General features: G+C 35.5%; 1 pseudogene; it reads left to right on the top strand.

Annotated features, from left to right (window-relative positions):
- The first annotated feature begins 38,632 nt into the window (after nt 1-38,632).
- LOC123950408 lies at nt 38,633-69,066 on the top strand (annotated as a pseudogene).
- The last annotated feature ends 3,023 nt before the right edge of the window (nt 69,067-72,089 follow it).

Raw genomic sequence — 72,089 nt, 5'->3', positions numbered from 1 at the left:
TGGATCATCACATCTGAGAATGAACACAGATCTACATTATTTTAATAAGTGAATTTATATAAATTCTATTGATGTACATGTATTTATCTAAGTGACCTATCCTTGTGGAACATTTAGGTTGTTTCCATATTTTATTTATTTTAAATAACACTATGATAACACATTAGTACATTCATAGTACCTTAATGTACATAGTACATTAATCTTCACACACTTCACTTGGCCAACACCAGAAATTGAGATGAGAAAGCTGTCGCACTAACTGGCAACCACAGTTTCCCATCACGTTAACTGTGCCTTGCAATATAAAAATCAAGCAGTTACTACTAGAAATATTGGCTCTAAAGTCACTACGCACTTGCCTGGCGGGTGGATACCTTGTCTCTTTGATCCTCTTCTTTATCTGTATCTCTGTCTGTCTTTGTTTTTCTCTGATCTTTCTTCTCTCTTCCTTATTTTAAATCAGTTTTCAATTCTGATCTCATACGAATACATCTGCCGATAGAAATCTAAATCACACATAGCTGTGTGAGAATTCAGCTGCTGTGAATTCACGGGATGTAGCTCCCTGCTTTCTAATCTCAGCAGTACAGGAAATTACATGGGAAGGAGGTTGGGTTGGATGATGGATAAACTAGAACACTGAATAGGCACACCTTCTGTCTCTGGCTCTCCAGCCTTAAGCTACAGTGGGAAATATTGCGATGATTTCCTATAAGATATGCCTAGTAACTCTCTTCTGGCCTCTGGGAAGGCATTTTCTATTAACCTGATATCTTACTTCAATTTGGTTCAGTGTGTACTGTATGCCTCAGACACTCCAAGTTGTTGAGATGCTATTGCCTGGTACAGTGATGGAATTATGGAAATTTATTTCTCTTCAGCTACTTTTTCCTCAGACAGCATAGAAAGCACGTTCTTTTCAGTTCTCTTCTTTGCTATCCCTTATGAAATATTTAAGGAAAAGAGTTACTCAGATATTTTGCCAAAAGTCACCATTTTAATTTACCAATTTGGTGACATCAAAAAGTTTCTTGATTCTGAGTGTGAGTTTTGACAAATATAAAAACAAATACACAGCTTTTCTCTATAAAGTTCCTAATTTTGAAGTTGATCTGAATGTTTTGAACTAATGACCACTTAGTTCATTTAAAATGACATGTTAAATCAAATCAAGACATTTACACCAGGGTTTCTGAAGCTTGGTCTTACTGACATTTTGAACCAGAAAATTATTTGTTGTGAGGAGTAACCTGTGTGAAAGGTTTATCAGCATTCTTGCCCCTACCCACTAGGATACCAATAGCATCCCCAGCTGGGATGAAAATTATTTCCAGAAATAGCCAAATGCACCCTGAAAGCCCTAATTGCCCCTGATGAGAATCACTGCTGTAGATGTTATTTTTAGTGTTTCTACCAGGTGACTAAACAGTGCATTTACAAAACTGTGAGTTCTAGAGTCATCTCTAGTTAACACAATATTCAGACTTAAGGAATCTTACTGACACTTTTGCTCACATTTTTCTTTGTGAAAATATTATAACCCAAAGGAGTTGACAGTGAGGGTAAAAATGTATAAATATGTTTGGGTGCACTTACTTCCTCTTCCCTTTTGCTTCATGACTGTTAATCCTGGTCCAGACTTAAGAAAGTAAATGAGTGATAGAAGGAAGCCTCACTTCTTAACAAAATGCATGATACAGATCATTACTTTATTTGGGGGTAGAATGTACGCCTACCAGTTAATGTTGTTCAATGACAATCATATATTTACTTACATGTAATATATTTGTAATTTATATGTAATATGTGATTTATGTGATATTTACATATATGTACTTAGCTGATGAGTTGGAGTACAGATATCCATCTTAAGGAATAAATTCAGTTTAGACAACATTGTTTTATAAATTTGATCTCCCATTTGGGGGGATACAAAGAGAAAGGAACTACGTGTGAAACAATGTCAAATATGCATTTGTAGGGAAGTCATATACATGATTAAAATACTTGTATATTCATGTGTTAAATTGCAAAAGGGTGGTCCAAAAGTAGAGATAGAATTCCTATATATATATTCCAGGGGCATTTGCAAATATTATTAAATTTAATAGTTTATTTGATTTTTATTATAAATTTTAGCCTTAATTCAGAGCTTGTCAATGGTAAGATATTAAAGCAAAGCAAATATTATAGCTTGTTAATATTGTTACAGAAATTATTTTTTCATAAATCATTCTTTATGATATGAAATATGTTTGGAAATTTAATCATTTTTCTTAAAAATAGATTATTTATTAAAAGTAGTAAAGTGATATGGTATTTTGGTAAATATGATTTCAATTCTTATTTAGGTTGAATTATGAACTAAAGTGGGAAACATTTTTTTTTGTTTTTATTTTAATTCCAGTTAGTTAACATACTGTGTTATATTAGTTTCAAGTGTAAGTATAGTGATTCAACAATTCCATACATCACCACACATGCAATCTTGAATCCCCATCACCTCTTTCCCTCACCTCTCTGGTAACCATCAGTTTGTTCTCTCTAATTAAGAGTCTTTTTTCTTTGTTTGTGGGTCTCTCTCCTTTTTTCTCTTGTTTGGTTTCTTAAATTCCACATAGGAGTAAAATCATATGGTATTTGTCTTTCTCTGATTTATTTCACTTAGTATTATGCTGTCTAGCTCCATCCATGTTGTTGCAAATGTCAAGAATTAAGTTCTTTTTGATGGCTAAGCAATATTACATTGTGTATATGTACCACAACTTTTTTGTTTTTAAGTTTTTATTGAAATTCCAGTTAGTTAGCAATAACACATCTTTATTCATTCATTTGAAGGGCACTTAGGCTCCTTAAGATGGGAACTATTTTTGATACATTATTTTTGTTTGGCATTTGGAAGGTTTTATAAAATATCAAGAATTTATCTATATTTTTAAAATAATATATCAATGAATAAAACTGCATTTAGGTTGCACTTTCTTTCTTTAAACAATTTTTAAGCTTTTATTTATTTATTTGACACACACAGAGAGATAGTGAGAGACAGAGCACAAGCAGGGGAAGTGGCAGACCAGCAGAGGGGAGGGGGAAGCAGGCTCCCTGCTGAGCAAGGACCCCGATGTGGGGCTCAATGTGGGGCTCGATGTGGGGCTCGATCCCAGGGTCATGGCCTGAGCTTAAGGCAGGCACTTAAGGCACTTAACTGGCTGAGCCACCGAGGTGCCCACTTTCTAAGACACAAATTTATCTTACCAATTTCCCGGGAAATTCTCAAAAGAAGGAAAAATGAAAAGAAAAAAAAAAAAGGTAGTACCAGAATGATAAACACAAAATATCCAGAAACCCTCTGAATTTTGTATCTTTTCCACTTATCTTTACTAAGGTCAGAACTCCCATATATTTATATTCTTGATTAGATGAGGGCAAAATAGGGTATTGCTCCAATGTTTATGTTATATTATTTGACCTCCTAAAATTAAACAAATACAAAAGAATGCATACAAAAGTTTTCAATTTAAATGATGTTGAAAGTTGTTACCCAACTATGTGTAATAATTTGTGTTTACTTTAAGAACTTCACAGGATTTCATACTTCCTATTATTTCTAGTAAAATTCTTCCATAATTGTTTCATGGGATTTTCTTTATATTTGAGTTCATGCCATTTTTAAACCATAAAAATAAATGGAACATGTCAACTCAATGAAAGTCATTTTCTAACAACATCTGAAATTACTCATTTTTGAATTTTGAACTTGAATCTCAGTATAATGACATCCCTGTGACATCAGATTAAAGTGTTCTCTGCTTCTCCGAAGACATAGATTGGAATGGACAAATGAATTTACGAGCCACTTCATTTAACAGGTTTTATTTTCTACCTTCAACTGGAAAGAGACCTCTGTAGTATTTTACTTTTATAATCATATGATCAAAAAAAAAGTTATAATCATATGATCAGCATTTTTGCCCCAGTGCCTTTTACGACTTTTATCCTCTTCTGCTTCTTTCTTTTTAAATGTTTGCACATAACACTTTAAAGAGCTAAGCAGTTTTTTAAATGCAAAGATAAGATTTTGAAATATAATTATATATTTTTATGTTCGCATGAGGGCCAAAAAAATCCTATTTATTCACACATATTAAATTACTACTTCTTCTTATAACCAGGATGATAATAACACCTAGATCTTTCATGCAGCATTCGTATTTGCCAACATATCACTCATTCATTCATTTATTTTTTATTTATTGAACCAGGACTTCAGTGATGGGTATCAATAGTCAACCAGATTGAAGAGTATCTGCTTTAGTGGATCTTACGTTCTAGGGTCAAGAGACAAGTGACAAACAAAAATTAGTATACCGAGTATATTTGTCTAATAATAATGTCTGGGGACGCCTGGGTGGCTGAGTGGGTTAAGCCTCTGCCTTTGGCTCAGGTCATGATCCCGGGGTCCTGGGATCAAGCTCTGCATCAGACTCTCTGCTCAGCGGGGAGCCTGCTTCCCTCCCTCTCTCTCTGCCTGCCTCTCTGCCTACTTGTGATCTCTGTCTGTCAAATAAATAAAATCTTTAAAAAAATAATAGTCTGAAGAAAATAAACAGATTAATGGAATAGAGAGTAACTTGTAGAAAATAATTTTTTATTTCAAAAATAAAAATTGGAACTCCTCTAATGGAGTCTCCATTTGGCATATTATATTGAAAAAACAGAATATGGTAAAAGAATTAGAAATAATATATGCATAGTGTGAGGAAAACAGACTATTATTGCATTTCAAATCTAGTTTGCTATGAGAGGAATTCAGCTTTAAAATTTTCAGACTTTAGTCACACATATACTCTAAGGAAACTAAATTGTATATGTAAAGGAGGATTAAGATGAAAAATAGTAAAGCTGTACAGCTGAGAAACTCTGCCTTATTACACTAACTGTATACTAATTGCATGATTATCCTCTGTGAAGATTGTGCTTTTATGATGGAAGAATGTAAATTAATGATAAAAAAAATTTATAAGTTAAGATTTCTATCTAGAAAACATTTTTACCTCCAACTAGCTATTTCTTACACCTAGAATTCTTTACCTGACTGCATCAACAGCTGACCCATCCATGATTTTGCCCAACTCACTCCCAAACTCATTGCAGTTTAAAGAAAACTCCCAGGAAATATTTCTTTCATCATCCAAACTGGGTCCAGGCTTACATTTTACTGCCATAATATCACATAGACCTCATCATACCAATTATGTTTCTGCTTGTATCTTTATTTGTGTGACTCTATCTACTCCCTCTTTCACATTGGGCTACTGGAATAGACCTGAGTGAACTTGAGCTAGCTGCATTTACCTTTAGATTAATCTTGACAGTTAACAAAAATTAAAAAAAAAAAAAAAGTTATAAAACTTACAGAAGAAAACACTGAAACACAGAGTTAATTTCCTAAAATTAGTTAATTCCTCTCAAAATAATGTAACTTCTCCTCAACAATTATTAAATCTGTTTCTTGGTGTTGGTCAGCCTTAATGCATTGAAATTGTCTCTTTCTCTCTCTCTCTTTTTCTCTCTTTTTGTTTGTTTGTAAAGATTTATTTATTTGAGAGAGAGAGCACAGCAGGGAGGGGCAGAGGGAGAGGAAGAACAGAACTCAAGCAGACTCCTCACTGAGTACAGAGCCCATCACTGGGTTCAATCTCACAACCCTAAGATCTCAACCTGAGCTGAAACAAAGAGTTGGATGCTTAACAGACTGAGGTCCCCAGGTGACCCTCTCTTTCTCATAATCACCATCCTTCTTCTACTTTTCTGTATTTTCCTCCTCTCTTCACAAACAAACAAAAATTACCTTTTTGAAATACATATTTCCAGTACTACTCTGACCTACATCAGGGTATAGCAACCAAGAAACCTAAAGAAAGAACCTTCTCTCCCCAGACTCCAGGACAAAAGTTTTTGTCACAGCAATAAACTCATTTAGAGTAGAGGTCATATCTATTTTTCCCATCATTCTTTCCTATTCTCCAGCTCAGAGCCAGGTCCAGCAGAGCCACGTAGTAAACATCTCGATTCATGAATGAATGAGTAAAAAGAAATCAACTGAAATTGAAGAGACCCAGCTTTTTGGGAAGAGGGGTTGACTTTTTGCATCATGGTTCTTTTTTTTTTTTTTGTATCAGAATATGGAAAAGCTAAAAATTAATAAGGACTAAAGAAGGAAAAAGACAGTTGAGAACTTTCCATTTGAAATTCAAACTCCCTTTTGGAGAGAGACAGAGTCGGGGCGATTTTATCCAGTAGTAACTGTTTTTGTTTTTGTTTTTGTTTTTTTAAGATGTATGTATGTATGTATTTTAAGATCTATTTATTTATTTATTTTGGAGAGAGAGAGCAGGGGTGGGGGAGTAGGGGTCAAGGGAGAGGGAAAGAGAGAATCTCAAGCAGACTCCCTACTGAGCACAGTAGGGTTTGACACAGAGCACAATCTCAGGAGCCTGAGATCATGACCTGAGCCAAAATTAAAAGTCAGGTGCTTAACCAACTGAGCTATGTCGGCACCACTTACTTATTTAAGAGAAAGAGAGAGAGGGAGAGGGAGAGAGAGAGTTGAGGGGGAGAGACAAAGAGGCAGAGAGAGACTCTCAAGCAAACTCCCTGCTGTGCAAGGAGCCCTGTGTGGGGCTCAGTCTTAGGACCCTGAGGTCATGACCTAAGCCGAAATCAAGAGTTGGACACTGAACCAAATGAACCCCTGCACCCCTCTCTAATAGTCTTATTAATCCTAGACCTAGAGCCTTCAAATTTCCCACCAAATACCCAAGATATGATGAAAGAATAAGATTGCTCCCAAAATACTTAAAAGAAAAAAGAATTGTGAGTTACCAGTGTATTGCTTCTCTCCTCCATATTTACTCTTCAATACCTGCTCTATAATAATGACAGAATTCTGTAAAGCATTTCCCTTTTACAGTGAGTATGATGTTAAGCTTCCTCAGGAGAGAGTCTTCAGGGATGTTGTATGAGGGGCTTCTCTTTGTTCTGGGCACAGGATGGTCAGCAATGCAAATGAGAAACATTTGTGGTACTTTGCCACAGTCACATACCTAGAATGTAAGGCCCCCAGGCTGCTTTCCTAGTGACAGTCTACCAACTCTGACCCTGGTAACCATACAGTGACTGCAACCAACCATCTCCAGTTAGGTCTGAGCTCCAACCAAGGTGGGGGAAGGGGAAATCCATGTCCAAGTTTCTTCTTTCTTGGGTTCTCTCCTTCCACCCTAAGATTGGATTTTTCCAAAGATGTACACTAGTTACCAAGAAATCACAGCCAACCAGAGATTGAATAAATTATTTATAATCAATGAATATCAAAAATCACCATGATCTTTTAAATTTATTTTTAAAAGAAACGTTTAAAAGATTTTGAATTTTTAGTATTTTTTATGAGGTAGTTTATAGGCCTCCAAACTAAGAGTGCTGAAGATACCTACCAAAGATATGAAAACCGACTTTGTCAGAATAAAAACTTACCAAAGTTAAATGATAAAACCTTGTTACAATAATTTATTGTATTGTATTGTATTCAGTTATTAATAACTTTCATTACAAAAGAACTACTTATGTATGGTGGATGGCTATGAACGTTTCCCTACTTAAATGATGCAGAGTATACTTCATAGTAGGAGAAAACAAGGTCAAAATTCTATTGGTGATTGACAGCAGCAATAACAATTTCAGTGTTATTACCTGACAACTCACTTCAAATATGCTCTCCACAATATCTAGCTACATATTTTTTAACGTTTGGATTAAAACTGTTAATATTAAATTTTGCAAGTTTTATGACTGCTGAATCCTAGGTTGTGATTATGTATGTCTCTCAGTTATCTGAACTTGAAGAAACTTCTTTTTCCAATGATTTTATTTATTTGACAGAGAGAGAGAGCCAGAGGAGTGGGAAAGGGAGAAGCAGGCTTCCCACTGAGAAGGGAGCCAGATGCAGGGCTCGATCCCAGGACCCTAGGATCATGACCTGAGCCAAAGGCAGACACTTAAGGACTGTGCCACCCAGGAGCCCCTTGAAGAAACTTTCATCTCCCCAGGGACTTGGTGATATATCATTGAAAACCAATGAGGATGCGGCAACTCTAAGTATGTAATGAAAACATTTTATTTAATTTTCAGAGTTTATAATTTTGTGAGAATGACTAATTAATTGACTATTATCTGATACCTGTTAGCTCCTCTGTGTCTAGCTCCTTGCCTGGTCCTTCTAATTCTTAGTTTTATCGTAAGTGTGAAACTTCATAGGAAAGTTCTTACAATATGGCAGAACAAGTATATCTACCTCTTCTTCTCTTTTAAAAAAGCTATTATTTGCCATTTTTTTATTTTGACAAAATATATATAACATAAAATTTACCATTTTAATCACTTTTTCGTGTATAGTTTCAGGGCATCAAGTAGATTCATATCATTGTATAACCAACACCACCATCCATCTCCAGAATGTTTCTCTCTGAAAACATTCACCAGAAAATTACAAACCGAAACTCTATAACCATTGAACAATCACTCCCCATGCATTCCTTTCCTCTCTACTGCTATTTTCCAATCGGTATTTTCCCACTCAACAAACAGCCACAGGCATCTCTCCATGACAATCGATGTCTATGACAGTACATTTTATATTACAATTTATATACTTCCTGGTGAGCCATTCATCCTGAGCTCCCTTCTGTAAGAGCACTTAAACAGTGTTTTATAAAACCATATGTTCACTTCTCTGTCATCCTAGAAAATTTCTGAACTTCACAAATATAGAGTACAAGTCTTAATCAAATGTTTATCATTGGCCAAGTGTAGTGCCTGATTTGGAGTAAAAGATCAATTAATATGTGTTGAGTGGATAAATCAGTGAATGAAGGAGGAATATCCTTGGAATGAGGAACAAAAGGTACTGAGCTACAGATTCTGAGCAATAATCTCCGAGAAATAAATTACGCCAATACATTTTAGTTAGTGAGTACCTAAAGCTACGGGTTTCATAGTGTCCCTAGGAGAGGTACTCTATGGTTTCTAAGATATTGATTTTTTTTTCTAATTTATGAGGAGTTCTGTGAACTCATGACTTTATTTGCTAGTGTTTTATAGTATCAAACGATACTTGGATAAATATATCACTTTATGCTTATGTTAACATAATTGTTTCTAAAGAACCAATCTTGATAGAAATTATAAATAGTAAATTCCAAACATAGTTTAAACAAGTATTTTATTTTTTCAAAAGAGAACAGCAATTATTAATAGTGAATTCAATAACAGAGGTCAGGAACCAGTTATGTGTAAATGAACAGATCAATCAAAGAAGAAGTGGAAACCAGAAATAATTGGTTTATAAAAAAATGTCTTAAAGCATGAAGTGCATACAATCATTTCTGGTAAACAAATCTGGCTGAAGAAGCAGCTTTGATTCCCCTCTCTTTATCTTTTGTGTATCCACTTTAGATGTTTGCTTTGCAGTTTTTATGAGGCTTGCATAAAACATCTTATAGATATAACTGTCTATTTTAAGCACAACCAGGCCGTGGGCTGACAACCTCTTTTACTTTCACAATGGCATTCTCCTCCAGGCCCACAGATTCGGGCCAGCTTTCTGCATATGCTCACTAGCTGTCTGCAAATCTTGTTGTTGCCACCCCTGGGAGTGCACACAGAGAATTGCTCATAGGGTGGGGGCAGGGGAAGTAAGAGCATGGAGTGCTGGGGTTGCCTATGGGCCATCTGGGGGGATCCACAATGGATCGTGGACAGGCCCCTCATGGGGGACCTTGATGCAGTTAGTTGAATCTGCTTTATTGATACGATCTGCTCTGAGCTTTGACTGCTGTGCTCATGAATCAGTATTCTGGATGAGGTGAGAGCAAACTGGGTCTGATTTGGCAGTGTCACACACCGCAGTGAAACAACACGTTCTCACACACTCATTCACACGCTCTCACTTTCCCCATCAGGAGAAGTCACCGGCTGAGAAGGGCTACCTGGCAGCGAGCTGAGCCACCTTGGGGGTACAATAATGCAGGTAAAGTCACGCAGTTTCTCTTACCATCTCCAATGGGTCTAATCTTGATTTTTTTTTTTTTTTTTTTTTTTGGTCCAACTGTCTGGTAAGGCTTCTTCCTTGGAATCCTGGACTTCCATAAAGGCTCTCCCATTCATGGGTGATTTTCTAAGTCAGCGTTCTCCAGGAGCACCCACACTTCGGCCAAGTGGGGCTGGAGCCAGTTCATGGGCACTTCAGGGTTTAGAGCCCGTGACCAAGATCTGTATCCCCATACCCGCCTACCAGTGGGTACGAGTTTCTCGGGTCCCTTTGTGTACGGTGCTGGTGATGACACAATCAAATCCAAACACAGCTCCAGGGACGTTCTCTGGTTACGGAGTTGTTTCTGCATCTATCGCTGGGACTTCAGTGGGTGAATAAGCTACCAGAGTTCAGGCCTATCATCTCAAAATGGCCCTCCTCATTTCTGGGTGGCCATACAGTTTCATAATCCCTTATGTGGATCCCATAGCTGCCACAAAGTCACGTCTGTCTGTGCGTGATGCCAGACTGTTGTTTGGGGGGCTGGGGGGTATGAACCCTTGTCCATATGCTTCATTTGGACCTCTTGTTGACGTCATTCCAGCTCTTCTCTTGTTGGTATTCATACAGATTTATGTGTCAAACATGCCTCAGAGTGTCATTTTATCTTTGTTCTGACTTGCTTCTGATGTCTGTTGGGACCAGATATTCCCTGCAACACAGAGCAGCCTGCATTTGCACTTGGAACACAAGTGGGGGTGTCTGCTGCTCTCTGTGTAATATTTTGGGTTTCCCCTCCATCCACAGCCTCATTAACAGTGCAACATCTTGGAGGGAAGTTAGACTGAGGTGTCTCTATCAGAATGGGATTCTCCAGATCTCCAGACCTTTAATCAGTTCTGGATTACACAGTGTTTTCCCATTAAACAGACGGTATTGCCAGAGTTGCAATGAGTTAATCCTTCAATTAATGCAGTCAGCGTGGCTTAATTTGAAATAAAAATGATGTTAATAAGCTTAGCTTTCTAGATACCCAGCTCATTTAAAGCAAACCTTCTGGGAATGTACATTAGATTGCATTTAGCAGAGTAAAAATTTGAAAAGACATAACTTTATTAAGAAAATTATAAATATTTAGTGTTATGAGTGCATTTATTATGAATATAGTAGTTTACTTACCAAATAAACCAGTATTACTTATGAATAGAACTGAATTGCCAAGTGGACAACTCATGGACCAATAATAATACACTTTACACATTTTGATTAAATCTGAGTAATTATGGAGTCTAATTTGTCTTAAAAATTAAGGTACAGGTTACATAAGGAAAACTTTCTTTTCTTTGCTTTTCCTTTCTTTTCTTTTTTAAAAGATGTTATTTGCCTGAGAGAGACAGAAAGAAAGTCAGGGAGAAGGGACAGAGAGAGGGAGAAACAGTTTCCCTGCTTGGCATAGACTGCGGCTCCATCCCAGGATGCTGGGATCATGACTTGAGCTGAAGGCAAAAGCTTAACCAACTGAGCCACCCAGGTGCCCCAGGAAAATTTTCAATCTATTCTTAATTTTTTGTCAAATGCTTGCTGTGAACTTCTGATATAGAAATAAACACAGTCATAAATACGTGTTGTTGACTCAGGAAGTACATGCCATTAACATGGGTATTAAACTGATTGTGTCAAGTTTTTTTAATAGCTTGATTAAAAATACAAACTGTGTCTCTAAAAAATGTAAAGGCCCACATTTTGCTTATTTTTTTACATTCATCAACTGTCTACAGTCTCTACAGACTTAGTTCCTATAATTTTGTTGAGGTACTACATGTATGCACAGACTACCTCATATCGTCATACGGAAGTCTTCAGAATATCAGTGACAGCTTGCATGTAATCTCAGTACAGAGAAGTTTGTTTAACTAGAAGGAGTCATTACTGTGATTTAAGTTCTCTCTTGACTAATCTGTTTGGGAGAAAATATTATTGATATTTGAGAAAACATATCCCTAGCCAAAAGAAATTGAAGCTACAATGTAGATATTGCCATTTTGATAAGCATTATAGCAGCTGTTTTAGAATACCAAATACCCACTCTTACCATGGGGAACCACATACCTAACATAATTTTGTACTTCTGCAAACTCATGGATAAAACTGTGACACAGTGTTATGAGATTGTAATAGGATATTTCAAGAGAACCTCTTGAGCATCAGACTACTTTTTTTTCACTAGTATAAGGTATATCTATGAAGTACAACACTTTTTACTCCTTCTCGTTTCACTCTTTTTTATTTTGTGAGAATGAAGCTGGAAACATGGTATATTCTTCCTCGACCTTAGGTATCGAGCAATTATGTTATAACTAATCCAGCATAAGTGGTTATAATCAAATAATAGAATTTTAACCTGCCAAGGAAAGACTTAGTCAGATCCACTCATTAAAATATTAAGATAATAAAACTAAAACCATAAGTAATAATAATAATGATAAAACAATTAATGTTTATATCTAAAAATAACTCTGAAAGTAATATAGATTCCAATTTTATAGGTGAGGAAATTGAGAAATGGTAATGTTAGAGGTCTGGTCCAGGTGTCAAAACCTAATTCCATAGCTCCAAACAAATTTTATCTGATTCTAAAATTTTCTCTTTCTAATAATGTGATATGGGCTCTCTGAAGGAAGATGAAAACTTGGTCAGTGTTACATTCCATTGACTTTATCTTCTTTGTTTTAATAGACAATGTGGAGATTATATTCTTTTTTTCTCTTATTCAATAAAAAAATTAAATTAAACATAATATAATAAATTGATTCTTTTAAGATTCGATAAGCAAGAAATTTCTCATTTTCCTTTATCTTAAATTTATAGAATTCACATAAAATTCAGCCTTCAAAGTGTAAAATTCAGTGATTTTTGGTATATTTGCAAAATTGTGCAACTATCATCATATGTAATTACAGAATATTTTCATCAATCCAAAGAGAATTTTGTGCCTTTTAGCAGTCAGTACAAATTCTACCTTTTCCCATTTCTTGACTACCAGTTACCTACCCTATGTCTCTATGAATTTGCTTATTCTGAACATTTTATAAATAGAATCATATAGTATATGGTCTTTCTGTCTGGCTTCTTTCAACAAGCATTAAGTTTCCAAGGTTCATTCATGTTCTACCATGTGTTAGTAATCCATTCCTTTTTTTAACTAAATAATATCCTATTGTATGGATATGCTACGTCTTGTTTTCCCATTCATCAGTTGAAGGACATTTGGGTTCTTCCCACTTTTTGACTCATGTGAATAATAGTGTTATGAATATTGAAATGTATATATGTATATATATATAGATAGATAGATTTTTTTTTTTTTCTGTGTGTATTTATGTTCTCAATTCGCTTAGGTGTATCCCTAGGGAGTGGATTTGGCTGAATTATATGGCAATTCTATGTTTAGTTTATTAAGAAACAAATAAACTGTATTTTTTCTAGTTTTTTTCTTTTTCTTCCTTTTGCTTTTGGTATCATATTTAAGAAACTATTGCCTATAAGCAATCCCATGGAATGGCTGTAACCTGGATGCCTAAATTAATAAATTATGTTAAATATCTTAAAAAGAATGTATTAAAAGGTAAATGTTTAGAAACCACTCGTTCTTTCTGAGAAATAAAATACAAGAACACAAAATCAAAAGGACTTGCTATCTTAAGTATATTTCAATTGATCTTAGAAAAGTTTTTATTACATGAGAGCTTAAATCCAATATTTAATTTTAAAGACATAAATAGAACTAAATCTAGAAATGGTACTAGAATTATAAATTATCTGGTTTAGCCAAATGCTAAATCGGGCTCAAGACCCAATTGTTCTGTTACGTTTCCCAAAATACTGATACACCATACTATGATTCAGGTTTCTTGGTAATATTGTCAGGATAGATTGTAGTTTGATGTATCTTCATTGTTTAAATTCAATGTTCAGTGCTCTATCTGTACCAGCCTTGCTTAAAACATTATAACTAAGCACACAAGCAAAAGGATTTTAATTGTTTCCAAGCATGTTTCTGTAAAATAAAGCACTTAAGAGTTTTATATTGACCAGGACATTTAAAGAAAATGATTGCTCTGTGATTTCTCATTTCTACTCATTGAATGAATAGGCCTTTCTTTCAAACATAAAAATGGCAGATTGCAGCTCCCCAGAATCTCTATTTGGAAGCCTAGCTATTCTAAAAATGAACACTGCTGATCGCTTCTATGTAAATTTCCAACATTTGCTATTCTATTTTAATAGCTGAATACATTGGAGGACAAGGAAATCACATCATCTGTGTAGGTAAGGAATTTGTTTGGCAAAGGAAGAGGCTGAAGATTGTCCTCTTTCTGTATCAAGTGCACAAAGGGAGCGGCAGTGTGTAACCAGTGAGATAAAACCACTTACTGATATAAGCAGCTGAATTACATTTGATTATGGGCTTTTTATTTTAATTTTCAACAAATTGTGCATCACAATATCACTCTTAAGTCCAAAGTGGGACGATTACAGGCTTCTGGCTGTCATGAAACACCCAGGGTTGCCAGGATACCACTGTAGGTGGCTGCCAGGCCAGTCCGCACAAGTGTGTTGAGCTCCTGGCTGGCTCCGGTGGAAATCCTGCTCACCTGAAGGGCTGCAAAATCAGCCTTTAAATTCAGGAAGAGTGAGATAATGTGTTTTCTTGTTCAGTGCTGAGTTATGTTTATTCACTGTTTCTCCCTAAAACTCAATCCTTTGCCACTGTTGAAAAACCTAGCACTGAAAAGCTAGCTGAGTTGCAAAGAGGGTGTTCCTTTTTTTCTTTTTATGTCAGGAAAGAATATTCACTCTAAGCTATAATGGCCATGTGACCTTCATTTCAGCTGCATTGCAACGGGAGACACTAAATGTTGATACAGAAGTTCGTCTCCTTGGTTAACGTGGTCCATCCAGTGTACAGGGTATGGTTATTTTACTTAAATGGGCATTTCTTCCCTTGCTTGCATTTTTTGTACATCTGTGAGAACTAAAAGAGGTTTCATCAATTATTTTTGAAATGTACATATAGATTATATTTAATTAACCAAGAGAAGTGTAGTATTTTCCAGGTGTATGACTGTGGTGTGCATTTCTGTGTGTACATTAATTGATAAATATTAATTCCTCATATAGTTTATTTGTTTTGGAAATGGTTATTAATTTCCTATCTTGAACACACAGTGCCTACATATAAACATATAGTGGTAAAGAACATTATATCCCTAATATCCTCAAGTTTATAATCTGGTAGAGGAGGTATAAAGTAACTGTTAGTTTTCTAAAATATTTAATTGTTATCACAGATATAGTGGCTTAAAACCACACACATTAAAAAAAGCCACATTTATTCTTTTATGATTTTGGAGGTCAGTTGTCTATAATCAAGATAGAACTATGTGCTTTCTGGAAGCTTTAGAGAAGAATCTACTTCCTTCCCTTTCTAAGCTTCTAGACCCTCTTTGCCTTTCTTAGTGTATGACTTCTTCCTCATGGTACTCCAGCCTCTTGCTTGCATTATCCTGTCTTCTAGTCTTCTCCTGCCTCTATATTATAAGGACCCTTGTGATTAGGTGTGCCTCAACATCTAGTCATCTCAAAATCCTTACTATAATCATATTTCAAAGTCACCTTTATGTGTGTAAGGTAACAGGCTCTGGAGATTAAGACATGGACATATTGAGGAGTGTGGGAGTACGGCATTTTCAGCCTACTAGAAAGCAAGTAACATTTTTGAAATATAAAATAATATCAGGTACTAATTGATGCTATGGATAAAAAGTAAGCAAGTTAAGAGAGTATTAGGTCATAGCAGCCACTAAAGATCATATGAACAGGGACATGAAGCGCAGATATTGAGCAGAATCTTGAACAAAGCAAGGGAGAGAAGCAATAGCGCATGTGACAGAAAGGTTTTCAGCAGAGGGAGCAGCCGTCATGGGGGTCCTCAATCAGGCACCAACTTGACAGGTACAAACAACCAGCACAGAGAGCAGGCTGAGCAGAGCTGGGGCAGAGCTCACTGAGGTAGATCGAAATCAGAAAAAGTAAAACTTTGTAAGTCATGGCAAGGGCAATTATTCATGAGTAACTTTTGGCATCCACAAATGGGGTCATCTCTCATTTTGCTGGGGTGCGATTCTGAAATCTGTGCTTATCGAGAGGCAGTTTCTCTTCAAGAATGAGACTTTGGGGGGCACCTGGGTGGCTCAGTGGGTTAAGCCGCTGCCTTCGGCTCAGGTCATGATCTCAGGGTCCTGGGATCGAGTCCCGCATCGGGCTCTCTGCTCAGCGGAGAGCCTGCTTCCCTTCCTCTCTCTCTGCCTGCCTCTCTGTGATTTCTCTCTGTCAAATAAATAAAATCTTAAAAAAAAAAAAAAAAAGAATGAGACTTTGGGCTTCTGAGAGAGGTTAACTGATGACCACCACAGTACCAATTGTCCTCTACCTGCATGTAGGAAAAGTGATAAATCCTAGTTTAGGTAGATTAGCCCACGAGGAATTTTTTGAATTCCTCCATATTTTATGAAGCTTGTTTCAGCCAATTCTCCAGACAATGCAAAAGTGTTCTGAAAGTAAGTAGTGAAAGGTTAGAGAAAGATGAACATCAGTTAATCTCTTCTAGAATATGAAAAAGTACAAATGATTTCATACTTCAGGCCTTGCCATGCTATATCAATCAGCAACGTCAAGTTACTTTCTCTAAATATCTTTTTTCTTTTTTTAAGAGATTTTCTTTATTTACGGGATGGAGGGGGACAGGGGGAGAGGAAGAAGACTTCATTCTGAGCAGAACTCGACATGGGGCTTAATCCCAGGACCCTGAGATCAAGACCTGAGCTGAAACCAAGAGTCTGTTGCTTAGCCGACGGAGCCACCCAGGTGTTCCTTAAATAGCTTTGAATTCATGACTTTTGTCTCCATTAGTACCCTTTGATTCTAAGACACTATCATCTCTCACTTGTCTATTACCTAAGTCCCTTACTTCAGTTCCCTCCATTACTCCTATTAAACTTCCAGCCCTATTTGTTTTCCACAGTGTGGGCAGAGTCATCTCTTATTTAAAGCAATTAAAATACACCATATAGTTCCTCCCCTTAAAACTCTCCAGTGCTTTCTTAATGAAATTCAGTTCTTTAAGGAGCTGCACGATCAAACTCTTGTCTTTTCCACACCTTCTGATTACAATTTCAATCAAACATTATGCTTTTTCCCCCCTGTGCTTTTATACAGCCTGTTTTTTTCCTCTTCAAGACTGACTACCTTCCGATTCTAATTAACAATGGATATCATCCTTCAGATCTCAATTCACAGATCACTTGCCCCAAGAAGCCCATTCTGGAAGAGACATCCCTGTCGTAGGTTTCTATGCTTTTATACTGCTTCAATATTATTTTCACAACTGCTAATTAGAAGTTTTAATGACTGAGTACCTCTCTATCAACCACAAGACTGTATGATCCTTGGGTATAAAAACTAAGTCTGCTGTATTCATCATCATCTCCAACACTTCAACACTGGGAGAGATGGGGGTGCTCTGGCTAGTTTTGCTTACTAGTGTGATGCTGGATCCTCTCACAGTGTCTTCCCATGTTAGACAGTTAGAAAATATTTGTAGAATTGTAGAATAATAAATAAAAAGTGAAAGAAGGCAACATGCTTAGCCTGTAATGCTGTGGGTCATTAGATCTGTTATCTGAACCTTGGAAATGAGGTAGGGGACTGTCAGCTGTCTTAAATATCCTGCTTTCTCCCCAGTTTTCCTATGAGGGTTCTGCTTTCAGCTCTCACAGCTTGCACAGTGTGAAGAGCTGTATGCAAATATTTGCCTGTCATTGCCATTTGTACAGAGAAACGCCTTGTTCTCTGAGATGGATCATTCATAAAATAGATATCGTAATGGTTCTGGAAATGGAATATACATCTATTCAACATTCACAGTAGTTAGTCACTCACAAATATACCACAAAGTTTTCAGTGAAAGCATATAAGGCAGTTTAAAGACCTAAAAAAACAGAGGCGCATAACAAATTTAGTAATATATAAGAGAAATTATGGTTGGGCACCTGGGTGGCTCAGTTGGTCATCAGCCTTCAGCTCAGGTCATGATCCTGGAGTCCTAGGACTGAGTCCTTTTTCGGGCTCTCAGCTCAGTAGGAAGTCAGCTCTTTCTGTCTTTCACCCTGCTTGTGTTCTCTCTCACTCTCTCTCTCTCTCCCTTTCAAATAAATAAATAAAATCTTTAAAAAGAAGGAGAGAGAGAGAGACATTATGGTTGCTTAGTGGTTATTTAACTCTTCAGTAAAAGAGATGAATTCTTCACAGGTAGAATGATAAAAATGGAAATAGGTTGTATTCAATGTCAAATTAATCAATAAAAAGAACATGACACATATAAAACTAAACATTCAGATTTTACTTAAATCTGGAGCATAAATTTGATTTCTTCTATATTATTTTCTATATTATTTTTTAAAGCATTGAATATATTTTTATACACCAAATACATTCATGAAAATATGTGAGAGACTTCAAACTTACCCTTTCTCCTTTACTCCTTAGGAAATGATCTTATAGTTTTAAATGTATAGTTTTGGGAAGATCAATACTGATATTTCTTTAAAATTTTGTATTAATTTCATGTAACCAAATAAGAATGCATTTTTCTTCCTGAATAGAGCTGACAACTTCTAGGGATCATATCCTAATTTGTGAAACCACCCAGACATAGATGGGGGAAGGTGAGAAGGTATTCTTCAGGTGGGATGGTTTAGCTCGACTGTCCATTTTTTAGAAACATATGAGAAAAATGTATCTTTCAAAAGAAAATCAGCAATTTGATCTTTTTTTTAAGATTTTATTTATTCATTTGACAGAGAGAGCAAGAGAGATCACAAGTAGGCAGAGTGGTGGGCAGAGGGAGAGAGAGAAGCAGACTCCCCACTGAGCAGGGAGCCCAGATTCTATACTCCATCCTAGGACCCTGGGGTCATGACCTGAGCTGAAGGCAGATGCTTAAAAGACTGCACCACCCAGGTGCCCAGCAACTTGATCTTAAGAAGTGAAAATATCTCCAACTTTAAAAGCAATAGTTTTTTGTTTTGTTTTGTTTTTTGTTTTTTTTTTTGTTTTGTTTTTAAGACTCTATTTGTTAGAGACAGAGCATAAACAGGGGTAGGGACAGAGGGAGAGCAACAAGCAGACTCCCCGTTGAACACAGAGCCCTGGATGGGGCCCCACTTGAGGCTTGACTCAGGGATCCATGTGGGGCTTGATCCCAGGACCTTGATATCATAACCCAAGCTGAAGTCAAACACTTAACTGACTGAGCCATCCATGCACAGCAGCAATAATCTCTTTTTATCCTGGTTTATAATGGCAAATTTCTAGTGAGTCTACCATATGCCAGGCAGTTTATGAGTAGGTACCTTTATATGTGGTTCCTTTTGTTTCTAAAAATAACTGAGTGAGGATTATTCTTCTTGTAGAGATGAAGAAAATCAGGTTCAAAAATTTTGGAATCTTCCTCCACATAGACAAGGAAGCACAATAAGGATATCAAACCAGAACGATTTTTTTGCTCTAAAGATTTATTCTTATGATTTGATTAAAAGTTTCCTATAAATCTGTGTGTTTGAAAAGGCTATGTATGACTTCAAAAGTGAACATGGGGTATGATCAGTCCGTTGAATAAATATTTGTTAAAAGCTATGTGGATAGGGTATAAAAATAGATAAGTACCACTTTGACCTGTTTATCATAAATTCTTGTGAGACAGATATGCAAATAGATCAAGTAGGGGAATCTGAAAGATACACAACAGAGGGCTTTGTCATCAGTGAAATTGGAGCAATCAGCTGTGCCAGACATTTTGAAAACTGAGGCCATATGAATTGATCTTAGCAGCTAACTAAAGCTGTGAGCTGAATAAAAGGTGTTGGGCATTACAAATGGAGGAACTACATTGCCACTGAGGTGTGAGAGCAAAACTTCAATGCATCAATTTACTTATGTGGGTTCTGCACAGTTAACAAATAATCTGACCAATGTAGAATAATATATTAGTTTTATTAAATTTTGCACCCCAGACTGAAGTCTCCCCAAGGGAGGAAGACCCCGTAGCCTATACATATATGTGTGTATGGGGGGATATAGAGTAGCAGCAGGTGTATGCTTCCTATGGGTTATTAGAGCTCACAGAATGAGAGACGAGACTTACTACCTACCTACCTACCTAATTATCCGTGCTCAGGTTCTTTCCTTGACCACTAGGAAGCCATTCCTCAGTGGCTATAGGAGTGAGGAAAGCATTTTGAAAGACCTTTCTTATTACTATTTCCTTCTAATTAGAGTGGAATGGAAATTTCTTCATTGTCCCATAAACATAAATGATATATGTGCCTAATGTTTTCCAGCTTTTTGTTCTCTTATTTGTGTTAAACATTAATCCAATAGTCAACCTGTTCAGGGGAAAGAAAGGAAGGTATTATATCATCTTCATGAGGCTCTCTCCAAACTATCCATTGCTTCTCTCAGTTTCCTGAATCGCAGTAGGCAGTTTAACTTTTACTACAAGAAGGCTCTGAAGTGTTCTGAGTAGCTAACTCCAAGGCTGCACTGCTCCTAAGTGAAAAGTTTCCTCTCTATTCTATTTTCCAGTCAAAATATACAAGGTGGGGGGCGCCTGGGTGGCTCAGTGGGTTAAACCCTCTGCCTTGGGCTTGGGTCATGATCCCAGGATCCTGGGATCGAGTCCCACGTTGGGCTCTCTGCTCAGCAGGGAGCCTGCTTCCTCCTTTCTCTTTGCCTGCCTCTCTGCCTACTTGTGACCTCTGTCTATCAAATAAACAAATAAAATCTTTAAAAAAAAAATACAAGGCGTATCCAATACAATTCACTGAAAGCAAGGCAGTGAGCTAACAGACAGCCTAAATGCACTTCATGCAATAAATCAGCCATGTAACATGCTTCACATATGAAGAACATGAATCCCTTTGGATGATCCAAATCTCAAAAAGTAATCGAGGCTGACAGGATAATGTATTTGCCTTGAATTTATAACTAAAAACAAAACAAAACCCTCAAAATTCAAATTCCTTGAGATTTAGTCCAGAAGAATCATAAACCAATTATTTTCCTAGCCATTTTATTATTCTTTTCCATCTCCCACAAGCAAGGTTTTGCCCTGACACCGAGGGAGAATCCGGGTGCTTCTGGCAACCGCTACACAAACTGTGTTCCATTAAAACAAGTGTAATTTCTCAGGTCCTTTGAGGTTGACTCAAATCAACCCTAAATTTCTCAAATGTCCTATTCATAACATTAACACAATGTTAAATGCAGAAATTAAGAAAAAACAAACATACGCCAGTACCTAAAGCCGTTATTAAAAGCAAATGTATGCCTACAGAACCCAGGACTGATTTTGATACAACGTAGGCCCAGGCTATTCTTTTTGAAAACCAAAGCAGAGACTGGATGGCATCTTAAAATACAAAGCAGAGACGGTATTTAAAAAAGAGAAAAAGAAAAAGAAAGAAAGAAAGAAAAAACAACTCAGAAATCTTAGATTTAGTTCTTTTGGACATCTGACATCTTTAGGGTTAATGATGCCACTAAAATTTCCATTTCTGGAAGGAAAAAAGGATGCACGTATGCAGTCACCAACCCTACTCAGCAAAGGGAATGGGCCATGCTTTCTGCAAGAAGGTTTTAAATTCAGATATGGCATCAGGCAACATTACCAGGCAGACTTGAGGCAGACTTTCATCTCTGTGTCCCACATTCAATATGAGCATTTTCCTTTTAGATCTGTGCTCTGAACATCCTGAGCTGCCTGGAGTGTGGGCTCTGTCTCTTGTTTTCTGCTGTGTCCCTGCATTTGTTTCAGCCAGATAATCATTCTGAACAGATGCTTGAAGGAAGCCACCCTTCATGACCCTGAAGCTGGTGTACCTAGGACCCAAGCGAGGAAAAACACCTCTGTAGTGCCTGCTTCAGAAACCCTGTGCCTGGCCTCAATTTTGAATTTTATAGGCTTTGAATGATTTGTGCTTCTTCAGCGGCAGTCCAAATATTTCTTCTGCCACAACATCAAGAAGTAGCAGTTGGAAGTACCTCTGGTATTTTCTCTCTTACTCTTACTCCTTCTCTACTTTCAGCCAGCATCTGCATATTGTTCTAAGATTTCAACTTCATTCTCAAGTTTGTCTCTTCTTTGCTACTATGTTCTGCATACCAATCCTTTGCCAGAGCTTTCCCTTTCCTTCTGCTGCATCCCCATCGCCCGTCTTCTTCCCTTGGCTTCCACCACACTCTGGATGAGGAGGGTAAATTCCAGGACCTGTAGGCAACATCACCTGTTTCCTTTTCCAACTCTGTCTTCTTCCATCTTCTGCATTACGAAATGGGGTCTTCAGGGGCATTCTAACTCCTCGCATGGTCCTCCCCATTCCCTGAAGTCCCATCAGTCTAAGGACAGTACCGGAAATATGCCTGAGTTCTGGGCCACTTTCGGAGACTGCAGAGCTGTGGATTACCTTTAACTTTCTTTCCTCCTGTGTGTAAGATTTCAGGGTAGTGCAGATAACTTTCATTGTTAATGCTTTGAAGTTATGATTTATTTTCCTATTTCCTTGGATGTGGAAATTTCTTTACCTTTTCTTCTTCTTTTTTTTTTTTAAGATAGGGTGTGGTTTTAAAGAAGAAAGTAAAGTAATAATACTTCCACATAGGCTCCACCCCTATTTTGACTCATTTAAATATTACCCTATACACAGATATTTATGTAAATCCTTCTTGTGAAATAAAAGGAAGTTCTGATAGGCTAGTAACACCTATGTGGTTGCCTTAGCCCCTGTACTTACTAGGCTGTGACTTTTGATAAGCAACTTAATCTCCTTGAGCTGTCCCTTTTGCAGCTCCAAAAGGAAAATTTAAACAAAGATTCTTGTCCTATCTTTCTCATAATTTGAATTGTATTTTTAAAAAATGAAATGTACTATGCCTATAAAATATCGGTTGCTAGTTTATGTTTTATATGTTTCAGTTTTCATGCACTGAATTTCTTTAAATTAGGACACAGATGTCTGATTTCATCTTATTTATATTTTAGTAATTTTTATTTTCATATAGCACTTACATATTGACAAAAAAGTTCCACATAGATATCTCTAAACTTTGCAGTGTCTCTGATGGATAGATATTTTTACCTCTGGAAACTTAGGTTTAAAAGAGGTAAGTCAGTGACCTATGGTCCATACTTCCAAAAGTGAAAACCAGTTTTATACTGCAGCTTATCTGGATGCAGTTTTTTTTTTTTTTAATTTTATTTTATTTTTAAAGATTTTATTTATTTATTTGACAAAGAGAGATCAGAAATAGGCAGAGAGGCAGGCAGAGAGAGAGGAGGAAGCAGGCTCCCTGCGGAGCAAAGAGCCTGACATGGGGCTCGATCCCAGGACCCTGAGATCATGACCTGAGCCAAAGGCAGAGGCTTAACCCACTGAGCCACACAGGTGCCCCTGGATGCAGTTTTAATGCATATTAAGTAAAATGTACTTTTTCTCATGTGGACAAATTAGGATATGTGGATGTTTAATAATGTCTAGTTCTTACTTAGATAACATGCTGACTGAATAATCACATAGTCAGCAAGACTCCTTAAATATCCTCTAGGTTCAGAGGTGAAAAAGCGCTAAAAGAAGTAGTATCCCACATTCCTGAACCAGGAGGAGTCAGTGAAAAGGAGGTAGAGACTAAGGTAGAGTCTTTTAAGATACAAAAAGAATGTGGCCTTAAAAATAGAGGACATGGTCAGAGGAATGATTTTTTTCTGTCTTTAGTGTAGCGAGGCTAATCTAGATATAGATTATGGAATTTCCAAAGGTCTCATTTAATTTTCTTTATAATATATTTACATAAGTTTAATGGACATTGATTTTTTTTCCAAAGATGTTATTTATTTATTTAACAGACAGAGATTACAAGTAGGCAAAGAGGCAGGCAGAGAGAGAGAGGAGGAAACAGGCTTCCCGCTGAGCAGAGAGCCCGATGCAGGGCTCAATCCAGGGACCCCGGAATCATGACCTGAGCCGAAGGCAGAGGCTTTAACCCACTGAGCCACCCAGGCACCCCTGGACATTGATTTTTATGTGTCATTTTCTTGTCTAAGTTTTAAAGCTAATGGCTGTAATTCAGACCATTGAGGGGGAAAATACTGTTAGTATGGGAATGCCTCCTCATTATAGGTAAAAGCTACAGATAACTGAGTAGAGTAAAACTTATTACAGTTCAACAGCAGCCCTGCTGGATCACTAAATCCCTTTTTGAAAAATTTTTGAAATACTTCCATTATAAAAATGTGGGAATTTATATGTTTATATGTACATATAAACATATATTTGTGTATGTAAACCATAAATATATAATAAAGTTTTGATGAGTATAACAATCATACACTATCTTAAAATAATGATATTGGTGATGAAAATAATGGATTTCTATATCTTTGTACACTCAAGTTTTTTTCTATTTACCAACTTTCAACTAAGAAAAACAAAAAGAAAACAAAATAAAAAACCAAGAGGCAAAATCTAATCAGTGTGGGTCTCCAAACTTGTCAGCTGTTGTTATCTAGTTTCATGCTTTGTGTTTATGAAGAAATCGTTATCAACTGTCCTTCAAAATGGAATGACTTTTTATCTAGGGAAGCTTCTCCGTATCAAAAATAAGATTGAATTATAGCTGATTTTTACCCTGTTTTTGGTTTTCATGAAATTTCCCAATTTTCTTTACAAATCACTGCTTAGAAATTAAAACATAGCTCTACTTTTTATATACCATACAGGTGAAAGGTTGAAATAAATTTCTAAATTCATTCACTTACATTCCATATGCCCTAATAAATATCTATTTTTTATTTGTCTATTACATTACATATTTTGCAATATTAAAATTATCAGTGTTCCCTTATTTAAAATGATATATATTCTTCTCGGTGATGAGTAAGAGTTGTTTAATATTAATGAATGGAAATACAAACACAAAGAGGTCAGGCATTAAAGCTATTACTGTGATATGTAAAATTAACTCATGGTCTGTTAGAATAATGTTGGACAATGATTAATTTGGGGTATTAAGTGATAGAACCACACTCCACAGAGCTCAGAAGTTCCTCAGGCTTGCTTTGCATATTACTAAGTATTTTGAACTCTTTACACCGTAAGCCCACTGAAGCCAAAACAATTTCCCTTTTATCTGTCTTCTTTATTTGTTTTTGTCTTCAGATTTTTGTTGCTAGAAATGTTTCTCAAGGCCAGAAGTATTCGAAAACATTTTATTGCTGTAGAACATTATTTTCTTTCCATTATTGTGTTCATGGGAAGGTCTGAAGAGCACATGATTACCAAGCGTGATTATTTATTAAATCATCTTATTTATAGGAGACCAATCATTTAAAGAAGTCTTACTGTGGTTCATATATGACATTATAGTACTTATTAGGTGTATTTACTATATATGTTGTGATCACATATTTCTTCGAACTCTTAAAAGTAACATAAAATTGATACCTATATTACCAAAAAAAAAAACTCTCTTATGATTCTGTTTAAAAAATAGTGTCATATAAATGAATCCTCTTGATATTTTCAAAATTACAAGTATCTTCAGTACTGTAAACAGGATCTTTTTAAATTTGTGTCAGAGCTTTAAAGTAACCAATTAAAACCAATTAATTTAAGAGGAAATAATGTTATTAATGAGGTTTTAAAAAATAAACATCCTTCTGTCATTCTCCATAGAAGAAACCTGACCTTAGCTTTATTTTTGTATATGACTTATTTATAACTCATAACATTTTTTATAACAAAATACTTTTAATGTTCAATTTATATGGAATTTTTAAATATATGTCCTGAGAGAGAAATCTATGGTAATTTTAATAGATTATTAATTGTCCTATATACTGAACAATCCACTTCCACACATTTAGATTACCATTTTTATTATATATAAACTCTAATGAATTAAAAAGTGCTACCAAATATGAAGAATTGTGTTTCATAAACTTAGATGTTAACATTGGTAGTGAATTTCCATTCTGAAATAAGTGCCAAATGCAGTCATAAGCTTTGAAATCATCAGAAAACCTGGCCTAGATGACACCAAACATAGTGAACATGTAAAGAAACAAAATGCTTTCATGAAATACTGATGAGCAAGGATAAGAGACTAGGCAACAAGTTAAAAAAAAGTAGGAGAAAATCGAGGCTGTCTGTTTCCCATACGCCAAAACCTGTACACTCAGGAAAGCAGACGTACCAAGATGTCTGAAGAAGTTCAAGTATGGGAAAAGTATAATGGGTCCTTTGTCCTTAGTGACAAAGGTGTTCTAAGTAACCCTGGTTAGAGTAGTTCCAGGGAAGCAATGGACCAAAACTGAGATTTGGAAAGCTGTTTCAGAAATATTGCAAAACTTTGAGATCTAGAAAGTGGTCATGTGATATGTATTTTTCCACAAAATTTGTATACAAAGTAAGTGTTAGAATGGCATTGAAGTTAACTGCCCACAAATAAATGAAATAGAAGGAAGTAAACCCACAAAAACAAGGAAATAGCTGTTTTCATTTTAGAGGATTTTTAAGTGGGTGACAAGGGAAAATTGTGCATATTTCATGTTCGACACATTCCTGGTATTATAGCTACTCGGGTGAAAAATATTCAAAGTGTACTTACTTCAAATGGTAACACTCTAATTGTTTCTCTGTGGGTAAAATGAGTTTATTCCCCAAACTGGAGAACTTGGGGGCAAAAATTCTGCTTTACAATCTGTTTAAATAGGGGCATCTAATTCTGTTTAAGAAAAAGGAGTCTATAATCCCAGGTAAATTGAGCTCTATTGCTGTAGAAGATACATTACTGTGATTGTACTAATAAAACTCCATTGTTGTAGCATGTTTCCAATTAGAATTACATACAATTACGCCAGATGACTGGTATGAAGCCCACTCAATAAGTGCTCTTTATTATTTAAGCTTGACCTTAAAAATGAGTAGAATTTTCATACTGAACACAGCGGTGGAGGGAAGATGTAATAGTAGCTGTGAGAAAGTCATCCCAGAACAAAAACTCAAGGAAACAAATGAAGCCTGAAATTGCAAGATATTTGTGGAAAATACCTTGGGTCCAACTAAATATCCTTGTATCTGTATCAGATGTATCACCCATTCAGCGAGGGTACATCAAGTTATCTATTTTAAAAAGGAATTTGTATTAAATTATTTAACATGTAACTGCATTAGGGAGACCCCATGGATTCAAAGCCAAGCTGTAGCTCATGCTCTCAGGGAGTTTGTAGTGCAGTGGGGTTTAGGGAAATAATGAAACTGAAAGCGTTGAGAGGTTGTTTTAGGCAAAGAGGAGAGTTTGGGAGGAGGAACGTGACTGGCTGCCAGTGTGGAGATTAGCTCCGCAGATGTGGTGATTAGATCAGAGCAGAAGAGCCCAGGTGTCCTGGGGAGTCAGGAGGGCTGCAACTTTGACATTTCTCCCTCCTTATCCAGGCTCTGCAGTCCCACATCAACATTTCAAATCTTGATAAAAGAAAAAAAAATCATTGATCAGCCTTTAAATGTAATTTTGTTTATTTTGTCTTTCTTAATATTTCCTACAAAAATAAATAAATAGTCTGAACCAGAAAAGAAACATCTACTCATCTTTCCTCTATTATTTAACTGCTCCTAGCTCCTTCCCTTTCTTGAATCTTTCTTTTCTTTCCAGCCTTTTGGTTTTGCTGAAAGACTGCAATGATACCCCCTCTAAGGCAAGGGTAGAACTTCCAAACCATGTTCTAGAATCAGGTCCCCTATATGGATGAGGAGTCAGCACTCCTCATCCACAGTAGCACCTGGTAGGGGTTCTCACCCAATTTCCAGGAGTGAGTTATAGTTATCCCTGTGTCTAAGTGAGTTTTTCATTTCTCCGTGCTGTAGCAACACTGAAGAGTCTAAACAAACTTTTTCAGCGTTCAGTCTCCCTGCGGAAGCCATTGCAGACCAGATTTCTTCTTACGGTGCGTGCAGGGTTGAAAAGGAAAGTCCCAGTGGTACGGAACTAGCAGTCACCAGGACTTCTGCTGCTTTTATGAGCCCTTTTTCCTCATTTCTCTGGCTGAGTCTAGAAATACAGTGGTATGCCTGTTTTGGTAATGCAAACTTCCTTTGTGCTTTTTTTCTTTTTTCTTTAGGATTTTATCTTTGATCTTACGTCCAAGATTTTCCTTATAACATATCATGCCTGTACTCTGAATGTTCGAACACCATTGGGAAGTCTACTTTTGTTTCAGATTTCAGTTTGAGGCTCTCATTCATCATGTAAGTCTGCGTCATTTCACAAAGCGATTTTTTTCATTATCAGTGTCGCTTTCATTTATAAGGACATTCTTTCTATTGAAAATAGGGGCAAATGATTTGCGGTGAGTCTCATTTATTTATTCAGTGATTGCTTTTAATCATATAAGTATTCCATATGTGATTTCCAATTTTCAACAGCAGAAAACCATATTGATTTACTTAAATATCTGACTTGCTCTATTTGTCCTCTCAGTATTTCTGCAAAAGAAATTTGTCCTTATTGAAAAACAAAAGCAAATATGTTAATTTTGAAGAAAATGAGAGCACTTTTAAATTTTATATTAAAGTCTTCCTTCTATACACCATTGCTTTAAAAGTATATACATTTATCTGCTTTCTAGTTATACCCTGAGCTGGGTATTAATTTCTCAGCCACAATCAAAGGTATGTTTTTATTTTTCTATAAATATTTTGTAAGTGAATAAACACTGACTCATGAAAATTTTCTTACATTTAATTCTGGAAATCATACTTTTTTTGGTCTTATAATAGTTGATCACGTTATGCCAAAACACATTCAAGTTAAGTTTTACTATAGAAGAGTATATTACTTTCCTGGGTAAAAGATAGCGAGTTGAATTAAATTTAAACTATTGATTCCATTTGTTAGTATTTCTTCGCTAGTACTTATAAAACATAGTTTTATTTTGACCTTATATTTGGAATTTGTTTTCTTTTAAAATGTTGATTTTCAGATATTACACTATGAGTCATGTTTGACGATCCATTAAATAAACAAAAAGGGGCATTTCATCTGGTTCCTAAAGGAACAAATATTTTGGAAGTATCAGCAAGTCTTGTGTTATCAGAAAAAGGAAGAACATCAAGGGTCACAAATTCTTTGATATGTACATTTGTGGTAGTTTAACACCATTGTAAAGAATCTAATCTCTCCCCTTACCTCTTGCCCTTATAGAGTTGGTAAGTAATGTTTCTTAATCACAGATCAGATCATAGCATCCTCCTTCTATGCAGTATTAAATATATAGCGCATAGCTTAGGAACATTTTGAATCATACTAATACCAGAATTCTTCAGATTGAACCAAGGTTAGGGTAATATAAAATTTGAACTACTAGCTCTGAAGACAACCTCAGTTAAAAATATGTAGATTTATGTTTCTATGTCCATAGCCTGTGCAGCCTTGGTTGTATGATGCTATTTATTCAACAGATAATTACTGATTATCTGTTGTGTGTCAAGAATATGTGAAGTATGGCAGATTACTATGCAAATGAGATCCATCTTTTCATCAAATGTTCTTCCAGACTGATGAAAAGGACAGCCCAATGAACAGTTACCCTACACTGTGAGAAGTTCTGTGGTAGACTATTGCCTAGAAAGTTATAAAAGGGAAAAAAAATGGAGCCAAGGAGCCCACTGACTCTGCCTTCTATAAAGGGAACTTCAAAAAAAAGATTTTAGGACTGAGAGTATGTGTAGTGTCTGGAACTGGAAAGATCCAATGTAGTGTCTGGAACTGGAAAGATCATTGCATCTGTCAAACTGTGGAGGCATAGTAGGGACCAGGCACCAGCCTGCTGTGCCCTGTTTGCTTCTCCAGTGATGGCGGAGATGAAGCAGAACAGGGAAATTGGACTGGAATAATGGAGACTCTCCCATACCATGTTAAGGTTAACAATGCCTTGTCTTTTCCTCAAGTTTTCAAAAGTATATTAACATTCATAATTTTATTTCTAGTATTTAAAAAATTTATTGTAAGTAATACTACTAGCCTTCATTTTTTGTCAAGGTGGAAATACTTGTGGCATATCTGAAGTAATCTAATATATTTTGGCTATTTCGTGTGTGTGTGTGTGTGAGGGTGTGTGTGTGTGAGTTACAAACACCACAGCTGCTTCCTATAGGATAAAATCATGGGAGTATCACATATTTCTCACATCTTCCTCTTCTCCAAGGATCTGACCATATCTCCGACATTCATACAGAGTGTTGCTCTCAGTTTCCAGATGCCGAAGAAACCCTTTGTATGACCCACATGCAACATCTGGAACTGTTCAGGTTTTTTTTTTTTCCCTTCAGTTTCAACATATTATTAGAGATTCGTATTCCCTCATAAAACTGAAATTAGGACAATAAGGAACAAGTGTCATCTAAGAAATACAATGAATGAATCAAATCTATAAGATTAACATGATACCCACTTTCGGTCATAAGCAGGATATAAAATGAAACATTCTTTACTCAGAATGTCAAGTTGCCAATAATTTGTATTAAATATAGGATATTTAACGGTGCCTTGTAAGGAGTTAAAGATGATGGCATAATAATTTCTTTTCTTATTACCATGTGAAGGATTGATAATCAAGGAACTTACATAGCATGAAATGAAAAAGAACACATATGGATAAAGTTTTGAGCATATTTCAAATATAACACCGAGGGACTTTGCAGACAGAAGGTAAGCCACAAGTGGAAAGAAGGTGCTTTGATTTTGGTAAAGATTTCTGGCTGGTTCTTAAGCCAAGAGACTCAAAAATACCTGCATTTTCAAATTGTTATAGCAGCCACATATTAGCAGATCATTTTTAGTTATTCATGGTTTGGTGATGAGAGTGGGAGGTAAGCCTGCATGGCCACTGCTAACCTATATTCCATAGTGGCTTTCAGAAGGATGCTCTTTGCTACAGTTTTGTGACTTCAAGTGTACCAGGTATAATTACAGGGAGATACTACCATTTTAAGTCATGGAGATCTTTATATGACAGGAGAAAAGCCAAAATTAAAATTAAATTATACCTGTTTAAAAAGAAAGGATGGAACCACGTTCTTTTACATTCTACATCTATAATTAAGTATGCCAGTTCAGACACGCCTGGCAATGGGTTTCCTATTCTCAGTTACCTTGTGGGTGTAATAGCACGGTTAAGACCTACTCAAAAGTTATTACTGTAATGTTGGTCTTGCACCACTTTGACTTTAATTCTACTAAAATAATAAGTAATGATGATAGTTGGAATTTTTAATTGAGAAATGTGGGAAGATTCTCTGGGACAAGGAAAAATGGAGAAAAAATTCCTGACTTTTCCAGAAAAACATATCAACTCCAGTGACCAACAGACTATCTTAATATTTTTATTAGTATAATGTAGTACCTAGAGAAAAGGAAATAATGTTTGAAACTAGTGGGTACAGATTCATATAATTCCAATTCCAATAATAATTATCCAAACGTGCATGGTAGAAATAGTCCAACAGAGTGTTAACACTTTTCTAAGAGTTTCCAAAGCTGAATGGACTTAGTAGAGTTAAACAGTAAGAGTATGTCCTGGTTGATTAGTATTAGTTTAATGTCTGTAAGGCTGAGTATTACAAGTCCTAAACATATGACTTATTTACATGAACAAACCCCATTTCCACTGCTGTCCTGAATCAGTGACCACAAAATCAGAACATCTGTAATTTGTATCTCCAAATTATTCGATTATAAACCTGCAAGCCTACTAGCCAGATATTAACCTCCTGCAAAAAGAGCCCTCTTTTGAGGTGTATTTCTGGGGTGTTCACAAGGTTCAGTGCTCTGAATAGATTCCTTTACTCTGGCCTCTGGACTGTTTGTGCCAACGCCGACCCTCACGGCAGGACCCGTCTCCTGGACAGACGTGTCCTCAGCTGCTCAACACAACCCATGCTCCCACATTTGCCTCAGGACTCCAAGCTGATTCCTGAGCTGCTGCAGTCCTTTGCCCTCACTGCTCTGTGAAAAGTGGGGGCTGATGCTCCTCTTTATACTCAGTCTGTCACCACAGCAATACAATAATAATAGCTTACTATTTCTTCTACCTCCCTTCACTGCAGATGCATTCCAGGTGTTCATGTCTCAGAGACTACGGTAGTACTTTAAGAGTCCAGAGACAGATAAAAATCTTTTCCTCTATCATACCAGTCAGATGGTAGTTGCTCTACTCAGAATTCACTAGTTCACAGAATGTTTGATGATGGAATCATCAATCTCTTTAACAAGAGAAAGAGAATATCTGCTTCATCCATAATAGCCAATCTCATCCTCTAGGCCAAAGGAGATTCTCAAAATATAAACAGATAAACAAACAAACAAAGTAGCTGCTATGAACATTAGCATGGAGAGCTTTATTTTGGTGTGTGTAGACATATGTTTTCATTTCTCATGAGTAAATACTAGGTAGGTGACCCAGTAATTTTATTCCTAGGTACTTACCCAAGAGAGATGAAAACATATGTTTGCAGAGAAAGGTCTTTATAAATGTGCATGGGAGTTTTATTCATTGTAGTAAAAAATAACTAGAAATGACACAAATATTCCTCAACCAAGTGAATGTAAAATGGATTTTTAAATTAAAATGAAATGGATTTTTTTTAAATGTGGTACATTTTTACCATAGAAATCAGCTGAGAAGTGAAAATGGATAAACTTTTGATATTGCAAAAACATGGGTGAATCTCTCCAGTATTATGTCGAATAAAAGAATCTAGACACAAAAGAATGTGAGCTATATGATTCTATTTATGTGATATTCTTGAAAAGGGAAAATGAAGTTATGGTGACATAAATCTGAACAATGATGGCTTGAGGTTGAAGAGTGGAAGAAAGAGCATAAATGGAAAGATACAAATGTTTATATTTTGATTCGGGTGGCGTTACTTAAATCTGTAAATTTCATCGTAGGTCAATTACTCCTCAATAAACGTGCTTCTTTTGTAGGACCTAGGGAACATTGCTTCCCAAGGTCTGAGTCATTTAGTTTCTATCCTGCTCCTCCTGTATTTCATAAAGTATTTCATAAAATACTTTTATTAAAGTATTTTCATATGATATTCTCAATTGATTTTATAACTACTCTTCTAACTCCAGCTTCTATAAATTAAATAAGGCATACATTAGTACCCTATTTTGCAACCTCTTGCATATTTTGAAACATGATTGATTTTCCTGGACTAAATTTCCCTTCTCAGCTCAAAGCCATTGTATCTACCAATGCAATACAATTCACCTATATTTACTCATAGAGAAAAAGTTCAAAAAAGTTTCTTTGTGGAGTGCTCCGACTCTTGGTCATGAGCTCAGGTCGCAAACTCAGGGTCATGGGATCCAGCCCACATCGGGATCCGAACTTGGCACAGCGTTTGCTTGAGATTCTCTCTCTCCTTTTCCCTCTGCCTTTCCCCTGACTTGGGTACACTCTCTGTCTCTCAAATAAATAAATAAATCTCATTTAAAAAAGATTTCTTTGTGACAGCTAATAGAAAAAAAAAATACTTTGCTTTCATTACTCTTGTCAATGCATTTGTAATAATAATCCAGTTTTAGCTTGTGATGTTATAATTTTGAAATTTGGCTTGAGTTAGAAGGTGATATACCCATGATTTACGCAAAGAACATCTAACCTGTATGTGACATAATAATTCATGACATTCGTTAATCGTATCCCTTCATCTTCTTACCATCTGGTCATTTCCCCACAGAGTAAACTTTTATAAAACTATTTTCAAAAATACATTTTTTATGTTTTTAAATACTTCACAAAGTCATCTTTATTCTTTTCACTTGATATTTTTAGCCTTATCTCAAGGTTGCCACAGTTGCATTGCAAAAGGTTTTTCCATTAGAAATGGTACTGACTGTAAAATAATGTTCTTAAAATAACACTCCAGAAGTATTATTTATTTTCTTTTTGGCACAGAAAATATACTGCAACAACTTTATAAACTTGTTCAGCAAAGTCAGCCAAGAGCCACTTACAACATATGCTGTATACACAAGGGCAGTGTGTTGGCTTGAATTCTTAACTAATTGTGCATAACAGCAAAGAAAACCTTAAAAGTATTTTGAAAAGAAAGTACTCCATAAAACTTGCATCTACACATAAAATCTATCATAAGCAAATATCCCAATGTCACTGAGGTTATTGCTCTCACACTAGGTATAGTCTCTTCAACAAATACATGGAGTTCAACCACTGAACAAAATTAGATTGATTACAATTTCAGGTAGTATCTTGGTAAATGTAAGTCTAGGTGCGCAATCTCACACGTAATTTCTTCTATTTAATTTAGGCAACTTTTGTTTTGTTTTGAGTAGCCTTATATATCTAAACTATTGCACCAGATTAGCATTGAATGTGCGTAAGCACAGGGTGTATCATCCAAGCTTTGGAAGAATTATCCTAATAATGGGGCACCTGGGTGGCTCTGTCAGTTAAGTGTCTTCCTTTGGCTCATGATCCCAGATCCTAGGATCCTAGGATCCTAGGATTGGCCCCTGCATCAGAGTCCCTGCTCAGTGGGGACCTTGCTTCTCCCCTGCTTGTGTTCTCTCTCTCTCTGTCAAGTGAATAAATAAATTATTTTTTTTAAAAAGAATTATTCCAATAACTTGCATTTATGTTTTTACTCTATTTTCTACTTGTTAATGAACGTATAGTCAAATCTGCCCTTCAGTTATTTCTGATTTCTTCTTGGTTCTAGAAATTGTGTGCCATGTTTACTTCTTTACTGAATAAATGCATACTCCAATATTTGTATGGCCTTGAGTAATCCAGAATACTTAAATTTGTTTCTATGTTGCTGAAATTACAAAGAAACTGAGCTTGAGGAAGGTACTATATAATATAATTTAATATTAATTGTTCTTTATTTGGATGAACTACATAGTTAAAGGGAAAGATATCCAGGTATTATGATAAAAGCTTGTAACTATGGGATGCCTGGGTAAAATGGTTGGTTAAGCACGCAGCTCTTGGTTTGGGCTCAAATTATGATCTCTGGAGTCCTGGAATCAAACCCTATGTCAGGATCCACACTAAGTGTGGAATCTGCTAAAGTTTCTCTCTCTTGGGGCGTAGCTCAGTCAGTTAAGTGTCTGCCTACAGCTCAGGTCATGATCCTGGAGTCCTGGGACTGAGTCCTGCATCAGCCCCCACTTAGCAGGGAGTCTGCTTCTCCCTCTGCCCTTCACCCCACTTGCGCTCTTTCTCTCTCTCAAATAAATAAGTAAAATCTTTAAAAAAATAAAGTTTCTCTCTCTCCCTCTGCACTTCCCTGTGTGCTTTCTCTCTCTCTCTAAAATAAATAAATAAATCCTTTAAAAAAAAAAAAAGGACATGTAACCATGATTGAGAAGATGGACTCTTTCGACATGGTATAAAATGAAACTGGGTTCAAGTTTTACTTGTATCATTTTCTAACAAATTAAATTTGAACAGATCACTCCTACTTCACTTCCCTCATCTCAAAAAGGTAAGGAGCAGAGGCAAGAACTTCAACTTAAAAAGGAGGAAGTAGAAGCTTACAAGTATTTCTTTTCCTTTCCAAGTCTCCCTTGATAGCTTGATTTGACTTGAAAAATTTTTTTTAATTAGTGCAAAGATGTTAACAAATTTTGAAAGGGTACAGATGCAGCAGTTTTAACTTAAAAAAATCATTAGAAGTCTGTCTCCTTGCTACATGATTTAGAGAAGATATATGTAATTTGATTTTTACTAAATTAATGAAAGATAAAAGGCCAAGCTAAACTCTAAGACCTCATAATTAATTCTAAATTGCTTATATTTTGCAAAATAAAAGAAAATTGGCATGGATTGTACTCTTTTTGAGATGAAACTTACAGAGAACATTTTAAGAAGTATGTAATAGCTGATGTCTTTGGTATTTAGTCTTTGTCGAGGTTTGAGTATACACACAGAAGTGTGCTTATCCTAACTGTAGAGTTTGGCTAATTTTCATAAACAGAATACACCTGTATAACTAACACCCTAATTAAGAAACACATCACTAAAACCCCCCCCTTCATACCTTCTTCTAGTCATTAGCCACCACACAGTACAAGTGTGACCACTGTCTTGACTTCTAAAAGCAAACTTTAGTTTCACGTATTTTCTATTCTACTGAAATGAAATTATATGATTGTTTTTTGTGAGTGATTCTGCCCACACTCTCTTTTCAATCATTAGTGATCATTTAAATAATTATAGTTAAATAGTTATATAATTTAAAGTTTAGTTACATAGTTATTATTAAGTAGCAACATCATTTATAGTTATAGTTAAATAGTTATAGCATTTAAACATTTCCAGTGTTGATGGATCCAAAGAATGCTAAAGTGGCCATTTTGAAATCTATCTTTTGGTAAATAGAAATACATGTCCTGTTGGGTACATCCCTAGAAGTAGAATTGTTGCCATAGGAAGAATGTATGTATTCCATTTTCCTAGATACTATTGTGTGATTTTTTTTTTTTCCAAACTGATTTTATCACACTTGGGCCCCATCAGCAACACATGAGAATTCCTTCGCATCCTTGCCAACATTTAGTATTACCAGATTTTTTAAAATTTTAGCATTTCTAATGTGTGTAGCCATAGTATTGCATCTCGTTCTTAATTTGAATTTCTCTGACAACTAATGTTGTCAAGTATCTTCTTTTCTGTTTTATTTATTCTTTTCTCTGATGAGTTTGTTCAAATCTTTTCCCCATTTTCCCTTCAGCTGTGTCACATCTCACACTATGCAATTCCCAAGATCTTTGTGAAATACAGTTGTTTTGATGCAGAAATACATGTATTAAGAAGAGGAGAATCAGAATTTGGAGGATGCTAGTCCATGCTGCTTCTCTAGTCTTCCCTGGAACCAAAACAAATGTCAGTAAGTATCTAAGAACAGTTTCATGCAGATAGCACAAAAGCCACACCCGGAATTTTTCACTAGCAAGCATGTCATTGATTACAATTTTTGTCATGTTGCTATGAGCATTATCTAACAATAAATCAGCTCTGAGGAGATGCTCTGTGTTTTTACATATTATTTTTATCTCTGTGCAGCCACTTCCCTTTTTGTAGCATAGTTCTGTGCTGACTTTTCTACCACATGTAGACCTTCCTAGGTTTCAACATTTTAGATTGTGTGTGTGTGTGTGTGTGTGTGTGTGTGTGTGTGTGTGTGTGTTTTATAATGAATTGTAGTAGCTCTTTGTATATTTTGGATATGAGTTTTGTTTTTGTTTTTGGATACCTGATGCACATGTCTTCTCTAATTCTCTGAAAGGATTTTTCATTTTCTTAAAATTGTTTTTATGGAAATTTTAAATTTTTAGCAGAATTATCTAAATTATTATTATATTTATATATATTTATATATATTATATATATATCTAAATTATTATTATCTAAATTATTTAATTATCAACTCTCCCCTGGATGATTAGCTCTCTTCATCTTAGTCTATTCCAAATTAACGTCATTGGTTTCTCTATTGTCTTCTATAAGGTCTATTATTTTATAAGGCAATTGCCATTTAGATCAGGGATCTCTCAGAAATTAAATTTTGTGTACAGTGTGAAGAGTCAAGGTATGTTGTTTCCTGTATGCTTATACAAATGTTCAAGCACATTTTAGTAAAAAGGTTGTCTTTGCCCTATCACACTGTACAGACACATTATCATAAGTCAAATGATCATTTATGTAGGTCTTTTTCTAGACTCACTCTTTTGTTCTTTTGGTCATTTTATCTACAATAGATCTAATACCATATTGCTTTAATTATATGATAGATTTTGTTCTCTCTTTCTCTTTTTCAAGATTGCCTTGTCTATTCTTGGTTCTGTGTATTTCTACATAAATTTTAAAATCATCTAGTGATTTCAGCAAAAAAAAGAAAATACAGACTTTTATTTGGATGACATTATACATACACAAATATAAATATATTATGTCCTGTTTATAATGAAAAATAAAAGCCATGTATGTTATTTCAAATTCAATTCTTATTTTTTTTCAGTTGTATACCTTTACTTGACCATCAGCAATTAGTTCTCATCCTCATTTACTGTGTATAGATTTTTGAAAGTGGTGACAGGTCACAGGTAACCAGTGTGTGGAGCTGGTTTGGTGAATCTTCATCCTCATTGCGTTTTCTGGACAATGCACACAGGGTATGGAACATTCCTTTTTCCTTTGGCCTGGACAGCTTTGCTGAGTCTGGTGTCAATGCTCACATCTGAGTTCCCATCTCCTTCATGGCAAATTTCCTCATCTCTTTGAGTGCCCAAGGGGCACACTTCTTGAAATCCACTCAGTGGCTGCGCTTGTGAATGTCAACGGTGTATTATCTGCTCACTACCTCACTGATGGCAGAACGGCCCGTCTTCTTGCCACCCTTCTTTGCAGGAGCCATTCTGCCGGGCCCTGGTTGGAAAAGAAGGTTAAATTCAATTCTTATAAAAGTAAATAATTCCTGTGTAATAGGTTTAAAAGAGAAGGAAGCAATGAACTGAAATTTAATGAAATCAGATTTGATAAAGATGGCTGAGGGTTGTCACTTAAGAACCACAAAAATACAGGAAGAATTAAAGTTTTGGGGGTTAGAGGAAGAAGATTGTTGTTTATAATTCAAATTTTACCTCTGATTTTTCATTCAAATAAAATTGGAACTATTTCAACGTAATATATTTATATATACATATATACATATATATAGACAGGGATCAAAGCACTTAAAGAGAATTCTAACTGTTGCAGAGATTCATGATCTAATGTTAATAAACATTTTCAACTGAGATAAAAATGTGTCTGACTCTCAAGTCCTCAACTGACTCAGAAATAAACCTAAAATGTCTGGAAGTTGACAAATTGGAACGAAATAATAAGAATCTAGTTTAGAAAAGATATTATGACCTGTTCACATTTTTTAAACCTCTAAATTGTGTGTTCGTTTAAATAGTACATTTAAGCAATTGAAATAATTAGTGTCACATATTACATGTGGAATTTTCTGAAAATGCCAACTTAATACAAAGAAGCCTGGAAATCTAAGAGAAATTTTAGTAAGATCCTAAAAATGATAAGTATCACTTTTAGGGATTTCAATATTATATTAGCTTTAAATTGTCTCACATTATATTGTATTATTGACTATAATTTGAAGAAGTGTTGTGATTTACCAGTTGCCTATGTTGGATGTATTTCAATATAAAGATAAAATATATATATTTTTTCCTTTATAAGTGCTCAAAAAAATCACTCAATAACAAACATTAGGCTAAAAATTGGCAATCAGATATAGAATTAGCTGGAGTAGATGTGCTCCCCAGGAATATTTAATAAATTACATTTAATTTAATTAAATTAATTTAATTAAATTCTTTAATTTCTGTTCATATCCAGTGATCATATTGCACTGATCTTAGGTAAAGTCATTAGAATAATGGGGAAATAACCAATGTATTAACTTTCCCAGTTTATGATTATATACCATTGAGAAGAGCCAGGACAAGCTTCTAATGAAATTATCCTTCACGTAAATTTGACAGTGGTTCTTTCAGAAATGGGAAAATGTGAAATACCTGGGGGATGGTTTTCAGGAATTAACAGAAAAGGATAAAGGAATGTGACTTTGTGCATGAAGCAACAGTTACTATATTGTTTGGAATAATGTGTGTTCCCTTCTTCCACTTGGTCCTTCATTTTAGGTGTCTTTTCTCCCTGTACCATAACATAACTTTCAAAGTACAAAGAGAATAGTTGTAAGCATTCCCTTCACCTTACTCGTCAGCCATGTGTAGTTAATGTTCTCCACTTGGGTAGCAGTTCAGAAGAGGTGATTCTGGACGGAAAGAAATGAGGAAATCCTCCACTCAAGAAGTCATTGAATGGTTTCCTGTGTTTCTAGTGTTCTGTGCCTGGGTCCTGACCTCAAATAGCCAGCACTGAACCTGGGTTCTTTTCCTTTTTCTCTCCCCTTCCTTCATCTTTACACTGCCCATTTGCTTGCTTCCCTATCTCAAAAAATTCTGCCCACTTTTTTGTTGCTGGATTTATGTTTTGGTCCTTCCCTTTGTCTGCACCTCTTATCTCCATCATCCCTGTCCTAATGCCTCCCAAACCCCAGCTTGACAAAATCTGTAGATTGTTTTAGTGAAGAGTGCGTATTTAAGTTTTGGGGTGGCTTGTGATGAAAAAGACTTTAGGATGTTTGGATCTGTTCAACTCCAGTCAAGACTGGATAGACTAGGGACACCTGAGTGGCTCAGTAGGTTGAGTTGCCAATTCTTGGTTTCAGATCAGTTTCAGCTCATGTCTTGATCTCAGAGGTGGTGGAATCAACCCTGGCATTGAGCTCTGCATTCAGCAGGGGAGCTGCTTGAGGATCCTTTCCTCTGCCCTTCCCCTGCTCAAGTTCTGTCTCTCTCTCAAATAAATAAATCTTAAAAAAAAAAAAAAAAAAAGGACTGGATTGACTATATATTGTCTTTTTCTAAATTAAATCCAGACAAACTTCCTGATTCTGTTGTACAGTTTTTGTTTTATATTGTTCTTCTTACTGCTATAGTTTTAATGTCCTTAGAGTGGATATTTATATTTGAAATTAAATCACAGAATCATCAAAAATGGATCTTAAAGAAATGAGTCCTGAGAGATGACTGATTGAAACAAAAAGAGATTATTTGGCCAAAAACATTTGGAGTTCTGAATCATACCAATTTTGAGTGTGTTTATAATGCACATTATTACATCAAAATCCTAAAGTTTAAAAATTATATTAATTTATTAATACATATTAATAACTATTATCTCTTGTTCTTATTTGAAAGACTTTGGAAAGGAATCACACTATTGTCCTTTTTTTGTAGGAATGCATAATAGTTAATATACCAGTCTACATAATATACTTCAGAAAAATCATCACTAGATCTATATTTTTTTTTGTTCATTCCAAAAATGGGTAGAAATGGGGTCTGAGAGCTATGTTTCAAAAACTTTGTCTGTTAATTTATATTGCCTAGTGCTCAGATTCCAACAGAGTAATTACTGATTTCCCTGAACTCCATTGTTTGATAATAGTAGAAAGAGTCTGTGTTTGGGACCCAAATAAAGATAGATCTATTTCTTGATTTCTCTACTTACTATCTTTGTAGCCTTGGGCAACTTCATTAAACTTTCTGGGTCTCAAGTTTCTCCTCTGGAAAACAACATTGAGTTACCTTTTTGTCCTGCGGAGAATTAAGTAAGATAAGATATGTGAAGTAGACAGCACAGTTCCTGGATTTGGTATCCCATAAATGCTAGCAATTGTTGAGAACTGTTTCTGAATATTTTCTGAAAGTCATTGCTCTGTATTCATTTTAAATTATTTTTTAGCACATCCTAGAATTTAATATCATGGATCCAGACTTGTTCTATATGAGAGAAGATGAACGTTTTTATTTTTAGTTATTTATTTATTTTTATTTGTCAGAGAGAGTGAGCACAGGCAGACATAGTGGCAGGCAGAGGCAGAGGGGGAAGCAGGCTCCCCACTGAGCAAGGAGCCTGATGTGGGACTCGATTCCAGGACGCCAGGATCATGACCTGAGCCAAAGGCAGCTGCTTAACCAACTGAGCCACCCAGGCGTCCCAAGATGAACGTTTTTAAAAAGATATTTTGTGTAAAGCAGACTTTACCTAAATTCTTAGTAAAAATTCAGTTGTTTAACAATTAAAAAGAAAATGCCACTTTATATAATGTTAGTGAATATAGTTCTTGTTGATAAAAACATATCAACATTCCTTTTTTATCTAGATATAAGTCAAAACACCAGGAAACACTTGGGAGAAACATCACTTAAACGTTCAGTTTATTTATTTATATGATTTTGTTATTTTGCGTTATATGTGAAAAATTATTGTTTTAAAATTGCAATTATTCTTTTACTAATTTTGAATATATTTGATCTTGCCTTTGGTACAGTGCTCTGTTTTCCTTCACGTTCATCCAGCCTCCTATTTGATTAAAACTATATAACATTATTAGAAACAAGAGAAGTTGCCCCTCTCTGTTTTCTCTGTACTGGGAGCAGCTCTCTTGCCACAGTCCCTCATCCCCTAAAAATGTACACCTCTTTACAGTTCATCTCTTCCCCTTTTTTGGGCAGGAGCACCCTTCAGTTGAGCTGTTCCTGTCTGCAGTGATGCTAAAAACACGGAGACACTGACAGAAGAGAGCCTCCGCAGCTTGGCAGCCCCAAGTCCCCTGATCTCGTTCATCCCTGGCAGCAGCTTCTGAACCGGCACCAGTTCAAGGCTCATCCACACAGTGGCCACGTTCACTGCGGCTGGGGCTGCCATGATAGAGGTGGTTGGCTCTGGGGCTGGAACTGGGGATTTGGGAGCCTCATCGTTGGTTATACCAGCAACCTGTTTCTGAAGCAACAGGTCTTCTCCTATGCCATTCTGGGCTTTGCCCTCTGGGAGACCATGGGGCTCTTTTACTTATTAGTGGCATTTCTCATCCTCTTCTTCCTAAGAAGGAGCCTTCTCGGCCTCCCACGGTTCTTTCGGTGTTTCATCTGCCCTGTATGTTCCTTTTCCTATACCTTCCCAGGCAGGTGGGGAAAATGGTTGGCTTACGGTTTGGCACAGGAGAGACAAATAAATACTGGAAAGGAAAGGGAAGGGGAGAGAAAGGGGCAGGGGGAGGGAGAGAGAAAGGAAAGAAAGAGAGAAAGGAAGAGAGGAAGGGAGGAAGGAAAGAAGGAAGGGAGAAACAAGGGAATTCTTTTCATGTATTTTGAGATAAATAATGAATATGAAAACTTAGAGAAAACTGAGAAAAGTTTGAGTTTTTAAAAAATGGAAAGCCCTATTCAGAACATAAAATATACAAAAGACATATGTCTGTATATTGATTCCAAACAGGATCTTTCAAGACTGTCTGTTACTGAAGTGTGTTGCTCAGGTCCTCCTTCAGAACCCAGGGGTCATCTGACAGCCCACAGCCCAGTCTCTCACCAGAATTTCCTTGCATCCAAAGGAAGACATTTCATCCACAAAGACATGCCCTCTCTAGGGCAGTCAGCATCCTAGGACTGTTCGTAGAGGGGCTTCTAAAGTCCTGTTCCCCTTGGTGTCAAAAACAGCTCTGAGAGGCACTGCAGCTCTGGAGCTCTCTGAATGAGTAGTTGAAGCTCTTTTGCTGCTGTCTAGTCCTGGTCCCCTGCCTTACATGGCTATTTTCTCCCCAGAACCCTTGTTAAACCTCCTGGTTGCAAACCTAATTTTCAGTCTGTTTCTCTAGGGAAATCAACCAACAGAAATCCTGAAGGAAATTGTGACAAATGATTTGGTTACAACTCAAAGAATTTCTATCTTCCTCCAATCCCATTGTACTCCCAAACCTCTGTTTAAAAAAAAAAAAAAAAGAAAAGAAAAGAAAAAAGAAAGTGAATTGTAAGATAGAAAAAGCTGTACCAATAAAGAGAGAGGATATATGGTGGAAATAATTGAGAATAACCGTGTAATCAATTTCTTAAGGGAAAATGTATCTGAAAGCTCTAATATCCCTCACAGTTGTTTTTAAATATCAGTAAGTACAGTCAATTAAATCCTTTTATATTTATTCAGGTGAAAATGATATATCAAGGCATCCCATTTCCTATTAACTGTCCAGTCCCGGGATATCACACTCAAAATCATTCTTTGTAATAGGCATTATAACACAGCAAACAATGTAGTTCAAATGTTTTCTTTAGCTTATTGGCAGGAGATAATATGAATTAACAATCTATCTAAAAATCAATACCAATGATTTGTAAGTACTGATTAAATTGAAAGCCCTTGTTAAGTATCAGTTAGATTGAAAGTAATACTTTTGGTAATGAAAAGTATGGATAGATTTTAATAGTGGAGAAAGAATTGCATTTGGTTCCATTTGGTTCCTGGGCAGCCAACTGGAAGAAGAAAACACAGAGAATGACAAGGATAATAAAGGGATGTTCCACCGCTATCAGTCAGATAGATTCTATTCCTCAAAGAGGTGAGGTTTAAGCCTGCATGTTTACCTGAAGGAAAAAAATAGTAATTGTTGGGTCCATGGTCAAAGGAATGAGACTGATACAAAGCAAAGGTCAAGCAAAGCTTTATTTCATGCCAAGCATCAAGAATCAAACTGACTGGCCAGGGCCATCTCTTGCAAAGGGGCGACCCCTCCCAGTCTCACAGACTAACTTTTATAGAGTAAAGGCCATGTGGTTGAGCCTGGCCACACACAGGTGGCCAACTGAATTACAATTTACCCTGTAGTAGCTATTTGAACTAGCCTATCACTCTGGTCAGAGTTGGCGCCCAAAAGATGCCCAAAAGACAGGACCCACATTCTTGGGTCGTTAGGGAGGTGCTTTCCTGATTGGATGTCTCCACCTGTCTTGACTCATCCTTGTATTCTGGGCTCTGTTACCTCCCCCTGACCTGACACATCCTGGTATATGGGATTTGTTATCAGGGACTCTTCAGTCATATTTTATTGGTTTCCCAGACTTGTTTCTAAGTAAGTTCCTCTGGTGGGGGCAGGGTCAATCTAAGTCTACTGCATAAACAACAAAATGGCTTGCTCTGGCTAAGTAGGCCCTTACAGTAATAATAAACCCCATAATTTAAACAAAGAGAAAAATAGCCCAATGGAGTCCATACTCCATTCTGCCAAGACTGGCTAAGTGTAAAGCCTTTAACATGGAAACAAAATCTTGGACATCAAGATTCAGATTCACTTCTTAGCTCACAGCTAAACTCAGAAAAAACCAGCATAAAATTTTCTTAGAGGGTGTGATCTAATAATTTGCAGCCTCTTAGGCTAAGACCCCTCTATGATCTGAAAACAACTTCAGATTCTATATTTGGAAGCATATTACTATTGTCTATAAACTGATAAGAATTCTAAAAAGTACAGGGTGAAAATTATAGGAAACTATGTGATTGTTTTCTAAGAAGAATAAAGAGTATTCTTGTTCTTAAGAAAAAACTTACTTGAGTTGTTAGATCCTATAGTCCCAGGACATCTAAAACTGTGTTAAATTCCCAATGCCTCCATCTATTTGCTCTATGATCTTGTGAGAATCTCTAAGCAGATCAGAAAATCAACTTTCTTGGGGCACCTGGGTGGCTCAGTAGCTTAATGCCTCTGCCTTCAGCTCAGGTCATGATCTCAGGGTCCTGGGATCGAGCCCCACATCTGGGCTCTCTGCTCCATGGGGAGCCTGCTTTCCCTTCCCTCTCTACCTGCCTCTCTGACTACTTGTGATCTCTGTCAAATAAATAAATAAAAAATCTTAAAAAAAAAAAGACAGAAAATCAACTTTCTTAAAGGAGAATGATAAAGTATCCATCTCATATGATACTTACAGGAATGAAGTAAAATTTCATATGAAAGCAGAGAGTACAGAATTTGTATAGTAGATTAACAGTTCTTCAACTGTTAATTATTTATTTGAGCCACTTTCAGTAATTGAAATTTATTATTAATCTTAAGACTTAAGTCTAACATGATTTCAATAATTCTAATTTATTTTAACCAAAATCAATCATTGAAAAGTTAGGATTATGTTTTAAATATATTCACATAAGGCATAAATGAATTTATCAGTAAACAATTATACATATGGAAAAATCATAAGTAAGTAGGATTTTTAAAATCGTATTTTTTTTTCTTTTCAGGGTTCTTTAAACCTTATTGAGATAAAGAATTTTATAATTATGCAAATCTTTTTCATATAATCTGAATATTGTGTAGCACTAGGTAGATTTAACTACTCTGATATTCTCTATTACTGGCTTTCAACTGTCGTATTATTATTTTGGCCTTTCAGAATCTTTTTAGAACCTCTTATATAAAAGAAATATGGGTTGTGATTGAAGATCTAATATTCAAGGTCTCATCTTCATTAAAAAAAAAAAAACGTAAAAAAACAGTTTTTTTTCCATTCTGAAGCATAAGAAATACAGATCACTATCTCAATTTGAAAGAAAAAAGAACTAATTGAATATTTTTTTAAAAGCTAAAAAAATGTTGATTTACTAAAGTATCTGGTTCAAGAAATCAGAAACAAAAGGAGAAAATCAAAGATAATGAATGTGGAAGTTAGGAACTATTAAAAAGGAGGAGTAAGAAATCAAAGTTGAAAACAGATATAAGATTGAGAAATCCAGAAACTATAAAGTTGAGTCTTTGTAAAGCCTAATAAAATTAATATTTTATAAATGATCAAAAAGAGAACAAAATCTGACAAAATCAGAAATATTAGCAAGAAACTGAAAATAAAATTTAAAATAATAATTAAATTAAACTAAAATTTAGATACTACTAATAAAAAGGTGGGTGTGAAGACAACACATAAATAAAGTTAAAGTTATGCAAGATCTTTAAAAATAGAACAAAAAAAAACCTCTACAAACATGTTTGGGAGAAATTAAAGACTAAGATTATGCTGGGGGGGGTGGGAGGTTGAGGAACCAGGTGGTGGGTAATAGGGAGGGCACGTACTGCATGGAGCACTGGGTGTGATGCCAAAACAATGAACACTGTTATGCTGTAAATAAACAAATAAAAATAAATATAAAAAAAAATTAAAAAAAAAAGACTAAGATTATGCTATATTCATGGATTTATAAAGAACATTGTAAAGAAATCAATTTTTAGCACATTTGTCTATAGATCTAATGTAATTCAAAACAAATTCCCAGTAGATTGTTTTATGAAAATTAACACACTAATGATAAAATATACATGAAAATACAAATGATCAATAATAACCAAGACAACTGTGGTACTGGAGGACTTGTAACACCAGATATTTAATTTCATAAAGTTGTGTGAGTGAACAGTAGGTTATTGGCACATGTATAAGCTGATCAGTGGAACAGAATCTAAAGTACTGACACACACCCACTATAGCCAGCTGATTGTGACATGAAAAAAATTAACCTAAGGAAAAGGAAAACTGACAAATTGGACTTTATTAAAGTAATAAATTCTGTTTCTCAAAACATAATAGTAGGAGTTTGAAAAGGCAAGCCATAGGAGAAGATTGCATGTAAACATGTGTGTCATGTATGTGTATTTATGAATGACAAATATTGAGAGTACAAAAAGTATTTCACATCAACAATATCAAGATAGACAATCCAATAAACAAAGGCTAACGAGTTGGTCAGGGGTTTCAAATAAAGGCCATCCAGTGATCAACAAATGTGAAAAGATGTGCCACCTTATTCATCATTAGGAAAATGAAAGTCAAAACAACAATGAATTACTACTCTACATTTGCTAGAATGGCTAGAATATACTAAGATATTTCCATTTCTAAGCATTGGATTAAGGATATGGAACTTTTATATATTGATGTAACATATAGTGTTACTTGGTATACTCCCTTTGGAAAATTGTTCGACAATATTTGCTGAAACTAAGCCTACATATATAATTTGTAAAACAGCAATTTTATATAGAAGTATATGCCTAACAAAATGAATACATAGGCTCATCAAAATACGTGAAAAAAAAGGGGCGCCTGGGTGGCTCAGATGGCTCAGAGTCTGCCTTCCGCTCAGATGATGATCTCTGGGTCCTTAGATAGAGCCCTACATCATCGTCCCTTGTGTTCCAGGCTCATCAGGGAGTCTGTTTCACACTCCCCCTCTCATGCTCCGTCTCAAATGAATAAATAAAATCTTTTTTAAAAATACAAGAAAAAACAATCTTTATATCAACATTACTTTTAATACATAAAATGTCTATCACTATTAGCTAGATATACACTGTCACATTCATATTAATGGAGAGCTTTATGTCAATGAAAATGAATGAACTAGCATTATGTATAATAGCACTGATAAATCTCACTAACATAATGTTAAGCATAAAAATCTAGACCAAGATGTACATATGGCATAATTTCATTTACATGCATTTCAGATGTAGTCAGTGGTGATAGACATTCAAAGAGGGTCAATGTTTCTCAGTAGTAGCAGTAACTGAAATATAGTTAATCATGTTAAGTTATTAACTAGTAATGGGATTTACAACTCTCAGGAATGGAACATACCACATTTCTTCTTTCTAGTTCCTAATATATTTTTTATTTTTTTTTTAAGATTTTATTTATTTATTTGACAGACAGAGATCACAAGCAGGCAGAGAGGCAGACAGAGAGAGAGGAGGAAGCAGGCTCCCTGCCAAGCAGAAAGCCCGATGCGGGGCTCGATCCCAGGATCCCGGGATCATGACCTGAACTGAAGGCAGAGGCTTTAACCCACTGAGCCACCCAGGCGCCCCACCTAATATATTTTTTTAAATAGTTTCTAAACTATAGGATTGCCTTTGCCTTTAGTAGCAAATGATGAAGAGCAGTTAATGAGCAGATTCTAAAAGAAATATGACCCAATATGCTAACCCCATTGATCCAAAGCTAACCTGTTTTAAAGATCTATTACATCTCTTGAATCAAAATCGAAACGTATGTGTTCAGGGTAACACAAGTCAGACTCACTGAAATTCTCTTTACTTTATTCCCTATAAATCAAATATCAATACTTTGAAAAGGCGATGGTGGCATCCAAATTAAATGATAACCTATAGATTGTCATACTGTGGAACTGCTTATCATCTTCCCCAGTCTTAATTAGCAGAAAAAGGAGGAAAGATATTTTTAATCATTTTATTGATCCATTCGTTACCTGAACAAGATTGAAATATATAGTGAATTATTTTTCTAAATCTGACCTCGGGACAAAATTGTCAAACTTCCAGCTGTGCTCATTCTCTGCCACAATCTAAATCATACACTCATGCATTTTACCCCCCCCCCATTGTGTGTTTCACAGTGTGTAATTTTGCTAAAACAAGTCCTTTAATTACACATTGCCAAAAGTGTCACATACTGTTAAATGATTCCTGTTCTGCAGACATAGGAACTGTAGGTCCTGCAAGGTTCTGAAGTTTCCATTACGTGCACAGACCCCAGGAGCAGCTGTTAACAAATCTGTTGGTGGTTTTGTACAAAAAAGAGCCAGGCTGTGCCCTGCTGTACTTCAGGTCAGAGAGTGCAATTTGCATTTTGACAGATTTGGTGGGCAAGTGAAAAGACAGCACATGTAAATAACAGCTCAACGTGAAACATTTGGACCAACAGATTACTAATATTGAAAGTATCGTTAAATAACGAGCAGTGATCAGAGAGAAATTGTCTTGGGGGAAAGTTAATATGAAGGCTATTTCTTTTGATTTTGCATTACTCTAAAGTATTTTTGAGAGAAATGTATAGCATTTTAATATTCTGTTAGACTATTTTTATTTTATTATTTATTTGAGAGAGAGAATGAGAGCACAAGCAGGGGAGAGGAAGAAGCCTGCTGCCTGCTGAGCAGGGATTCAATCCCAGGACCCTGGGATCATGACCTGAGCCAAAGCCATATGCTTAACCAACTGCCCCTCTATTAGACTGTTTAACATCATTTTAAATTGATCAAAATCAAGTAGAATAAGACCAATTTGGGTAGTGATGTGAATCAATTTTGTCTTTAAGAATTTTTAAAAATATTTAAATTTGCGGTTCTTTTACTATACTATACTGTGCTATACTATACTATACTATCGATGTGAGAAACAGAGGCAGAAGAAAAGTTATTAAATGTCCTTATCCACTGACAAGCCCTTGAAACAGGCAGAGTGACACTCCTCTAGGGACTCAATGACCTCCACCTTAAGGCTTTGCTAAGGGCAAAGGGCAATCCTAGACTGATTGATCCCTAATCCCATTCAGGATCCTGTAAATCTACTTTAACCATTCCTTTGGAAATTTCCTTTATCTCTAAACTCTTCCGAAATATGCGTTGATAGTCATTCCTAAGCATACGGCCCACTGATATACATCTGAATGGTCTCATAACAAAGGTTTTATTACTGATAATGAATAACCTTTTTCCCAACAATAGCTAGCCTCTCAAGGTCCTGGAAACCTTGCTTCCAAAATTCCTTAGAGACTTATGCCATCCCTGACTCCCTCCCAACTTGCAAGTATACAATGGACCACTCCTCACTCCTGGGGCAGTAACTCTTTCTGCCTGTGGGTCCTGTGCATGAATAAACCACCATTTTGCACCAAAAATGTCTCAAGAATTCTTTCTTGGTCATCAGCTCTGGACCTCACCCTACTGACCCTCACTTATATTCTAAAACTTCATCATTATGATGACTTTATCTAGCGGCACCTGGGTGGCACAGTTAGTTAAGTGTTTGACTCTAGGTTTCTACTCAGATCATGATCTCAGGGTTGTGAGATCAAGCCCTGCATTAAGCTTCACACTTGGCCAGAGTCTGCTTGAGATTTTCTCTCTCTCTGCCAGTCTTACTTGTGGTCTCTCTCTCTCTCTCTAGAAAGTAAAAATAAATCTTAAAAAAAAAAACAAAACAAAACAAAAAAAACCCTTCATCTATGTTGGACCTGACTATTTATGCCAGATTATAATAAATTATATATAAATACAGATTATATAACTTCTCCTAGTGACCAAAATGTCTATACTTGAATGTGGTCTTCACTCTTTTTTTTTTTTTAATTATTTTAACAGACCTTAAACAGTGATTTAGTGTATAGCATCAGCACTGCTGGATTTAAATGTTAAATCTAAATTAACTGTTACTGTTGCCAAATTATTTTCCGTTAAGTCTTCACTGAGTAATAAAGATAATAGTTTATTTCTATTACTCAAAGTTTTTTACATCAACCATAGATCTCAACATAAAATAATTCATATTTATACAATGTTAATAAAAGAGAAAGACTTTTTTTTAAGATTTTTATTTATTTATTTGACAGATAGAGATCACAAGTAGGCAGAGAGGCAGGCAGAGAGGAAGGAAAGCAGGCTCCCTGCTGAGCAGAGAGCCCTATGCGGGCCTTGATCCCAGGATGCTGGGATTATGACCTGAGCCGAGGGCAGAGGCTTTAACCCAATGAGCCACCCAGGTGACCCCTAAAAGAGAAAGATTTTTTAACTGTGGTAGAGGTTGATTGTATTTATCAGTGTTTATTTCTTCCGTTGTGGCTAGAGATATTTAAAAACATTTGTTTCCTGGGGCACCTGAGTGACTCAGTTGTTAAGCATCTGCCTTTGGATTGGGTCATGATCCTTTAGTCCCAGGATTGATCCTTGCCTCAGACTCCCTGCTCAGTGGGGAGTCTGCTTCTCCCTCTGCTCCTCACCCTACTTGTGTGCTTTTTCTTTTATTCTCTGTCTCTCTCAAATAAATAAATAAATCAGAAAGAAAAGAAAAACTGAACAAAAAGCAATATTCAGTAATTCAGTATACTTTGTCTCTCTCCTCTCCCAGACCCTAGAAAATGGCAGACACAATATGAGAATCAGAGCATGAGTCAGAGCATAGAAAGGAGCTGACCACAAGGGCTGCCTAATGGGGACCAAATGTACTGGACTTCACACAAATGAGAACTGAAATTTTATTACGTTAGCCCCAGAAATTTAGGAAGGCATTTGTTCTTATAGTTACACAACCCTGACTAATATTATTATTATGTTGACATCTAATCAAGATATGCATCCCTCTCTATAAAAAAGATCTATATTAAACTTCTTAACTTAGCAAAGGTATCTTTTGTTGTTGTTTGTTGTTGTTTTTGGCAATTAGGCTAGACAATGTAAAGGTTAATGTAGTAGAGACTCTAGATGAAAAACCTAAAATACAGGACTGAAATATAGTACATTAACAATGAAAAAAAAGTGCATCATTAAGACTTTGAACTGTTGTCTTTACTACCCATTACATTACATAAGATGATTATTTTAAGACATAATTTTCTTCTTTCTTTTCTGTTATCCTATTTTGACTTTTTTAAAAAAATTTTTATTAACATATAATGTATTATTAGCCCCAGGGGTACAGGTCTGTGAATCGCCAGGTTTATACACTTCACAGCACTCACCATAGCACATACCTTCCCCAATGTCTATAACCCCACCACCCTCTCCCTAACCCCTCCCCCCAGCAACCCTCAGTTTGTTTTTTGAGATTAAGTGTCTCTTATGGTCTGTCTCCCTCCTGATCCTATCTTGTTTCATTTATTCTTTTCCTAGCACCTAAACACCCCATGTTACATCTCCACTTCCTCATATCAGGGAGATCATATGATAACTGTCTTTCTCTGATTGACTTATTTTGCTAAGCATAATAACCTCTAGTTTCATCCACATTGATGCAAATGGCAAGATTTCATTTCTTTTGATGACTGCATAGTATTCCATTGTATATCTATACCACCTCTTCTTTATCCATTCATCTGTTGATGGACATCCAGGTTCTTTCCATAGTTCAGCTATCGTGGACATTGCTCCTATAAACATTCGGGTTCATGTACCCCATTGGATCACTACATTTGTATCTTTAGGTAAATACCCAGTAGTGCAATTGCTGGGTCATAAGGTAGCTCTATTTTCACCTTTTTGAGGAACCTCCATGCTGTTTTTCAGAGTGGTTGCACCAGCTTGCATTCCAACCAACAGTGTAGAAGGGTTCCCCTTTCTCCGCATCCTCACCAGCATCTGTCATTTCCTGACTTGTTAATTTTAGCCATTCTGACTGGTGTGAGGTGGTATCTCATTGTGGTTTTGATTTGTATTTCCCTGATGCTGAGTGATGTGGAGCACTTTTTCATGTGTTTGTTGGCCATCTGGATGTCTTCTTTGCAGAAATGTCTGTTCATGTCCTCTACCTATTTCTTGATTGGATTGTTTGTTTTTTGGGAGTTGAGTTTGATAAGTTCTTTATAGATTTTGGATACTAGCCCTTTATCTGATATGTCATTTGCCAATATTTTCTCCCATTCTGTCAGTTGTCTTTTGGTTTTGTTAACTATTTCCTTTGCTGTGCAAAAGCTTTTGATCTTGATGAAGTCCCAATAGTTCATTTTTGCCCTTTCTTCCCTTGTCTTTGGCGATGTTCCTAGGAAGAAGTTGGCTGAGTCTGAGGTTGAAGAGGTTGCTGCCTGTGTTCTCCTCAAGGATTATGATGGATTCCTTTCTCACACTGAGGTCCTTCCACCATTTTGAGTCTATTATTGCTGTTTTTGTATGTGGCATAAGGAAATGGTCCAGTTTCATTTTTCTGCATGTGACTGTCCAATTTTCCCAACACCATTTGTTGAAGAGACTGTCTTTTTTTCATTGGACATTCTTTCCTGCTTTGTCAAGATTAGTTGACCATACAGTTGAGGATCAAATTCTGGGCTCTCTATACTGTTCCATTGATCTATGTGTCTGTTTTTGTGCCAGTACCATACTGTCTTGATGATGACAGCTTTGTAATAGAGTTTAAAGTCTGGAATTGTGATGCCACCAACTTTGGTTTTCTTTTTCAATATTCCTCTGGCTGTTCACAGTCTTTTCTGGTTCCATATAAATTTTAGGATTATTTGTTCCATTTCTTTGAACAGAACTGATGACTTTTTTTATTTTTTTTAATTAATTAATTTATTTTTTCAGCATAACAGTATTCATTGTTTTTGCACAACACCCAGTGCTCCATGCAATACATGCCCTCCCTATCACCCACCACCTGGTTCCCCCAATGTCCCACCCCCAGCCCCTTTAAAACCCTCAGGTTGTTTTTCAGAGTCCATAGTCTCTTATGGTTCGCCTTCCCTACCAATTTCCCTCAACTTCCTTCTCCTCTCCATCTCCCAATGTCCTCCATGTCATTTGTTATGCTCCACAAATAAGTGAAACCATATGATACTTGACTCTCTCTGCTTGACTTATTTCACTCAGCATAACCACTTCCAGTCCTGTCCATGTTGCTACAAAAGTTGGGTATTCATCCTTTCTTTTTTTTTTTTTTTTTTTAACATATAATGTATTTTTATCCCCAGGGGTACAGGTCTGTGAATTGCCAAGTTTACACACTTCACAGCACTCATCATAGCACATACCCTCCCCAATGTCCATAACCCCCTCCTCTCTCCCAACCCCACCTCCCCCCAGCAACCCCCAGTTTGTTAGAACTGATGATATTTTGATAGGGATTGCATTAAAAGTGTAGATTGCTTTAGGTAGCATAGACATTTTCACAATATTTGTTCTTCCAATCCATAAGTATGGAACATTTTTCCATTTCTTTGTGTCTTCCTCAATCTCTTTCATGAGTACTTTATAGTTTTCTGAGTATAGATTCTTTGCCTCTTTGGTTAGGTTTATTCCTAGGTATCTTATGCTTTTGGGTGCAATTGCAAATGGGATTGACTCCTTAATTTCTCTATCTTCTCTCTTGTTGTTTGTATATAGAAATGCAACTGATTTCTGTGCATTGATTTTACATCCTGACACTTTACTGAATCCCTGTACAAGTTCTAGAAAATTTGGAGTGGAGTCTTTTGGATTTTCCACATAAAGTATCATATCACCTGCAAAGAGTGATAGTTTGACTTCTTCTTTGCTGATTTGAATGTATTTAATTTCTTTTTGTTGTCTGATTGCTGAGGCTAGGACTTCTAGAACTATGTTGAATAGCAGTGGTGATAATGGACATCCCTGCTGTGTTCCTGACCTTAGCAGAAAAGCTCTCTGTTTTTCTCCATTGAGAATGATATCCACTGTGGGTTCTTCATAGATGACTTTGATGATATTGAGGTATGTACCCTCTATGCTTACACTGTGAAGAGTTTTGATCAAGAAAGGATGCTGTACTTTGTCAAGTGCTTTTTCAGCATCTATTAAGAGCATCATTTAGTTCTTGTTCTTTCTTTTATTAATGTATTGTATTACATGAATTGATTTGTGGAAGTTGAACCAACCTGCCAGCCCTGGAATAAATCCCACTTGGTCGTGGTGAACAATGCTTTTTTTTTTTTTTTTTTTTTTTAATTTATTTGACAGAGAGAGAGATCACAAGTAGGTAGAGAGGCAGGCAGAGAGAGAGGAGGAAGCAGGCTCCCTGCTGAGCAGAGAGCCCGATGCGGGGCTCGATCCCAGGACCCTGAGATCATGACCTGAGCCAAAGGCAGCAGCTTAATCCACTGAGCCACCCAGGCGCCCGTGAACAATGCTTTTAATGTACTGTTGGATCCTATTGGCTAATATTCTTATACTTTTTTGTATTTCTTTGGTGTTGGTTGTGATCTCTCCTTTTTCATTCATGATTTTATTAATCTGGGTCCTTTCTCTTTTCTTCTTGATAAGTCTGGCCAGGGGTTTATCAATCTTATTAAATCTTTCAAAGAACCAGCTCCTAGTTTTCTTGATTTGTTCTATGTTTTGTTTGTTTGTTTGTTTCTATTTCATTGATTTCTGCTCTGGTCTTTATTATGTCTCTTCTCCTGCTGGGGTTAGGCTTTCTTTGCTGTTCTTTCTCCAGCTCCTTTAGGTGTAGGTCATGTACTTGAGACCTTTCTTATTTCTTGAGAAAGGCTTGTATCTCTATATACTTCCTCTCAGGATTGCCTTTGGTGTGTCCCACAGACTTAGAACAGTTGTGTTTTCATTATCATTTGTTTCCATGAATTTTTTTCAATTCTTCTTTAATTTCCTGGCTGACCCATTCATTCTTTAGTAGGATGCTCCTTAGCCTCCATGTATTTGAGTTCTTTCCAACTTTCCTCTTGTTGTTGAGTTCCAGCTTCAGAGCATTGTGGTCTGAAAATATGCAGGGAATGATCCCAATCTTTTAGGACCAATTGAGTTGCTCATAATACATTCTTATATTGTATTTCTTTGGTGTTGGTTGTGATCTCTCCTCTTTCATTCATGATTTTATTTATTTGGGTCCTTTCCCTTTTCTTTGTGATAAGTCTGGCCAGGGGTTTATCAATTGTATTAATTCTTTTAAAGAACCAGCTCCTAGTTTTGTTGGTTTGTTCTATTGTGGTTTTGTTTTTTGTTTTTGGTTTTTGTTGTTGTTGTTGTTTCTATTTCATTGATTTCTGCTCTGATCTTTATTATGTCTCTTCTCTTGCTGGGATTAGGCTTTCTTTGTTGTTCTTTCTCGAACTCCTTTAGGTGTAGGGCTAGGTTGTGTATTTGAGAACTTTCTTGTTTCCTGAGAAAGGCTTGTATTGCTATATACTTTCCTCTCAAGAGTGCCTGTGCTGTGTCCCACAGATTTTGAACCATTGTGTTTTCATTATCATTTGTTTCCATGAATTTTTCCAATTCTTCTTTAACTTCCTGGTTGACCCATTCATTCTTTAGAAGGATGCTGTTTAGTCTCCACATATTTGGGTTCTTTCCAAATTTTCTCTTGTTATTGAGTTCTAGCTTCAGAGCATTGTGGTCTGAAAATATGCAGGGAATGATCCCAATCTTTTGATACCGGTTGAGACCTGATTTATTACCCAGGATGTGATCTATTCTGGAGAATGTTCCATGTGCACTAGAGAAGAATGTGTATTCTGTTGCTTTGGGATGGAATGTTCTGAAGATATCTGTGATGTCCATCTGGTCCAGTGTGTCATTTAAGGCTTTTATTTTCTTGTTGACCTTTTGCTTGGATGATCTGTCTTTAACAGTTAAAGTCCCCTACTACTATTGTATTATTGTCAATGTGTTTCTTTGATTTTGTTATTCATTGGTTTATATAGTTGGCTGCTCCCATGTAGAGGCATAGGTATTTAAAATTGTTAGATCTTCTTGTTGGAAAGACCCTTTGAGTATGATATAGTGTCCTTCTCATCTCTTATTATAGTCTTTGGCTTAAAATCTAATTGATCTGATATAAGGATTGCCACCCCAACTTTCTTTTGGTGTCCATTAGCATGGTAAATTGTTTTCCACCCCTTACTTTAAATCTGGAGGTGTCTTGGGTCTAAAATGAGTTTCTTGTAGACAATATATTGATGTGGTTTTTTTGTTTTTGTTTTTGTTTTTGTTTTTTTATCCATTCTGATACCCTGTGTCTTTTGATTGGGGCATTTAGCCCATTTACATTCAAGGTATGTCCATATTGATTAGGTCCCTAGCCTTCCATACTGCATTTTGTTCTTTTTTTGTGTGGTGAGTTTTTTCAGCCTTCTCATTTTATCCAATAAGAATATATGAAGGAGAGAATAAAATGCTAAAAGGGTGGCAAAGACCCCAAGAAAATGTGCTTTAACCAAATCAGAAGAGACCCCAAATCATGGGAGGAAGAAAGGGGGTAAAAAGAAGTTCAGACAAAAAATTTTTAAAAAGAAAAAATATAAAAAAGAAAATATACATATTAGACTGGTAAATAGACCAGGATCACCCACTTAATTTTGGGAGTATATTGGTCTCTTAGAAGAAAGTACCTCCCAAAATTTTAAAGAATGAAAAACATATATAAGGGTAAACACAATGAAGAGATGGAATATGACTATAAAGATGAAAATTTTTTTTTAAAAGTTCTAAAAAAGGAGTTGATATGATACGTTGATTGGGAGAATAAAGAAAAGAAAGTGGAGAGAATTTGCTCAGGCTGGAGACTAGAACAATGCCCTGTGCTAGATTTAGGGTATATTGATCTGTTAGAAGAAGTTGTATCCCAAATTTTGTTTAGAAGAAAAAAACCCTATGTGTCTACAAAAAATAAAGTTAGATACAATGAAGGATAAAATATGACTATAATAATGAAGTTTCAAAAAAAGTGTTTTTTTTTAATGAAAGTTATTGTTAAGATAAACTAGTTAAAAAATGTTAAGAGGAAAGAGGAAAAGTTAAAAATTTTTTAGCATAAGTAAAAAATAAAATTAAAAAATATTAATTAACTTTGCAAAAGTAAAGATTGATGGGAAGAAACCCATGAATTCCATGCTTTGCTTTCTCCTCCTCTGGAATTCCACTGTTCTCCTTGGTAAGTGAAGTTGGTCTTAGCTGGATTCCTTGCTGATCTTCTAGGGGAGGGGCCTGTTGTAGTGATTCTCAAGTGTCTTTGCCCAAGGCTGAATTGCACGACCTTTACCAGGGGCCTGGCTAAGAATCCGCTCTGGTTTGCTTTTGGGAGCTTTTGTTCCCTGAACGCTCTCCATAGATTTCCAGAAGGTGGGAATGAAAGTGGCAGCCTCCCAATCTCTGCCCCGGAGGAGCCAAGAGCTTTGGGCCCCACTCATCTGTGCGCCCTCGGAGAAAAGTGCTCAATCACTCCCATCTCTCTGGTTTCCAGCTGCACTCCGAGCTCACTCAGCCTGTGACCAAGCATCTCTGTCTCTGGCACACAGCCTCACCAGGAGTCTCCAAACCCTGCAGATCCCTGCACTCTTCCAGGGGTGTCTCCCTGTATCTTGTGGGGTCCCTTCTCAAAGAGCAGTGGTCTGACTGTGCCACAGATCACAGTTTAAGGTAACTCCAAGTTGAGAGCTCACTCCTCAGCTCTGTCGCTGTACCCAGCTTCCCCACTCTCATACCTGTGAACTCTGTGACACTCAGACACCTCCCCACTGCGATCCTTCTGTGACCCGCAGGACCTGAGACCATGCTGTCCCCGTGTGGGTTTCATCCCAGCTTAGCCTCTGGAGTGATTTCCCTCAGTGAAGAAGACTTTTAAAAGTTCTAATTTTGTGCTCTGTTGCTCCACCGCTTGCTGGGAGCTGGCCCCTTCCCCCGCGGTCTATCTTCCTGTCACTTTGGATTTACTTCTCTGCCAGTCCTACCTTTCAGAAAGTGGTCGATTTTCTGTTTCTAGAATTTCTGCTCTTCTCTTCAATCTCCTGTTGGGTTTGTAGGTGTTCAGAATGGTTTGATAAACTATCTAGCTGATCTCCTGCTACCTGATGTCATCTCAGCTTGCTACTTCTCTGCTATCTTGATTCCTGATAATTTTATTCTATTTATAAGTTTATTGAGTGCTTATGCTATGCTTTATTAGCTACACAAAAACACAAAAATATTTCCTTTAAAAAATGCCTTTTAAGTAGCTATACTAAAACATGCATGTAGTTATTAATAAATAATATAGTAACTCTATTATTCTTAGGTATATAGTATTTTTCAGCCTAAAACTCAATCCTAATTCTTCAGTTATATTATATTATAATCAATTTTATACATTACAATAATTAATATAGTTAAAGGTTTATTTAAAAAATGATTGAGAATAAAGTAACACTGTATATATATTATATATATATATATATATAATCATCATATAATATGACGATTCCTTGGAAAAACTATAGATCATATGCAAAACTAGAAAAAAGTAGTTTTCTGAGGTAAAACTTAAAAAACAATACGTCTTTGGCAAGTGTACTATGATGTTCTTCTCAAACCTAGATCTACAGTAAACAGAGAATACATCCTGAAGACAAACAGATCATGATTTATTTTAGTGACTCATTCTATGACTCACACATTTCTCATTTTTACACTTTCCCTTGAAGAAACAGCGTATCATAGACTCTGAAATGTCCAATACACCTGCCTTGTTACATATTCCATTTCCCCATACTCTCCACCTAACTTCTTTCCCTCTCTGTCCCAATAACTTTCTAATATTCCACCTCTCAACACATTCTTTGTGCCTCCAATTTGGTCCTTTTACCTATCGATCAGTATTCTATTCAAGGTGGTAGAATGACTTAGTACTAGAGTGAGTAGTTTTTTGGAAAGGGTATTTCCAGATTTACTGGCAAACTTGAAGCTTAGCATGCCTTATTGACACTGCAGCCTTAAGCAGTACAAAGACAGTTCCCAACTTAGGATAGTTCAATTGACTATTTTTCAACATTATGATTGTGCAAAAGTCATATGCATTCAGTAGACACTATACTTTGAGTTTTGGATTTGGATCCTTTCCGACTAGAGGCATCAGTGTAATTCTCTCTGGTGACACTGGGCAGTGGCAGGGAGGTACAGCTGCCAGTCAGCCATGTGATCACAAGGATGAACAACTGATACATTTGCAATCATCCTGTACCCGCACAACCACTCTGTGTCTCACTTTCAGTACAGTATTCAGTACTTCACAGGAGATAGTCCTTACACAATGGGTTTTGTGTTAGATGATTTTCCTAACTGTAGGCTAATCTAAGTGTTCTGACCACATTTAAGTTAAGTGGTCTAAGTTATGATGTTTGGTAGTTTAGGCTTTTAAATATGTTTTTACTTACAATATTTTTAATTTACCATGGATTTACCCTCACAAAACTCCATCATAAGTTAGAAGGATCTGTACAAAATATCTTAATAAGCTTTGAATCTGGATAAGGTTGAGTTATAGTGTTGACTGGGAAGTGCCCAATTGATTCAGAGATTTCTGAACAACTGTTGAGAATACGACCAGTTAAGTCACTGTTATCAAGCAGACCAAATATCAGGACATGGAACAAATGCATCTAGAGAGGGTTTAGTCCAGACAGCTGGAGATCAGCATGGAATAAACTCACGCGAACTAAATGTATTTCTGATGAGAAGTTTGTTTTTATCCACCAAACAAAGTCTTGATCAACTAGGTAGATTGAGCGAAGAGGAAAAACTCAAATGGCCAAGCCTGTGGAATTATCCTAATATATAGCAATACAGAAATATCACTTAAAAATTTTATTCAATATGAAGAATCACAGTATTTTACTTTTCTTTCCTCTTACTGCCGGACTTCTTGAAAGTTCTATAGAATGCTCTGCTTTCATATTTTCAACTATAATTCTCTATTTCCTCAACTCTTTACATCTAGTTCCTTTCTTCACAACATTATTAAGATTTCAGTCTTAAGGATCACAGAGAGACTTCAAATAGATGTCGCAGGACATCTATAAATTGTTCTGAGCCTTCACCTCTGCATTGTTTGCTCACACTTGTATTAATGAAGTGCTCTTCTCTTAGACTCAGTGAGATCATTTTTTTTTTTCTGGTTTTGCTTTTTTGGTGAGACATTTGTGCCTTCCTTAGTTTTTAAATCATGTTTAATTTGCTGAACCAGATTATATTACAACTTATTTGTAAGACTTTTATGTTCTAACTGCTATGGACTTATCTCCAAAATACTTGCTCTCCTGTTATGATGCTTCAGGCTTACTGAGCTTTTTTTTATATGCTTGTACATGACATCTGTGTGAGCCATCCTCTCTACAGGGTCTTTTGTACTTTCCTTTTCAATTATGCTCAGCAAGATGGCCTTAAAATTTCCCCAGCTTGACCAAGCTTTAAACGGGTTTATTCCTGCCTCTAAGCCCTGACCTCTCTATCACATAGATCTTTAGAGAACCTAATAACCTAACCACAGAGGTCTATTGCTTCCCTTTCCCTAGAGCACTTATTAAAAAAAAGAAGTGACTGAAAATTATTTCTCTGTCACTTTGAGGTGTAAATCTTTTATAAATCTTCTTACCAGTTTTATATCCCAAGACTATCTTTCTCAAGGACCTGAGAGCCATCCTTTCAAAATGTAATCATTAGGGAAGATAGCAACTCTATCTCTAGTCTCATTGTAAGGGTAAGACCCTAACTTCAGTGAGTGACTTTCTCCAAGTTGTAATATTACCTGCCATTATATAGATATAAGAAAGTTTACTTTTCTTTTGGGTAAGGCCAATGAGCAATAAAAATAGGCTATAATCTCCCACCCCACCTATATGGAAATGGTGACCTGACAGTCTTCAGTAAAGGTCTTCAAGTAATGTTCACCTCGAAATCATAGCAACCCTGATAGAAGAAAACTGGGGTGGGAGGAAGTTAGTAAGACTAAACATCCTGATCATACTTGACTCTCTCCCACTATCGGCCTGACAATACCCATCTGAAAGTCAGAAGTTAACAGAGCCTACGGATGAGGTCATATGGGTCACAAAGCAAAGTAAGTTAGTTAATTCATCAATCTGTCCATTAACCCTTCAACAATTTTTATGTGACAGACATTATATTACATCCTAGAGATAGAAAGATGGAATACAACATTACATTAACAACTGCATTGTAATTGCTCTTATGGCAATATTTCCAAACCCTGTGGAATTCCAAGAAATAAAGCTAGGAAAGTAGTGAAATATTGACTATCATTTGAGATAGAGCTTATATATAAATACACTGCCAGAAAAAAAGTGGAACTAAGCCTGCTAGACATGAGGGCCTCCATAGATTTGGACAACTTTAATTCATGAATGAGATTTAAAAGAATGTTCAAAAATGTTGATAAAATCATAGGTAGATAGATAGATACAACATCACCACAGAGACCAAGAAAGGACAGTTTCCAGTAATACTGATCAGTAGAGTCCTCAATGTAAAACACTCAAAGGAATTGAAACTGAAAATTGACCTTTGAGTTTTGATTGTGAGAATTGTTGATCTTCACAAAGTTGAAGAAATCTGGAAAACCAAAATAATTGTTCCATGACAAATTTTCAAAATGATAATGATAAAAGAAAGGGTTGGTTTGATTTGAAGTACAACTGTTATCTCATTTTTTCTTTTCTTTTTTTCTGAAGGAGAAGATTTTAATGGTGGATTTTAACCTTATTGCCTTCCAAACTCCACCTCTGTTATCAGAGAAAAGAATAAGAGGAAACCATTACTCTGCAAATAGCACATGAAATTTTCTACACACCATGCATATATAGATGTTGAGCCATGTAACATAGACCCTAAATGTTTGAGAAGTGAACTCAGTGTTTTTAATCTATCAGATCCTTCAACAGAATATTTTTCTTTCATTTTCTCTTTTTAGCTTACAAGACATCAATGAAATTGTCAACTGCAGTCTATTAATTATGAAATTCTGTTATTTTTATTGACAATAATTTTAATGGTACTTCTAGATAGTGTCTGCAAGTTATTATAGTTTTAATTATAGGCAGTATGAAAAAAATATTTATACCTTAGTATTTTTAAATTTTATTTTGAAAAATGATAGCTGATCTTTTTTATAAGATCTCCCAGAGAAAATAAATCAAGAGTAAATACAAGGATGGGGCTTATAAAAAAGTTTTGTGTTAGATGACAATGTTTTACAACCATTATCATGCATGGTTGTGGATGTCCTATTGTATCAGAAAAGCTCTGTTCATGAGGTGATATTTGGTATTGGGGGGAGTGACTTTAAAAGAAACAACTACATTCTCAGGGGGGAAAATGAACATAATGGGTAATCAGAAAAGGAAGTGAAAAAAACAAATAGAGTGATGGTGTGTGGCCCTTTCTGAGTAAATAGCATGTAGAGACTTGACTGATAAATGAAACAACTTATGAATCAACTGCATAATTAATTTTATATTTTCCAAAACTTTTTTGTTCTTCATACAAATTGCAACTAATCATTATTTGAACTACTAAATAAAAATGCTTGAAGGAATGTCAGAACAACTATTTAAATAGTAGATATAAATTTTAAAAATTATATGTGGAAATCCAATTAGATACTACATGCAATTAAGCAGAAAATATGTCACAAGGCTGTTTCTAAAAAAAACCCACATCTGATCATTTTTCAAAACTAAAAAATGATTAATTAACCAAGGTAATTCTAGATATAATCCCTAAGTATACTCTGTGTTATGAATTTCTTTAGAAATTTATAAACTTTTCTACTGGCTTTTTGAAGATAATATATAGTACATATTAATAATTTGATAAAAATAAGTATTTATTACCTGAAATTCTTTAGTATTCAGAACCCTAAGAATTTATTTTGTTTTACGGCCTTCATCATTATTTTATCAGAACCAAAATATTTTTAATTCTGGAAACTCATCCTAAAAAAAGAATGGGTGTAGGGAAGTTTTAGACATATATAAGCATGTTAAAGAACTATCTAGTGGGTTAGTTAGAGAAGCAGATAAGAGTCTATTTGCATGTAGGAGGAGGTATTGAGGGGTCTTCTGAAAGAAAATGAATTCTAAGGTGATGAAAACCTGGGGGCTACAGATACAACCTTACAATAATAACACCAATAAAACTATAGACAGGAGCAATAATTCTGAACAAACTTTAATGCTTACTAATTCAATTTTTTCTTCTAACCTAGCCTATGTGAGGAACTATAAGTAAAAACTTAATTTATAAAACATTGGACTACAAACAATATTGTTTTAAGACATTAAATGCATCACTACAATAGAGTAGTATAAATCTCACAAATAAATCTTCCTAATTCCCACAGATATTACCCTGCTTTCTTACCAGGCATCATTGTTAGTATCAAGTAGAACAGCCAAAATAAAATGCAGCAGTCTGACTGTTGATTTCACTTCAGATCATGGTTTCAGGGTCATGGGACCATGCTGTGTGATGGGTTCCACACTCAGTGGGGAGTCTGCTTCCCCTCTGCCTCTCCCACTGCTCCTGTTTGCATGCACTCTCTCTCTCACTCTCTCTCTCAAAAAAATAAATAAATTTTTATTTTTTTAATTTTTTAAAATTTTATTCAAATTCAATTAATTAACATAGTGTATTATTAGTTTCAGAGGTAATTCATGAGTTATTCATCAGTTGCACATAACACCCAGGGCTCATTATGTCAGGTGGCTTCCTTAATGCCCGTCTTCCAGTTACCTCAGCCCCCCTACCCCTCTAACAGCCCTCAGTTTGTTTCCTATAGTTAAGGTTCTTGATGGCTTGTCTCCCTCAAATAAATAAGTCTTTAAAATGTTGCAGGGTATTAAGGGGCCTGCAAGAGCAACGATGATCCTGGAAGGAACCTATGAGTAAGCCATGAAGCACCATCAACACTGATGTTGGCAAGACTGCATGTCCTTCTTTGGAGCAGAAAACGTATCTGCTCCAATGTTTCTGCATATATCATTTCAACCGACTGAAGCTGTGGTCTGTAGCTCTAGAATGTGTGCATGCTATTTATATGGGATATTCAAGTGTCTCACGTCATTTATGTTTTATTTCCTAACTTATATCCTTTTCATACCCTAGTCCTGAAATACTTTATTCAGGAAGCTTTCTAAATAACTAACATGCTTCCCTGATGTACTCATTATGGTATCTGTTGCCTCCATATTACTGGCAACCCTGTTTTCTATTCTCTTCTATTATCAGCATGTTTTAATAATTTATTTTGTATCATGAAAGCCTGCTTTTATATAATTTATCCAAAAAAAAATCCTTAATCTGTTTTCATAGAGATTTTCTTCCAGGGAAGTCCATTTGCTTTAAGTGTTCCGATGGTACCCATATTTTAAGCCACACCAGCCCCCATTCCTTATACTTATTGGAGATTAAGTTTAGTCAATTTGGTAGTTAATTTGGATTCTCAAAGGAATTGCATAAGTCACTGTTAACTTCTTTCAAACACAAGCTAGAGAAACATGGAAAATGCAGATTTTGTTTCCTTTTGATAGTGCCAAAGAGTCACAAGTTATGCAAACAAGTGTCAAAGCTCTAGCCCCCAAAATATAGGTAGAAACTTGGGACAAGTTTATCCTGAAACCCTGAAATCAGTTAGGGGAATGAAATTGTTGTTGTTGTTATTTTTACCCTGCAGCATCTGACCTGGGTGATTCCATTTCCCACTGTGACATCCTGTACAATTTTTTTAGAGGGAAGGTGACTGCTCCTTGCAAGCTCATAATTGGTTTGGAAGTTTAAGATATATTTCATGTCTTTCCTGTTCTTAGCCACCTTCCTGAATTTTCTTTTCCATGGGACTCTTGTCTACTGCTCTCTTAGACCCAAATCTCATCAAATAGACTGTATAGCTGGAGTTTGGGTAAGTGTGGGCTTTACTTATTCTATGGCCAGTGAAAGCATCCTGATTTGTCACCTATACTGCCCTGGCTCTGAAAACATATCAGTGTCAAATGCATGGGCCTATTAGAACACTACATTGGTCCTAAAAGTCATAGATGATAGATAGATAAGTAGGTAGATAGATAGATAGATAGATGATAGGTAGATAAATGATTGATAAATAGATTGATAGATGATAGATAGATGGTGAATGATAGATGATGATGATAGATGATATGAAAGTCTCTACATTTATTTAGATACAGTTTATTGAGATATTGAGATACAATTCACATGACATACATATTTTTGAGTTTTCTTGAGATACAATTTTATTGTATCTTTATTGAGATACAATTCACATGACATACATATTTTCCAGAGTTGTGCCTCCATCACTGTAATCAATTGTAGAGCCTATTTGTTACTTTGAAATGAGAGCCCATACCCTTTATCACTCTCATATCCCCAAATTCTAGAAAACCTTTAGTATAATTTCTGTCTTTATAGATTTGCCTCTCAGAACTTTTGTACAGATGGAATTATGTGTGATCTTTTGTGACAAGTTCTTTCTTTTGATGTCATATTTTCAAAGTTCATCATGTTATGGCATGTGTTAGTACTTATTTGTTTTTGTGATTGAGCAATATTTCACTGCATGGTTATGTGACCTCATTTGGCATGAAATTATGTAATATATATAGATATAGATAAGTTTATATATGTACTTTAATTTCTGTAATACAATACTTCTATTTCCTTTCTAATGCTAGCTATTTTCATTTCCCCCTTTCTTTTTTCCCCTCAATATAACTGAATGTTTCTGGCTCATTGATTTTCTCTATTGTTTTCTATTTTCATTAGTTTTTCAATCTAATATTTATTATTTTTTTCCCTTTTTCTTGTTTTAGGTTTAGTCTGCTCTTATGTTTTCAGTCTCTTAAAGTGGAAGTTTAGGTTACTGATTAGAGATCTTTCTTTTTTATTATAGATATTTACTGCTTTAAATTTCCCCCAAAACATTGTTTTACTTGTATTTCATAAGTTTTGTTTTGTTGTGTCTTCATTTTTATTAATGTCAAAATATTTTCTAATTTTTTCCTGATTCTGAGTGTGAGAAAGTTTAAACCTAAGGGCACTCTCAAGATCACTGGAGGCTTTGGAGGAAAGCAATATAGAGGAGATTGAGATATTTGAGAAAGGTTAAACATATCTCAGCATTTGAAATATGTTAAATCATAGGCCAATTTGTTTGTCAGAGAGAATGAATAAAATAGAAAAGTAAAAAGAGCCTTCTTGAGGTCAAAGTAAACCTAAAATAGTGAACTCAAATAACCTTGGCTATTAGAGAAACAGAAGGAAAGCCTGGTGGCTGTATTATGGTAGATAAGGAGGAAAATGACTATATATCTTTATCTCCTAATCAGATTAGCATATGTAAACAGCTAAGACCTAAAGGTGTTATATAAAAATATAATTCTCATCCTAGACCCCAAATTTTACAAATTCTATGAAACATGATAATTATTTCTAAAATGATCTCCTGTGCCTCTCATATTTGATTATTGTTAAAATATAGATATTTTATGAAGAGAACTCTTCTCAAGTTAGATTCCTTTGTTATCCATCTATATCCGATGTTTCTCTAAAATGCTTGACATGTAATCCATAATATAATAATTCATTTACATTGGACCACTGGCTTATTTACTCTTCTTCTGTAAGTGTCTTAAAACTTCATTTAGGCAGATTATTAATTAACTTGTAATTGCTCCAATCTAGAGCAGGTTCAGCATTGTCAATCATACAAAGTAGGGGTGCCTGGGTGGCTCAGTGGTTAAGCCTCTGCCTTCAGCTCAGGTCATGATCACAGGGTCCTGGGATTGAGCCCCACATCAGGTTCTCTGCTCAGCAGGGAGCCTGCCTCCCCCTTTCTCTCTGCCTGTCTCTCTGCCTACCTGTGATCTCTCCTGGTCAAATAAATAAATAAAATCTTTAAAAAAAAATCATACAAAGTAGTTGTGGACCCATCATGTAGGACCCCTGGAAATTATGGTGTCTGTCTAAAGAGGAAAGAGAAGTGTATGATTCACAATAGGACTAAACAGCAGTAAGTTTTGTTATCTTTGATTCTTTCCTTTCTCTCTTCATCACTTTTCCCTTGCATGGGAAGAACCTGAAACAGGTGTTGGGACTATTTTTTGTATATCCTGATGGCAGGCACTGCAGTGGTTCAGGAGGGAATTGTAGCAAAGTGGGAAGCCACAGGTTTTTGTACCAAAATCCTTGAACTTGTGTTTTAGTACTAATTTTTCTTAGTCATATGACCATACTTCAAAAATTTACTCCAATTTCTGAGTCTTAGTTAATTCCTTAGATCACTGCTGGTTGTGAGCACTTAAATAAAGTGAATAGATAAAATGTAGAGAAGCACTTTTAGTAAACTGTTATTGTCATATTATTTACCATTATTTTGCCTAGTTTAATCAAAGAAGTTAAAATATGTAGCTATAGGAACTTTCAAATTACACAATTAAAGGTTCATTTATAAATTTAGTGATCACATTTCTAGCACCTTATTCTAGTTTATGATACATACAGTGTTAGACATTTGACAGATACAGTGTTCTATTACATAGCATATATTCTATTGGAGACTGTAACTTTTAGTGTCATTTGAAAAAAATTGGCCAGCACCATAAAAAAAAATGAAGATTACAACTTTTTTGAAGATTTTTTTTTTAAACTTCTTCATCCCAAACCAGTGCAAGTTAATTTCTGATCTTATTTTAGGGTCTTTTCCATTGTTCTTTAAATCATTCGCAAGACAGAGAGCATGTAGGCACTTGCACTAAAGCCGCATCTGGCACTGTCAGGGGTGGGGAATGGTGCAGGGAGTCAGGAGCATTGGGCCCTGAGAAGGGCAGGCATCAGGTGCTGTATTCTGTTTAACAGTTAATAATTACATTGAGGAATTTTGCTCACACTCCTGTTGTATTCTAATTATTTATAGTTCAGGTCCCCAGCTCTGTCATCCTATTTTCTACACAAGTCTCTTGAGATAGCTGAAAGCAGCTGCGAGAAGATGTAACTTCAGGTCACAGACTAAGTTGGATTTAAAGTCTTCATGCTGCAGAAAATGTTATGTTGCTTGTTCCTTCCTATAATTGTAACAGAACTTCTTTTGTCTTATTGATCATTCCTAAGCTATATCAAAGAGTGACAATCAATAGATAAATTGAAGAAAAAGAACAATGCAAAGATGCTACATTCATCCAAGACTACTCCTTATGTTGCTTGACGTGATATATTCAGATGCAGCTGTAAGTGTTGGGTAAGAAAAAATATTCCCAAAAAAGTTGAGTTCTTGAAAGATAGAAATCTGATTAAAACACAGAATCATACCCAGAGAATCTACTGTGCCTTTCTTGTTTTAAAAATTCACATATTACATTAAACCAGACATGCACAAATTTTGGACATGCAAAAGATTAAAAGATTGAGAAAATCTTAAAAATACTAAAATGAAGTAAGAGGAGTTGAAGAAAAAATAAAATAATGACAGGTATTGAAGAAAATAGCTCCCAGGCTGAAGCCTTCCATATAGAGTAGCATATTGAGTTGTTTCTCAAAGAGTGGCAAAACTATGCTTTGTACCAGATTGTTTGAATCTATCAACCTGTGGCTAGACACATATATGGAAAATGTAGAAAAATGGAGATCATATTAGATGTCATGTGTAGTTTCTAGTTATATTTCTTAAAAAGCAGGCAATAACTACCCTTTAAGTAGAATTTAAATTGTTATTTTAGAAACTATGAGATAATATCTTATTTAAATATTTTTTCAAGCTATAAATTTTATTACAATGAATTCTTCTAGTCTGAAATACTTGTCAGTATAAATCCCTTGAATGAATACAAGGTATTAGTCACAAAAGTGATTCCAAGTTCTCCCCATCTTATATTTTTTTTAAATATAAAGTTCAATAACTTGGCTCCAGTAAATTAAGAAAAATTCAAATTCTAATATGATTATGTTTACAACTATGTGTGTAAATATATTGATTTATGTTTATATATGTAAGCTAACAAATTAATCTCATTTATAGCCTTTTTTATATATCATTTTATACATCCTTATAAAAGTAACAGGTTTCTTGATACTACAGCAGGATGATCCTGATAATGAGATTATGTTAAAGGTCAACTGAAAAAAATGGATAACCCACAAAAGCACCCTATAGAGATGACATCAAATAATTCTCAAATCTGTATGCATTTCTGTACAGTTGCTTTCAATGGAAACATTTCTATCAAAAGTTAAAGTAATTTTTAGTTAATTGTAGAACTAATCCAGTTGAAATGATTTGAGAGTATTTCATATAAAGTATCATATGTAGAAATAAGGAGAAAATCAGCTATACTTTGAAAAGGTATTCTTCAATCAGACAGTAAGTTGCTCACAGAGTTTTTCTAAATTTAGGGTAAATTAGGAGAGGTATAAAAACATAAAAGCATATGCCACTCTGCCTACTTGAGATCTCTGTCTGTCAAATAAATAAATAAAATCTTTTAAAAAAAACATAAAAGCATAAATGAATGAAATTGTTAGGTATATTCAAATATTAAATTTTTAAAATTGCATGACAACATATAAATACACTAATTAACAATAACAGTAGTTGAGGACAATTGAATCAATGATACAAAGTTACAAATGAAATGACTCCTTTATTTTTTATATAAAACAGAAAGGTAAGATTTCAGAGTAATTTTTCTTTTGCTTTTGTATTTGTCTTTCATTGCTACCTAATTGTTAAACCCATACTTTTCACAACATTGCCTGGCTTGTGGAAGAGAAAAAATACAATAAACTTAATCAGATATCAACAAATTATTGAAAATGTGACACCATTTGAAAATCTTACAATCACAAATATGGAGCTACTGTTGGCTCAGTATAGCCTGAGAGCTGAAATAGAAACTAAAATTTATCTGATTCAATGGCCCTCAATTAAAGGTTGGATGGGTAAAGACTCAAAGTTCCTAAGATCATGTAGAGAGTTAATGATAAGAACCTGACATAGAAAACTTTCAGATCAAAAATAATGATGTATTTTATGGTGACTAACATAACACAATAAAAATAATAATATTTTTAAAAAAGAAAGTTTTCTGAATTAATATGAATTTTTTCTTTGGATTAGATATATTTAGTCTCTCAGTTTTCTTTTGGCCTATATTCAGTTTTATTCATTATTCCGAAGTCCATTCACAGATGATGTTTGGTGGGTAAAGAACCAGAAGAAATTTTAGTATCTAATAAAATGTTTTAAAATGTTGAATACCTAATTTTATTATTTTAAAGTGTGTGTGATTTTCAAGTATGAAATTAACAGTGATCATTTAAAGAAATTGTCTTCAATATATGCAGCTTCAGCCAACTTTGTGAGTTGATCATTTATATTCACATTAAATGCATCCTATGTTTTTAGCTTAAAAAGTTATCCAAGCATCATTTCTTGTCAAAATTGTTATAATGCCATAGTAATGTGTTTAAAGAGCTATAGTTAGGAATGTTAGCAATGCCATTTGAAACTTAAAAGTGAAAGAGGATTGGAGTTTAACCCAAATACTCCACTGCACATGATCTCAGACTTTTAAGAACTTCTAACTAAATTTTCATTGTATCTTTAGGATACAGTGTGAATATGTGCCACCTAAAAGAATTCTAATGATAAAGCTCCTGATTAAAATCATGTGTTTAAGAGAAAACAAATTGATGACCTCATTTATTAATATAAATATCTAAAAATTTCAAGTTTGATAGTGTTCAAAACTGAAAGAAGCAAAGCTGAACATAACTGAAATAATATGCAATTTTCTATGAATTGGCAACTCGTTCCATTTGTTTTGTGAATTCACAGGAATTGAGCCTGGAAAAATATATCTATATTTTGTCAGGCAACATTATCTTCTGTTTACAAAATATTTGTGGACCACACTGGAAGAATTTAAATCTTCTCATACTTGGAGTAAAATGCTAAGCAGAAAAAGGAGAGAAGATAATTCTCTGTCAATTTATCCTCTATAATCGCTATTTTGTAAGTTG

The sequence above is a fragment of the Meles meles genome, chromosome 9 (assembly GCF_922984935.1).
Source record: "Meles meles chromosome 9, mMelMel3.1 paternal haplotype, whole genome shotgun sequence".
Lineage (NCBI taxonomy): Eukaryota > Metazoa > Chordata > Mammalia > Carnivora > Mustelidae > Meles > Meles meles.
This window is presented reverse-complemented; position numbering and strand designations above follow the sequence as displayed.